The following is a 72,089-nucleotide window of genomic DNA, read 5'->3' on the forward strand; positions in this document are numbered from 1 at the left end:
AAGCACGCGATGGCCGCCCTTCCCACCGCCTGGCATAGCCGCCGTGCCAGGTGGATCGAGGTCGGCTTGCCGGCCAGCTTGCCCGAGGTGTCCGACGACGAGGACGACACCACAAGGAGACAGGCTCCAACGATTCCGCCCCAGCTCTAGCGCCTCCTGTGCACGCCGGCTTCACCATGGAGTAGGCGCAGGCCTAGTTCAATGCCGCAATGGCAGAGGTGCAGCCTGCGCTGGTGCCTTTGTCGGCGTTCCAGCAGGCACTGGAGGAACAACTGTTGGGGAACGTATCATGCAATTTAAAAAAATCCTACGCTCACGCAAGATCTATCTAGGAGATGCATAGCAACGAGAGGGGGGAGTGTGTCCACGTACCCTCGTAGGCCGAAAGCGGAAGCGTTAGCTTAACGCGGTTGATGTAGTCGAACGTCTTCTCGATTCAACCGATCAAGCACCGAACGTACGGCACCTCCGAGTTCTGCACACGTTCAGCTCAATGACGTCCCTCGAACTCTTGATCTAGCAAAGTGTCGAGGGAGAGTTCCGTCAACACGATGGCGTGGTGACGGTGATGGTGAAGCGGTCCGCGCAGGGCTTCGCCTAAGCACTACGTGGATATGACCGGAGGCGTAAACTGTGGAGGGGGCGCCGCACACGGCTAACAATGTTTGTTGTGTGTTCTAGACGCCCCCTCCCAACATATATATAGGTGGGAGGGGGAGAGGGATAGCCATGGGGCGCCCCAAGTAGGAGGAATCCTACTAGGGGCCTTGTCCAATTCGCCCCCCCCCCCCACCATCTTTTCCGGAGAGGGGAGGAAAGGGGAGAGAGGAGGGAAGGAAGGGGAGCCGAATTGCCTCCCCTTCCTTCTCTCTTCCCCCTTTCCTTTCCCCTTCCTATTCGGCCTATATGGGGGCGTACCAGCCCGCTAGGGGCTGGTCTGTCCCACCCTTGGCCCAATAAGGCCCATATCTTTGTCGGGGGTTGCCCGGAACCCCTTCCGGTGACCCGATACGTACCCGGTATCCCCACTTCTGGTGTCCGAATACTATCGTCCTATATATGAATATTTACCTCTCGACCATTTCGAGACTCCTCGTCATGTCCGTCTCATCCGGAACTCTGAACAACATTCGGTCACCAAATCACATAACTCATATAATACAAATCGTCATCGAACGTTAAGCGTGCGGACCCTACGGGTTCGAGAACTATGTAGACATGACTGAGACACCTCTCCGGTCAATAACCAACATCGGAACCTGGATGCTCATATTGGTTCCTACATATTCTACGAAGATCTTTATCAGTCAAACCGTAATGACAACATACGTTATTCCCTTTGTCATCGGTATGTTACTTGCCCGAGATACGATCGTCGGTATCTTCATACCTAGTTCAATCTCGTTACCAGCAAGTCTCTTTACTCATTCCGTAATGCATCATCCCGCAACTAACTCATTAGTCAAATTGCTTGCAAGGCTTATCATGATGTGCATTACCGAGAGGGCCCAGAGATACCTCTCCGATACTTGGAATGACAAATCCTAATCTCGATCTATGCCAACCCAACAAATACCTTCAGAGATACCCGTAGAGCATCTTTATAATCAGCTAGTTACGTTATGACGTTTGATAGCACACAAGGTATTCCTCCGGTATCCGGAAGTTGCATAATCTCATAGTCAAAGGAATATGTATAAGTCATGAAGAAAGCAATAGCAATAAAACTTAACAACCATTATGCTAAGCTAATGGATGGGTCTTGTCCATCACATCATTCTCCTAATGATGTGATCCCGTTAATCAAATGACAACACATGTTTATGGTTAGGAAACTTAACCATCTTTGATCAACGAGCTAGTCTAGTAGAGGCTTACTAGAGACACGGTGTTTTTGTCTATGTATCCACACATGTATCAAGTTTCCGGTTAATACATTTCTAGCATGAATAATAAACATTTATAATGATATAAGGAAATATAAAATAACAACTTTATTATTTCCTCTAGGGCATATTTTCTTCAACAACGGTACAACATGTTCCTCCTGGAGCAGCACTGGTTGGCGGAGTGCCAGATTTCTAGGAGGCCGTGGCGGCCATGGCCGCGGTGAATCCAAATTTCATCGCGGAGCAGCGTGCCATCTACGATGTCCGCACTCAAGCCGCCACTCACCAGGAAGCGGCAACCGCGGAGGCGCAGCTGCAGGCGATCGCGGAAGAGAACATAGCTAGCTGCACCTCCTACGCGGCGCCGACGAACCATCAGCCGGCCCGATGGGACGGCGACAGTCAAGGCGCCACCATTTCCCTCGTGGACCTCACGTCCGCCTGCGACGGACAAGGCACAGACTCCTTCAAGGATGAGTAGGCCACAAGCGCCGGCGGTGCCTTGTGTCCCATGTGGGTTGGCCCGTCTCCTGTGTTCTACTCTTCCTCGCCGGAGACCGCACCTTCACTCCATTTGGTGTTATCGCCGGTGCTCATGGAGACGGCGGAAGGAGGCCAACACGGGCTTGGACGCCGGGCGCCGCCGCTGTAGGATAGGTTTAGGGGTGGGTCCTTTTTTTGTTCTAAATGTTCAAAATATAGTTAAATCCGTTATGTTTGTACGAAATCCGATTGTGTTTACATGAATTTCATCCGGTTTATTGAAAAATAGTTTAAAATGTACGCGGCTAGCATTGGATTTCGACCTCCCGCATCCATGTCCACGGATTGATCCCCTGTCCGCAGACGAATGCGAGAAATTTCTTACGCGCTGCTATTGGAGATGCCCTTACTCAACCAAATTTAAATGAGATGCCATTCTCCACCACATAAAACACGAGGAAATCCATCCAGACCACATGCACCACCAAAAAGATCCCAGTTTCCCATCCAAAAGAGGAAAAAAAGACCCCAGTTTTCTTGGAGTAGTGTCGACCACGTTTGCATGTAGAGAACTCATTCAACAGCACACATCCGCCAACTGGGTCTCACGTTTGACCCGATATCAGCACCCAAAGTTTGCGAAAAAACCAGAAATATTCTGTCGGCTCAGGCCACAAAAACCACAAGACACGCAATCACCAAAGTCCAAGGGATCATATTTGCGCACCGACTTCCACCTACTCGACCCATTTCTCCAACGCGAATCCATCTTAACGGGCACGGCCCGTGTGGCGGATCCGACAACCCGGCAGGAGCGCGCGTGGTTTGGTGGCCGCTCGCTCACCCAACTGAAAGGCACCTGCCAACGCCGTTGCCTCCACAACTCCCTCCGCCAAACATCCTGCCTCTCCATAGACCCGGTCCCACTGACACCTCCGGCCCCGCAGCGCCACGACGCGTCTCCTGCCGAAGACCGGGTCCACTCCTCTTTCAGGTGGACACGGCGCCGGTCGGGTTCCGGTCCCTTTCCCTTGGCGGAGACGCGGTGGTGCAGCTGCGACCTCCATTTTAGCGGGTGCGGCGACCCCCGCGATCTTTTCGTCGGATTCAAGCGAGCGCGAGTCTGCTGCCCTATACCACGTCAGGCGTTGGGGCGGGGACTCCGTCGGATTGGCTTCGAATTCATCCATCGATCAAGGTGCCTTTCTTGGTTCGGTTCTTGATTCTTTCCCCGTTTCTGTTTCTTTTTTTCAGCAAGCAAGTATCGTATCGTGCGAGATTTTAGATTAGGTTTTATTTCAAGGCGGAGAAATCTGGAATGAACTTGCGAGTGCCTGGATTTGGATGCAATGTTTCATTCCATGATCCAATTCCAACCGGCTTCATGCTTCAATTCAAAATTTCACTTCGAAAGAGCTAAAGCAATCTTTGTTGCTGAAGAGTCAGCGTTGCTCTGTGCCACAGCTCCATACCCTAATCCTCTTTCAGTGGGGAATCCAGCTGATGAAATGATAGCACTAGCAATCCAGCTTGCTAGTTAGCGCACCCGCGCGAAATTGATATCTGGGAAACATCCGGCCGGTTTGAAATGGCGTGTGATGATAGTAACTCTTTTGTTTTTGAGGGATGTGGGCTCCACTGGTCATACCATCCTTCGATGTTTGCAATTTGTATCCTTCGATGTTTCAGATGCTCGCGGCACTGCAGACAAAGAAACTAGGTACATGCCAGCATTGTTATTCACACTCTTCAATTGTTCATTTATGTTTCCAGAATGTCGAGCCTCGAGGAACCACTTGGTCTTGGGGACCTGCCAAAGTTGAGTATTAATAGACTTGGAAGGTTCTGCCAAAGTGCTTGCAGATCAACAGCTGATGACCGCAGCACCGGCAAGTAAGTTTTACTGTCATTCAACAGCAAATGCTTCATCTCATACTTGTCATTTTATTCGGTGTTTTATTTTTCACATTTTTTTAACCAGTATCTCCAGATGTGAGCAACCATTCAGTAATAGTTTCTTTTTTATCTGTACTGCTTTCAGTTACACGCCCAGCAACAGTGGCAACAACCAGACGCTCTTTCACAGCACTTCTCACTCATGGCATCTGCAAGGCCAGTATACCGATTCGTCCTGCAATGGAGTGGATATGGAGTTTAGAACTCTTCCACAAAAGGTATGTTAAGTTGTGAAATTTCGTAGTGGATGATGTATGCATTCAATTTTGCTTCCCTATTTTAGTTCTGGTTGCGCCTCCTCTAACAGAAGCAAGGACTCCTTAGAAAAACAGAAGCAAGGAAGTGACATGTATCATTTTGGCTGCGTTCGGTGTTGCGGTGAATTATGATCCAACTTATCCAACTAGCTTTTGTCTATCTTAGTGTTTGTTTAACCAAGTTATCCCTAGTTTCGTGGCCATTTTCCCACAACAGATTACAAAATAAGCACAGCGCAACATAGTTCATCAACCGCAAACTAAGCCTCTGTCTATGGAAGCGCAACATAGTTCATCAACTGCAAACTAAGCCGCAAAGTCATAACTTTCTAGTACTGTTTGAACACATATGCAAGTTTCGGCTGAAAGCATAATAAAGAAGAATCATTACTACCCAGATGTTTTCCCCTTTGCTCAGTCGATGAGTAACTGATTTTTCAGGTTTCGTGGGATCTCCCAAGGTTTGTGAAGGTGGTTGAGGTTGGACCACGAGATGGTCTGCAGAATGAGAAGAACATTGTACCGACATCAGTAAAGATTGAGCTGATACACAAGTTGGTCGCTTCTGGTCTGTCAGTAGTTGAAGCCACAAGTTTTGTTTCCCCAAGATGGGTGCCGCAGGTAATTTATGGTGTACCTAGACTAGATGAAGCTGCGTAACATGCACAGTAGTTAGCTTTTTGAACTATCTAAAACCTGCTGGTTGAAGGTAATATACCTTCTCAGTTACATTTTTTTTTCAGAGATTGTTCCATTCAACCTCCATTTTTCTCTTGTGCTAGCATGCATAATAGATAGACAGTTACGGACCAAAGATACGGCAAAACTAATGATAACTTTATTTTGGAAGTGCAGCTAGCTGATGCAAAGGATGTCCTTGAAGGGATCCAGCATGCACCAAATGTGCGGTTTCCTGTGTTAACTCCTAACCTCAGAGTATGCCCATTTCTGTAGACTCTGGTGCATTTTTTTTTAACGCTTCAAATCCTTCTCAGAGCAGTCTCAAACCACTGCAAATGACATGCAAAAGAAGTTGCAATGCACTTTTGACATATTTTGTAGTGATGAAGCGATTTCATTTGCAGGGATTTGAGGCTGCAGTTGCAGCTGGTGCAAAAGAAGTTGCGGTTTTCGCATCCGCCTCTGAATCCTTCTCTAAGTCGAACATCAACTGTACCATCGAGGAAAGCCTTGCTCGGTACCGTGATGTTACTTCTGCTGCCAAAAAACATGGAATACGTATCCGCGGGTAAGCTGCCAAAGTCCAAAGCAAGTGTAAACGAAGAGCTTGATTACTGAATCTGTTCTGAAGTCCTCCATCCTCTGATTGTGGTAGGTATGTTTCATGTGTGGTGGGTTGCCCCGTGGAAGGCGCCGTGCATCCATCAAAAGTAGCATATGTTGCCAAGGAGCTTTACGACATGGGTTGCGTGGAGATTTCACTCGGTGACACGATCGGTGTCGGTACGCCAGGTACGTTATCACATTCGCTGAGTGCCATATTAAACTGTCGATTTCTTGAGGCTTTTTGTTTGTTCAGATTTTGCACACTGTTAACATGGGCTGTTTGTTTCAGGCAGGGTAGTTCCTATGCTGGAGGCGGTCATGGCTGTCGTTCCGGCAGACAAGCTGGCCGTTCACTTCCACGATACATACGGCCAGGCCCTTGCCAACATCCTAGTCTCTCTCCAGGTAATAATAGCCGAGCTGAAAACAACGAGTCAGTGAGCAGGGCTTCCTGTCCTAACACGGTTTTCATGATGTTGCCATTGCCAGATGGGGATCGGCGTAGTGGACTCGTCTGTGTCGGGCCTTGGAGGGTGCCCGTACGCCAAGGGCGCCACGGGCAATGTCGCGACGGAGGACGTGGTGTACATGCTCCACGGCCTGGGGATAGAGACCAACGTCGACCTCGGCAAACTCATGGACGCTGGCGACTACATCTGCAAGCACCTCGACCGGCCGTCAGGCTCCAAGACTGCAACGGCTCTGTGCAGGCTAACGGCCTGAGGACCCGTCATACTGGAACTCCACATTGCTGTCCGTCTAGCATATGCATTTACGCAAGCCATTTTGGTTGTTGTATACCGTATCAATTTACTCTTGTCAGGTGAAAATTATCAGGAACGATTTATATGTACCAATTCGTATCCTCAGTTCTCATGATCTTGAATAATCAGAGCCCTCTTTCGTCATAATAGGAAGTTGTGACCTCACAGAAAAATGTATGAAAATGGAGAACAATTAACCGAACTGTGTAATAAATTGCCAATTTTCGTATTGCATAGCTTAAAAATGTGCAATGCAATCATTTTCCCATAAATTTCAAGTGTGCCACTGGCAGCATTTTCATGTAGCAGATTTTACATGTATCGAAAAGAGTGCATCTAACCCATCGTCATGGTTACGCCAGTGAGCTCTTTGAGAGCAGCCAAGCATTGCTTCAGAAGTGCCTTTGCCTGTTCACTTTTTTCTGACTCGCAGAGTTGGATTAGTTCACCCTCGAACTTGGCCTCTCTTCTCTCTTCCAACGGGAAGTCTCTATACAATTTGATCAACTCAAGAAGGCACTCTGAAGCAGCAACATGAACCTGCGGGAAAAAACACAACTCGTAAGGACCAAGGTCCTTCCTGAAAGATAAATGATGATTATGACAGCATGTGGGACTCGAGGCTCAATGCCAGGTGAACGGTATTTTCTAACTCCACAATCTCTGCAATACTACCAACTACCAAGCAATATTGAACTAACATAAAAATGAGTAGAGATGATGCAGTATCAGTTGGTGAGCATAGAGGATTACCTGAGCAATCTTAACTAAGCGTATGGAGTCTACTACTTTTGACGCCACTGAATGGAACATCTGAGTTTGGATACCAGGGTAAAAGAAATTTGTCAGAACAACGAAGAAATGACCAAATATCGGATATAGTACCAAACAACTATGTGATGTACCTCCTGAACAAAATCATCTGTGCCTTCAGGCCACGCCGTGCTACCACCAGAATCCGAAAATTTGTAGCACAATTCTTTGATACACAAGAAGGATGACAATTTAACTGCTCATGAAAATCCAGATAAGTGTCACAATGATAGTTTTCAAGTATCAATGCAGATCTATTTGTAAAACAGTTGCTCAGAATATATCACCGATCCTGCATACAAAACATACCTTGCCAACCCTCCTCGGGTGAAAGAGAGTTCAACAGAACCTCTAACATATTCTTCTTTTGGTGGATAATATCTTGTGGCAAAGCAATAGTGATGCTAGATGCAGCACAGTTGAGCACCTTGTCAAGAGAAACGGAGACACTTGCACTTTCATCTTGCTCTGCAGAAAAAAAGACCAATACAAAGTCAGTACGAGCATAAAAGGGTATCAATATTCGCATGCAGGGTGTTGTAAACTCCCGCGTCAGGATCTCAATTTTTTTGTTATGATATAAATTACCATACAGTGTTTATATGATAGAAAAAAATGGAGTATTAAAGGATTTTTTTAGCATGGGATCTAGTTCGAAAGAGCCCAAATATCGACTGACCAGCAGCAGCAGATGTACTTAGTGAAGATGAACTCCTTGTTGTCTTAAAAATGACAGACTGATTAGAAACCTCATACAACATAGGGAAAACACTATTGAAGAATCCTGGATCTTTGAATGCAGTGATCACCTGAAAAGAAAGAAGCAAATAAAAACCAAGTAAATGGTACTGATTCTAAATTATACTCCCTCCGCCCCAAAATAAGTGACTCAACTTTGTACTGACTTTAGTACAAAATTAGTACAAAGTTGAGTCACTTATTTTGGGATGGATGGAGTATATATAATGCCAAAAATCGATCGACTACTGATCATAAACAAAAATGTGGTATTATAAATTCCCATGGAGCAGATTTATTAGAGATGCTTGTCTATGCAAACTAATAAGTGGCAACATTATCAACAATACCATCATTCCAATTTAGATGCCTCCACATCATATCTCGAGAAACAGATCTTTTTTGCAGTCTTTTCAGGAAACTTTTATTCTCCTATTCAGTTAATACACTAGAAGCAAAAGCCCTGAGGTAATTTAGTTATATCATGCTTCAAGTTTACATCATAATTTTTTTGTGTGGTTATGCTGACAATTGTGCAACAGACAAGAATTTTTTTTCTTGAACATAAAGAACATCAGCCAATTATAACAAGTTTTTACATTCATATAGAAATGAAGGAATGGAAAAGAGAATTACTTGCTGTAAACACGAGAAAGCTGCTTCACGGTACAATTTCGGCTTCCTACTGCATGCAGCACAAACAGCATTCAGAATAACACTAGGCATAGTTGGTTCGTCTGCAGTTATAGCGGCGTGGCAGCACAAACACAGTGAAGCTAGTGCATCCAGAACAGCATCTTTTCCCTGGAAGGATGATAAAGAGAGATATTACGAATTTTATTTAATAAAACAAAGGAGACCATGGTACATAACTTTAGTTACATGCGATGGAAGTTCCAAAATTTCTCTCGCTCACTGAATTTTATTCATCCTCACCACTCTCAGAGCATCTCCAATAGATGATGCAAATTTGGAGATGTAAAACTAGGTGTTGCATAATTTACATCATCAAAAAGTGCATTTTACATCTCCAAAAAAGAGGCAACTCCAACAGATAATGTATATTGGTGATGTAAAAGTCCAACTCCAGTAGATGATGTATAATTGGTGATGTAAACTGAACCTACTGTTGAAATTGAACCTATCATCGAAACTGAACCACCGACCAAATGGCCGATGCTCTCGCGCGCCGCCGGCCAGATTCTCGCGCGTGACGCCAGCTGCCGAGCAAATCGAGCTGCCGCTCCTCCTCGCCTCCTCCTCTGCTGCACACAGCTAGCTGCTGCTACCGCTCCTCCTCTGCCCCAGCCACTCCTCGCCTACTCCTCCGTGGACGCCGCAGGCCGAGTCGTGGCCCGGGACAGCGTCGAGGCGGAGCAGCGCGGCCATGAGTGCCTCCGAGAAGCGTGCACGGCCGGCAGCCTCCTCTGCTCCTGCGTGGCGGATGGTCGGATTCGGGCAGCGGGGATGGCCGGCGGCGGACTGGAATGGGTAGGGGAGGGGCCGAAGCTGGCGGGGGCAGCGGGGCGGCGCCGGAGCTGGCCGGAATCGGTTGGCGACGGCGGCAGCCGAAAGAGGACGGGTGGCGGCGGTATTGGCCGATTTGGTGGAGGGCGGGGGCGCAGCAGCGGTGGAACCGGCGGCGGGGATGGGAAACGAAATGAAGGGCGGTTCGGCGGTTTGTGCCCGGACGGGTTTTTACATCACCAGTGGGATGGAGATGCAAATTTGCATCTCCAAGTGTTGTATTTTACGTCACTTGGAGGAGGTGATGTAATTTCTTTTTCATCTACATCGTCTGTTGGAGCAACGTTTTTAGCCCTTGGTGATGTATAACTTAGTTATTTTTGCATCTACATCTTCTATTGGAGATGCTCTCACTTGTAGAATGGTTGGTTAGAGGATTGCGGGGAAAATTGATGTAAAGTGCATAACTTGCGCACGCATGTGCCATAGTCGCTCAAACCAGTGTTTCCATTAAAATTTTACAAGTAATAGTATGAATTACCTCCCAAAATCGACCTGGTAGCTCTTTCAGAAGTGATTTGAGAATATTATGGTGGTGCGCAGAAACAGGTTCTCCAAGGGCATCACATAGACTTTTTGTAGCCTTGGCTGACTGCAATAACCATAGTATGGTAAGTATACAAGCTACAGCATTTTTAACTGTCACCAATTTATTTGTATGAATAGAAAAACAGTGACAGAGACTACACCTTTCTCTTGCCAGCCCATGATGATGAGGACATGCAATCGCACAAAAGGGATACAATTTCTGGTAAATAAAGCTGAAGGGTTACTCTTTCACTGCTAGGAATATCCTCCCAAAGTTCTCCATACAAGGCACTGGTCTCTTTATCATCATCAAATCTGAAAGAAGTTTTGTTATTTGGGATCCAGTAAGTACGTAGACTACAGGGAACTGCTTTTGTAGTTTTAATGATAATGAACTTCATAACATCACAAATAGCTGACATATGAGTTTCAGAACTCAAGATGAAAGGTTAAGAGTTAAGATATGCCGTTCACATACCTTGAAGAAAAAATTACAGGGATAACCACTGCATTGTATCCACTAATAACATCTGCTGCATTGCTCAAGTACGATTTAATAAGAACTGCGCCAGATAACTGAGAACTTTTTTCACCTAAATGCAGAGAAGCGGTGTCTTCAATAAGTTTCTGAGCCTGAGATTGGCTGGCATATTTCAAAACTGCAGCACAAGAAGACGCAAAGGCCCTTTTGGCTGCAGTACTCCTTTCCTCCAGAACAGCAGTATAAAGTAATTTCAGTAACATCGCCGTGTATGGCTTGATGTTAATCATGACCTTCTGTACCAGCAAGGTGATGAAGCTAGCAACACCAACCCTGAAATCGGACACGTAAACAATGATAGGGTAAGATTACAGTAAGTGAAGTGAAATGGTATGTGATATCATGAATACTACAAGGTCCATATTAGCACGAAAACTAACCTTGTATTAAGACCAACAGCAGATCTAACCATTTGAGCCAGGCGAGGAATCAATAGCTCGAGTGAATTTGTGTCAACAACTTCGATACATATATCAAGGGTTTCCCACATTGGAGAATCTTTTGCTACAGCTACACGCAAGCTGTCAAGCTTCTCGGTTTGGATGCCAGCATTTCCTGCATGCATCTTTGGTCCAAATACAGGAGTGAGTACAGAACAGAAATAACATGGTAGACTAATAAGTAATAAGACATCAACATTCCTACAAAAACCACCAAAAGTAGCATACCTCAACATAGTTTAACCTTTGATCCTCCAGACTTGACAAACATTCAAGCATACAACTAACAAGTTCTGACAGATGTGGCCGCAAGGCAATGCCAGCCCCCTATGAACATCATGAAGTCATAAGCTGAAGATTTTCCTTTTCTTTATTCTTTTCATTAAAGAAACACACATAGAAGCATGAGCACTAACAGTATGTTATAGGCCATGCATAAGCAAACCATAACAATGCTTTGGATGCAATTAACCAACGACATCAATACTACAATCCTACTAGGGGAAATATTTTAGGAGAATAGTAGGGGAGAGACCTACTGAAATATAGTAAGGTCAAGCAAAGGAATTCACATGCAAACATATAAGGTTCCACAGGAACCAAGACAGTCCAAAAGTCTGTCCGACCTAACAGAACTGGCACATGAAGGTAGCAAAGTTACTAAGTGTACATTAGGACTACTTCCCATAAGTAAAATTAAGTAAGCAAATTGAAATAAGGAAGCAGGATATACTATCAAGATCAGACTCCTTTTCCTTCCTCAGTCAACTAATCCAGCCTGTCAAAGCTTCAGCCAACTGCTAGAAAACCCTATACTTCAAGACTTCTACCATTCCAAGCCAATTAGTAACAGTTTTTTCTCCATCTAACAAGGATATAACTCTTGGCCACCAAGAAGAAAGAACATAGATTACTTGCAGTTTATTTAAGTTTCTGTGTACTGCAAAAATATAAAGTTCGCCCTAAAAACAATCAATCTGTGCGATGTTTTCACATCAGCACCCTCCTGAGAAGAAATTCCATGAATATTGTAATATATGATCTCGTGTTCGCTTAATTTGTTAAGATAAAATAGAACTTTCACAAACTACCACTGAAATTTAATAGCATTAGATGCTACATCTGACTCATTATGGTATAAGTGCAGTTAACATTATAACTTTCACCGCTGATAATACCTTGGCAAGCTTCATGACCAAATTTATAGATGCTTTTTGAACGCTTGCAACTTTACTGAGTATGCCTTCAGAAAGCAAGAATGGAAGTACAATGTTCATTGTTTCTTTTGCATCAGAAGCGGTAGTAAGTGACACATCACATAGCCTAACTGTCAATGAGCTTACAGCTCGGCACAAACTGTCACCAGCATTTCGCACGGTTTCCTTTATGTCATCCATCGCACGGAAGGTGGTTGTCCATATTTTTATCAAATGCTTAGAAACCTTGAGAAGAACAAAAGAAACGGTGAGTTCTGTTTGGTTCTCAAAAGATTGTGCAGCCTAGTGCACTGACGGGAAGTTTCAAACTAACTCCAAAACATTCACATACCTGACTATATCTTCGACCTTGGATGATGTCTGCAAGTGCAAGACAAGAAGCTTCACGTGAGCGCCAAAGCCGTGATCCAGATTGAACCAACAGATCCTCTACTATGACATCATAATGTTCATCTATTGCCTTTTTGGGATCTGAAACAATTAACTTCCAGATATGCCCCATTGAATCCTAGAAATGCAACTGGAATTGTCAGCTAGGAGGAAAGCTTATTGCTGCTTAAGATAATATTCTAGGTCATAATTAGATATCTATGAGTGCACACATCAGTAAGATCAACAAAGAGTGCTAATAAACGATGCCAAAATACTACTGATTGGCGCTGTACCTAGTAAGCATAAAAGCAGAACTAAAGATGCTTATAGCATTATCACTATCCATTCCTTATAAATCCAAGCTTCGTTAATTTCAAGCACAGTAAGGATGGCGTGCACAGCAGCAGCGGCGGCAACAATAGTTGATTGTGTCGCAGCTGGTTGGCCAACCATATGGGACTATGGTAATGAATGGTATGGCCAAGCAACAGCAATCTCGCACAACAGACAGGATTATTCAACAGGCAAGACTTCTATAGCTAAGTGTGCTGCTGCAACAGGAAAATGGTGGTGTCTAGTGCAGGATGAGGTTAGAGGTTAACAAACAAGCTCAATTTGATGAAACAATAATGACTATATTGGCAACACAAAAGCACAGCCAAACTTGGGGAGGAGGTCAACATCCTGATTTGTTCGAGGAACCACTGTACAAGGTAATACTTGCTAATCACTGAAACGAGTCTCCGCAAGCTCCCTAACCAACTTGTTGGTAAATAATACATGAGATAAAGAATCCTAGGCAAGTCATTCTGGCCAATTATGTAGGCATCTGTTCTTTCACAGAAGCAACATGCCCCAATCGCTAAGGTGACTCGTCCACATTGAAGTGCAAATATTCACATAACAATACTATCAATTTAATTTCACTGCACCACCAAAAAAAGGAATATGGCAAATATCATAATGTTAATGTAATACTTTATACCTGGATGTTCTTATCAGGATCATATTGGTATCGGACAAGCCTAGGAATTAAGGTGTGCAGATGGGGTTGAAGTGCCTCCCCAGCTTGTTTGGCTATCTTGGAAAATCCAAAAGCAGCACCCCTCTTGGAATTGAGAGCAGCCTGATAGTTAGCCAGATCCATGAACTTGTATATCAAGTCAGGTTGTCCCATCTCATTGGCAAGACTACAGAGCTCCTTGTATGTGCTAAGCTTTCCTCCAGCAGGATTACTGCCAATGGTTCCTTCTTGAAAAACCTCTGAATCCTCCATCAGCTAATGCAAGTACATTAAGCAAAAATACTTAAGTAAAAGATAATTGAGGATCTCATAAAAAGGTAGAAATTTGAGAGAGTATGCACCTTAATGGCCTTTTTCTTTTTTGCTGCGCCAGTCAGCGTATTCACCAGTGCATGAACCAACTGCCCTTTCATAGAAGCATCACCAAGTTCATACACAATACTCATACCTTGGGATGCCAAATCTTGTGTAAGCTCATTAGAATCGCCAATAAGGTGAGAAAAGGCTTCCTGTAAAGTAAGTAAACACCAAATGTTCATGATAGCCATAAGCCCAGTGCAAACAGCTAACTGAGAAAAGGCATTCTCAGTACCATCGCAAAGATGCATACCTAGAAAACAGTACCAGCGCATATGAGCTGACAAGTGAGTCCTAGCCTCCTAGGGCCACAAAATTAGCATTCCTAACTTTTTAAATCAACCAATGAAAGCAGCGGCACTTTCCAGGCACCCAAAATTATCGCTGACATCCGTTTCGAAAAAATAAATTATCGCTGACATGAAGAAGGCCGATATTTGATTGAAAAATACATGATTATCTTACAAAAAGAAAGGTTAAAGATGAGAGGGTCAACACTAAGGACAACGTTTCCCTCCAAAGCAAGAACATTGCTAGCTGTGGAAACAGTAACCTAAATCACCAGTATATGCATATACATTGTAGCAAGAAAAAACTCTCAACGAAAAGGTACAGATTACCCCAAAGGCCCAAAATTAAAATATGTTTCTAAAAGGAGGTTTATTTTTGGCACCAGTAAATCTTTCAGTCTTAGACTAGGTGGTTATCAGTACTACAATGCTGAAATTTCCGGTCATGAATGGTAGAAAAAACATCTTAAGAACTTGAACTTCTATACTGTATTAAAAGCTACTCTTATTACAGATTTTAGATTGCAGGTAGAAGTATACCACACTATTTAAGCTGGCTAGTGCACCCCAGACAGTGAGTGCTCATTAGCATAAAATCATACAGACCAATGCTCGCATAATGATTGATCAGTTTAATGCAGTGCTACAGTTTAGTAAGAACAAAAATTAAGAGCTTTATGATGATCTAGAAGTTTTATATTTATTAAAAACCTGAATCTGTGGAAGGAGTTCAAGGATCTTCGGATGCCGACCACAGTACATCGTGAGCGAGACCAAACAGACTGTACCCGCACAGCGTTCCTCTTTTCTGCTGCTATAAATTAGTGTATCAAACAACTTGTTTATAATTTCATCTTGAGCCGTTGTACGTGCTTCTTCACAGCTGCTTCTTTTACCGAAGTTCCTTGAGTCAAGCAGGGGTGCATCACCAGTAAGAAAGTTTGTGGCTTGGGAAAGGGAAACAAAGTTTGTTTCTAGTATCACATCTGCAGTCACAGGAACTTCACCCCATATGAAAGAGAGAGCCTCGCCAGATGCAAAAAGCACATCTTCAACCTAAATAGATGAAATCCATAATATGATTATTGTCATAATAGTAGGAGTAATATTTTTCACTGAAAATTTGAATTATAACAGTACTACCTTAGAACGCGCGAGACTGAAAATCAAGTCTAACGCAATTTTCAGATGTGAAAAGGACAACTCATTCCATGAAATATGTCCAAGTGATACCAAGATCTTTTGTATAGCTTTGGTATCATTTTCGGAAAGCAGCTTTGTTAATCTCTCATGCAGAACAGTTAAAACTCCAGCTGTATGACAAACAAAATTAGCTTAAATAAATAACCAGCAAAGACAGGCGGTGAACACTGAACAGCTTTACCTGCAGAGGAGTTCCTACTAATGGAAGGCAATACACAACGGAGCCCAATATGGCCAAGAGATTCCATTGCAAGTGATGCCAATGTTGAACCCTCAGACTCAACAACTTTTACAAGAATATCAACTACCTTTTGGACCAGTTCTTCAGGTATCTGTGCATTTACTTATCAAGTATAAGAGCAAATCGACAGTTTCAAGGCTACATTGATGAAACAATGTTTTAAAGTCAAAGGATTCATAAACCATAAACTGTCCAACTATACAGCAAATACTTTAACCAAACTTCTAGAAGTTAAAATCCTGCATCATGATGACGAGAACGCTATGAACAAACATGATTTATAGTACCTTCTTCCTTTCTTCCATAATGTCAAGCACAATTTTTTTCCTATTAAACATTCATGAGACATACTATACTTATTGTTCTAATACCAGCCGCGCATCTGCAGAATCATGCAAAAGGCACAACAAAACAGACAGGTCCGAAAGAATCTTCGAGCATCTAAGCAGGAGAACTAGGTAATGGCTCTTCAAACATACTCTTTCTTGACAGCAAGAACATCTCCTTTATCACTTCTCTAGCTCGCAAAGAGATCAACCAATCAACTAGAACACTTAGGTACCTAGCTGCACAAGCCCCTCCTGACGGCTTCCCTCTGATTGAATAGAGCACGCGCATCTTATGGTCAAAGACCCCCCATGAATGACCAAACATCAATTCTGTACAGGAAGTATAATACAGGAGATACAAACTAGGAATATCTGGACTATGTCATCCAATTTCTCTCCCCTATTCTCAATACAACAGCAAAGAATAGATGATTGCCACAGGCCATAATTCAAATTGTATGGCAACTAACTACGAAACTATATTCTAGATGGAGTTTCACCGCAAGCGGTGAAAGCAAATATGCTAAGATTTCATTTAAAGTACACGGTTCAGCAAAGAAAGTGAAATACGCAATAAGCTACAAAAATGAGGGAGAGGAAAGCAGAATGAGCTTACATAAGATTCCTTCAAACAGCAGGCGGTTACATACCCGGTTGCGCATAACAATCCATGGTAAATCTCAAATCTGGCCCAACCAATCAAATATATACATGAGCAGTATGGCAACATAAGTAAAACATCAAAAGGTTGTACTTTTCTCTTGCATACCTTGACGGATGATTTGGGTCAAGTGCTGAAGTGAGTTCAGACAGAAGATTCAACGCAGCCGAGCTTGAAAGTGCTGAAGAAGCAATGCCAAGCAGACGGGCCGCAGATTCACGAGCATCAGAATCAACATGACTTAGTAAAGTTCTCAGCCAATGTAAACGGTTGGCATACCGTGACGATACCAACTGCAAATTATGAAAATTTATGAAGCAAAAGGTTAAAACATGTGAACAAAGAATTAAGCTTCTTTTAACATAGGTAGAAGAAAAAAACCTTTGGCTGACGAAAGGATATATCAACCAATGACTTCAAGGCCAATGCATGCAGTTCACTAGACCCTTCGTACGACATGGCATGTTCTAAGACCACACACATTTTTGCTACTGGGGAATGAGATGGATCTTCTTGCGAAAGATCTGGAATATCACTTGCCTCAAAGCACTTCATCAGAAACTTGATCATTGCAAGAAATGTTTTTGATGAGAATAGCAGCTTTCCATCACTCTGATTGTTAGATTGCAGCAGCTTAGGCTGCTGGCTGTAGATATAATTTAGCATCTCCACAATATCGGGGTAGTTGAAATCAACAGTCATTGCAGGTGACTGCCTCTCATCATTTAACAGATTTAGACCTGTTAGAGCCATTTCCCTGTGTACAAAGAATCAACAATAGCAATTATATATATACAGGAACTTAAGGAATGCATCAATATGTTAGCATCATAAAAAATTTAAACCATGAGTGTGTTGTATTAGGACAAAATCATGGATACTAATTTACAAGTATCAAGTGTACAGCTACAAGTCAACTCTCATCAACTTCGAACAATTGGCACAAACTACTAAAGTCCGGTTTGCATGATCTATGAAAGTGTTTGATACTAAATTGGAGCTGTCCAGATACTACTCCCTCATTTTGGAAATGTAAGGCACACACGCTTTCCAAGATTTACCTTTAACCAATAATTAGCAATATGTGTGTTATGTGATACAAAATTGATACCATTGGAAGATGCTTTAAATAAAATACAAACCCAACAAAATTAATTTTGAAACATAAAACCTTTATATTATTCATGCAATTGTTGGGCAAGAATCTCAGAAAGCTTGTGTGTCTTACATTTCCAAACAAACGGAGCGCTGTGCTAGAAAAGAGATGATCCTAAGGGTGCTACCATTGCCTATACGGTTAAAAAGTTGAGCGTGCATACAACAGGCCCAAGTTTTACAGATTTCATGGCCCGATGTTAAGTACATAGGAGAAGATGAACTTGTATCTGATATAAAAGTACAAAAATGCAACAAAAGAGCAACAAAGCACCATGCTGGCATATTGTATATCTACTAGCATCGTCAATAACCAACCTTATGTCCAGTTTTACATCTGAAGCTCCAAGCATGCAAATATACCGGCTTGGGCAGTGCTGCATGTCGTATAACGTTGTTGCCCATCTTACAGCAGAAAATCGAACCTCAATTTGCTCCTTCAAGAAAATTTACGATATAAATGTAACATCAGAAAATTATAGAGTCCGAACAACTAAGGGCACATGCATTTCCTCAAATAAGGCCCTTAAGAATAGCAAGATACTGCAACTTAAACACACAACTCTAATGCATAATGGAAGTGTGACCCATAGCATCACAAAAATCAGGAGAAGAAATAGTCATCTACCCATTGGAATCCATCATCCCAATCGCAACATCTTAGATTTCCTCCTTCAGTATTATTTTTGTCACATATCTCCAGACCAGTCCAAGAAAAAAGGGTGAAAGTGAAACTATACAGAGAAGGTCTCAGTTTGACCTTCTAGAGCCCGGCTAGGTTCTGGACTATAAAAGTATTTGTGAATAGATAATTAGAACGATAATCTTACCACTTGACAATTTTCCAGAAGAAGCGCCTCAAGATCCTTCAGTACTACAATTGAAGCACCCTGATACCATGAGCAACAAAATGAGTTAAATACAAGTAATGAGTTAGGTACAGCACCTTACAGTCAGAGCTAAGAAAATATTCAGCTCATAAACTATTATGAGCTGCATGTTATAGATTTTTTTCAGTAAAACAGTAACAGCAAGCCAGCAACACTAGACTGCAGATGGGTTAGGTCACATTACATGTGAAAGGTGCTATGAATGATTTTGCAACATACAAACATTGGTGTATAGACAAGCAACTCCAGTTAAAATCATTTTGTGTAAAGCAAGGATAAAATCTTAAGGCCTCCTTTGGTTTGAAGAAATTTCAGAGGAATTCAATAGGATAGGATTCTTGAAGGAATTTTTCCTTTAGAGCCCTTTGTTTCATAGGAGTGGATTCCTATTCCTACATAGGATTGGTTCTTATCCTCCACATTTCAAAGGAAAATAAACATGAGCCTAGACTCAATGGAAAAATTCCTATGATGCGAACCAAATGACATCTCTTTTCCTAATCCTACTCATAGGATATGAGATACATATCATCTCATTTCATACAAGTTTCCTATTCCTATGATAATCCTATCCTATGAACCAAAGGAGGCCTAAGAGTTGTTGTGTTGCCAAGGTGCCTGGTTTATCATGCATACTAGACTAGCATGTAAGGACATGGGGCATTACAATATTACAGGGAGTTAATCGACAAGAAACTAGCACTTATGTACTGCATCAAGCATTAAATATAGTTATTTGATTACTTAAGACAACCAACGAATCAAAATTCACAATCATCTTTGCCGGCGCCTTAGATAGGTTGTGACAGCATACTTTAGCAAGCGCTCCATAACTACCTTATATGCTGTAGCAAGGGAAGTGGCTGCCTCCTGAATTGTGAGGCGGAGTGATTGATCCTCCAACCTCAAAGCAGTAAAGAGTCGCATAGCAATTTCTGTTTTGTTGCTGCAATGTTCACAGAAGTAGTAGATCATTCCCCATAGCAGAAACAAAATATGAGCCGAGAAAGTAAAAGTGTACGACAAGGACATGCCTGAATAAATTAGGCATACGAGAGGCGAGCAAACCAATGGCCTGGTATGCAAATATTTTGACATCTCTAGCAGTGGAATCTGGAGATGGAGGACATCAAGAAATCATTGGATATTTTCTCGAGTACAAAATGAACAAGTTTTTCATCAAAGAGATGTTAAATTCGAGTAATATAAAGAAACAATGCGGAAATAAATCACATGCAGGTTTGAACAAGTAGAGTAGATAAGAAGTGCAAGAGACCTGCTTCTGTACTGGATGAACCATCAAGGGACCGTAATATTCCACTGAGGATAACTGGGCCAATTAACTTTAGTTGGTCCATTACTGCCTAAAACAATAACAAAACTATTATAATACACAGCCTTTTCATACCATATTACAACAACGGCAAGGGGGGCCGGGGGTAACATTGATGGAAAAAGGGAAAGCTGGAATGAACAAGATGGACTATATATGATCAAAGTGAACATACATGTTTAAAAACCCAGACAGTGAACTCCATCCCTAGCTGTTTCAGCCTTGAAGTGGTTCCACTTCCTAGAGGCACAGAGACATAGCAGAAACATATTGAGCTCACCCCCACATATGGCAATGATGAAATCGAGATTTTGCATTCTGGAACTACAAACTAATAAATTAAAATGAATGGGACATAATGAGATAATCTTAGATGGAGACCGAGAACCATTACTTATATTATAGGTCCACCACAAGAATACTACATGGAAATAATGGACAAATATGTGTTTCATCTCATGAAGAACAGATACCAGGCAGTGAGATATTGAGGCTTAATAAAAAAATGCTCTCTAAAAGCAACTTAAGCATGATTATTGAATGGAAAAACAATGTTCAAAGTTAAATTGAGTCATTCAGCAGGACTTAATGTTCTTTTTTCCTTCTTTCTCAAAAAAATGTTCTTTTTCCTGTCTTATATTCCACGCATCCTTTACTCTTCTTGTTGCTCGTCCGTTCATGTTCAAATTATTATTCTTTTTGCCTATGGTGCAACTTTACATGATAATGGAATGGAATGCCCAAAGGGTTGTAAACACAACTTATCCATGACTATTTTAACCTAAAAGAAAATGTTTTAGTCCGAACAAGGGTGAAGTTCAATGTCCTTCATTTTTCTACTTCAATGCACTTTAAATGACTGATAGAGATATAAGTAGGAAAATGCCCTTTGCTACCAAGTACCAACAGAGCTTATTAAATATGCAGTTTATTGGCCGTGTGCCATGACTATAAAAATATAACAATGCATAAAAGAATGTAAAGATATGATACCATAGATGCAGCCAAAAATGCATTGAAGTGTGTATGGAAATGCGTTTGCTGCAGCAATAGACCGGCAGAAAACACTCATTAGGCGAACACGCAATGAACTAGGTGCTGGGGCGACTTTCAGTTCTGCAGCTATATTTTCTGCACTTGCGGTACCTGTGACACCAGAGATCATTACCATGAAACATTCAGATTCACATTGAGCAAGACAAGATGGACGAAACTGCCAAGTTGATAACAGGGGAAAAGAAAAGAGAAGCATGTACGCGTGTGGGTATGGATGTGTGCAACAACGCAATTGGTGGGCCTGCTGATGGAGATCAATGCCAGTGGCAGGCATGCGCTGTATGCAACTATGTGAGTATGGAGGAGGAATCTAGATGGTATGCATACTTGTGAAAGGTAAACAATTGGGAGTTCAAGAACAGACCAAGAAGGCGTGAGAACAGGCATACAAACACAAATGACTTTCTCACCTATAGATCATGACAACAGAAACAAGCAAAAGAAAGAGAACTGAAGTTAAACTAGATGTTTTTGTTTCACAATTATACTACCTAGCAAACTGAATTTCCAAACAGTAATTCAGTCACTTAGTACACAGAAAAGTAGGTCAGTCAGATTCCAGACCACAAAGATGGAATAGCTATGCCACACCACAGGACGGGTATTGTGGTTGAAATGTGAAATGCATAAATAGAACCCTATTAAATATATAATGCGTACCATTGAATAGTGTGAACAATCTATTGATAAGCTTGGCATCTTCTAAGTTCGCAGTTGAAGCTTTGCGCTTTAACAACTCGTCTCCTCTCTTAGCAACTGATTCTTGACTATATTGAAACAGTGATCAGCATAATTGTTGATCCACATAGTCATTTCTGCAGATTGTAAATTGATTTTTGAAATGAAAGTACCTATCTGAAGCACCAGCTAAATAAATAGGGTAGACAATCTCAGATGCCAGCTGCATAGCTTCAAGAACATTCAAGATACCTAGCTGAAAAGATTGATGAGAAATTCAACCATAAGAAGGAAAGTGAAGGTAGTACACTCAACAATTTAAATGTGTAAATGCATGTACAGACATGAGTACACACACAGGGATGAAATATATAATACACTCAACAATCCCAGTGAATGCTCAACAGAAAAATCGCATGTAATTTGGTATTACCTTTCTTGATGCAAGTGTTTCACCTTTCAGTGGTAGCTTTCCAGTAACACGATCTGCTTGGGCAACTGAAAGTCCTGCTGGGCAACCAATGCTAGAGAATGCTAACAGTCAGCCTCCTGAATTCAATACATGTATATTATAACTTTACCTGATTCAGTTAAGTAGAATCTACCCTTGAGATGGTGTTTGATACAATATTGTGTGAAAGCAGAAGTCAGCAAAAACTAAGCCATCATCAGATCCACTTATGGATCGATATTTTAAGGCAATGCTATCATCCACCTTACGTGTGTTGCATTCACCAATAGCCTGGTCAACAAATAAAAACGAAAGGACAAAATCATGCAAGTGTTACAGAATGTAGGTACGGCAAGGGGGCTAAAATCAACACAGCCAAAATAACTTTGGTTTTGGCTAAACATGCACATGATGAATGGAGTTACGGAGAAAAAACAATTCTCTCAAGGGAAGTACTTATGTCATATTTCTATGTGCAACGCAGGCAATCTATAATTCTATCCTCCATTTTGAGGATTAACTTTCAAGCATAAAATTTGTGTCATTAACTACAGTCCATGTCCAACCTGGAACATTGATATGTCTTTTTATTGTTCTTGTGGGAAAAAATCCACTGCAATACTGCACTGCACATCCTTGAATTACATGTGCACTTTATGGTACACAACAATCCTAACTAAACTTTCCGTGCAACTAAAAATAATTCAATATGATCAACTTATATATCACATCCGTTTTAGGAAAATATATATATGCATGACATGACTAACCTTTGATACAAGTCTCAAGATAATTCCTTGATGCTGAGCTGGAACTTTTGATATATTGATTAACAAATCAGGTGCAATGTTTCCCTTCTCCTGTTACAAAATGTTAAGTTTGTATTGTTAACTTCCCAGTAGAGGCAAAATAATAATGCTAAGGGAATGGGAAGCCAGCAAAGGGAAAGACTATACCTCGCTTGGCAGGCGTTCAAACGCCATCTCAATATAAACAATACAGAAGTTGCGAACAATTGACGTTGAAGCAGATTCAGTATAGATCTTCCATAAATCCAGCATGGGCAGCGAAATCTCAGGCCTGTGCTTCACCCGTTTGTTGATGTGGCTGAGAATCTCCATAGCCTAGTCAAATACAGAAGTGGTATTCTATTACATGCCATTGATTGGCATAGAAATGTATGTTTGTTATAACATGATATAAAACATGCACCAAAAGAACAGGCTCAGCAGTAAGCATTCTTTCTACCAGAAAGGAGGCATGTGTATTGCTGAGTATCAGGCCAGCACTTGAGCAGGTGCAGGGGGCTATTAGACAGCGCATGGTTTTAAGTCCGATGTTCCACGAATTTAAAATGAAACTGCAGAACAGGGCAGCTGCAGCCAGTTTTTGTGTAATCCTGTGAGGAGCTCAGAATAACAGGGAACTTGTACGAATGAAATTTCTGCAGGGAACATAAGCAGAATTTCCTCTGTTCCGAGTAAACGAGGCTCGAATTCCGTGACCTCACGGGCAAATCGGAGCAACGGACACAAAAATACCACCACAGGCTAAGCCAACTAAAGGGGACCTAAACCAACTAAGAGCGACACCCACGGCTCGCGCTGAATGGCTGGGGAGTGGCGACTTACGAGCTTGCGGACGGAGGTGGAGGTGGAGGCGAAAGAAGTGATGGCGTAGGGGAGCACGCGGACGAGCAGCGGCGCGAGGCGGGCGTCCTCGGCGAGGGCCAGCCACGTGAGCATCCGGTCCAGGGCGTCCTCCCTCTCCGCGTCAGTCGGCGCCGGCGGGGCGGCCGACGGCTCCGCCATCTCGTGCGGCTGGGTACTGTGTTGGACTCACGCGGTCGCCGCTGGTCTGGTGCTTGCCTTCCGGCGCAAGAAGAAAGGGGGGAGGAGTGCGGATCGCAGAGGATCGAGTCGACTCGAGTCGGGTCCGTGTATAAACCGTTTTAAAGGAAGAGCGCCGGAGTGAGCCGGCGGTCGAACCCACTGGTGCACGAAACAGGCGCTCTGCTAGGTCGACCGGCTAGGTTCTAGAACGGCCCCTCTGGAGTACGATGCACTCGCGCTTAGCCGTTTGATTTGGGTTTTGTCTCCATCTTTTTCCTCCCACGCTTCGTCGCATCGCACCCAACGCCATCTCAAAATCCCTCCGTGAGAAATGCCGCACCGTGCCCTCGTCGCTCGCAGCACCTCACCAGGTGAGCATGTCCGTCGCTTGCATTACCTCCCCAACCAGCGACCTCGCCACGCCGTGTTGTCGCTCGCAGCACCTCATGACCCGGCGAGCTCAAGGTGGTGTGTGTTGCCGCTCGCCGCATCACATCATTGCCACTGGACCTCACATCACCGTCGTGTCCCATCGTTGCTCTGGTATCATCTGCTCAATCCTCCCACCAAAGCTGTCGTGTGCCATCGGTCACAGCATCAGCCCACCCTGGTTGCAGCATACTCGCTGCACCCCTGCCCTGTCGCAGCATCATCATGGGACCATCGTAGCTTCTCGCATTGTCAGACAGAGCATCAGCCCTCGCCGGTTCCAGCAGAAAGGACACAATCACAACATCGCGATCGATCTGGTTCCAACATACCATGATCACGGGCGCAACGTCTCTCGATGTCGGTTCCAGCACACGGGTGACGCGGTCACAACAACACTGGCGGCCGGATCCAGCACGCGCCGACTATGATGCAGCGTCACCGTAGTCGGTTCCCGCACGCGGCGACTATGGATGCAACGTTGCAGCCGGTTCCAGTATCTCGTGACGCTGGTTCCAACATCCCGCATCGTCGATCGAAGCCGCCCCTGGACAACTGCAGCACGTGGGGCACGTCGTCGCATTCCCAGCCGCCACGGTTGTAACTCCTCCTCGATGGTTGTAGCTTCTGTTGTCATCGGTTGCACCACGTTGGCACACCATTGTGGCTCCCCGACTGTGCGTGATTGCATCTCCTTGCTGATGTGTCCCGGATTTGGGCCGGACCATGGACCTCATGTCGGTTCAGGGGGGTGGGCCATGGTGAAAGACCCGTGAGTTTCCTTATATGCAGCCGACTAGGATACTGTAACCCTAGACCCCCGGTATCTATATAAACCGAGGGGTAGGGCTCATAGAGGGACACAACAATCTCAGGATAGATCATATGTACTTTGTACTCTAATCCCAAGTAATAAGCACAAGTAGGACATAGGGTGTTGTCTCTTTATAGAGCCTGAATCTCGGTGAGACCTCATGTCCTTGTTACCATCGCATCTAGACGCTTAGTTCGGAACCCCCTATCCGAGATCAGCTAGATTTAGCTCCGTCATTTGGTGGCCCATATAGGTCCCGCTAAAGAAGTCACCGTGATACGATGAGAATCAAGATCAGCGAGCAGTTTGGGACCATCGCTACTTTCGTGCCGGGACAGATCTTCATCATCGGCAGCATCGCCTCTTTGCTGACTCCACTGACCACCTAGGCAAGGTCAAGATAGTTTTGCTCCTGGCTGGATCGTTAGATTTGGTAGCATGGAGTACACAGCGGATTCCCGCGGGGAGCTGATCTTCACAAGCTAGGTGTCAAACTAGATTGAGGATCAGAACGAGACACTTGCCCCAACCCCGATGTCAAATCTAGGTCAGGACGATTGTGAGTATCACTCATCGGACCCGACCTTGAGTCAGGATCAGGCGGCGGCTCCCAAGGCCCAGATGCCAGATCGGGCCAGAGACAAAGATCCGAGGTCCATTCCCGATCGGGTCTTGGAGAAATTTCCTCTAGTCCTGATGTCAGATCGGGCTCAAGAAAAGCGCGAAAAGTCTCTCATGAACGAGATGTTGAGAATGTAAATATGTTACCATTGTTGATTTTTCTACAGTATGCAAACATTTTGTTATATGATATCACACTGGAAAAATCTGTTATATGTGTTGTTATATGCAGGTGATCATATATTTGTTAAGTGCTTCTTGTTGAAAATAAAAAGGAAATCATGCCGAAATTTTGAATTATATGTTATTTGAATGCAAAGAGCTATATTTGTTCACCATTCACATGGAAGGAGCTATATTTGTTCACCATTCATACGGAAGAGGTGAGTAAAATCATATTCTTCACATCCCGTGTCTTCAACCAAACACACAAACATAATCAAACCATGTCATTTTTTACAAAAATGACGTGATAGCTCCCAGGCCAAAGGACACCCTCTATAAACAGTAAATTCAAAAAAAATGAAACTTTGCGAACATCAAAGATGACCGAACATTTGAGATTCTTGCAAATTTTCATAACGAACTATCAAGTAGAGAAAGGTGTACCCATGAGTTTCTGATTTCAGTGCTAAAAGTGCTTTGGAATTTTTTCTTGTTTAGAGCTCCTCGATGTTTTTCCTACATGAAAACTTGTAAGCACCTATAAAGTTTGAGCATATTTGATGTCGCAAAGTTTCAGAATTTTTTGTTTTTGTTTTCTATTTTTTAATGCACTGTTCATAGAGGGTGTCCCTACACCCTGAAGTTGAAAAACTAGTCCCCATTTTTTATCTCTTATTATCGAACACAAGGAGGAAACCAAGCCATTCCTCTCATATGGAACCATGACATTGCATGACTTCTGATGATCCTCAACCCATACACGCCTAAGCGTAAGCAATGGCGCTGAGCTCCCTGGCATGCTTCTCCCACAACGCAACGAACACGTCGATGCCTCCCCCTTTCCGCAGGCTGGGCATCAGCACCACCACCCCGTCCTGCGGGACCTTCCCCGGCAGGATTCCGACGAGTCGCCCGCCGCACCCAAAGTCCAACCGGTGCAGGTCCAGGTGGAGCCAGCTGTCGGCCTCCACGTCCAGCGACAGCACGCCGGCCTCGTCCGCACACGCTGGCTCCAGATCCTCGTCACCGTGCAGCGCCCCGAAGTCGACGAACGACTGGAAGTACCCGCCGTCGACAGCGCGGACCCCTGCGCGGACCAGCGCCGCGGCATCCGCGAGGGTGCCGGTGGCCAGGGCCGCCGCGCGTGTCCTGGAGATCGCCGTGAGCACGACGTTCCCGAAGAACCCCGCGGCCGGCACGGCGCCCGTTCCAGCCAGCCGGCCACGGCCGTTCACCGCGATGCGTGTCGACGTGTGCGCGTCGCCCCCGTCGGCGAGCCCGCGCGCGGCGGTAATCTTCCGCCAGACGTGCGCTGACACAGTCTCGAAGGTCGTGTACCTGTTGTGCGCGGCGCACTTGAGCTCGGCCACGAACTCGCTCGTGTAGTGAAGGAGCATGTTGGTGATCTCGGAAGTGTCGACGTGATGATCAACCTCGGCCGGCGGCTTGCTCTCGCGTCCGTCGTCGTTCGTAGGCGCCGGCGATAGCGGCAGGAATTCGGCACCACGGTGCTCGAACTCGCAGCGGGGCGGGCGGCGCGGCACGAGGGCCGCGGGGCCGTACGGCACGGGGGCGCAGTCGACGTGGAGGCCGTCGCCGCGTACGGCGTCGGCCCAGGCGTGGAAGAACATGGTCATGGAGTGGCCGTCGGCGACCTGGTGGTGAGACGACGAGGCGATGACGATCCCGCCGCACGCGAAGCGGTTGATCTGGAGCATGAGCACGTGCGGCGCGGCGCCTCTACGGACCGCGGGGTGGAGCAGCCCGTGCCCCGGCGAGGGCGCGAGCGGGAGGTGGTCGGAGAGCGCCGAGGACGGCACCTCGGCCTCGACGACGAGGGCGCCCGCGCCGCCTTTCCCGGTGACGAAGCATGGACGCGTGCCGACCCGGCGGTCGAGGCGCATGGTGGCGGTGAGGAGCGGGAAGCGCGGGAGCGTGGCGGAGAGGGCGTCGAGGAGGGCCTGGTTGGTCGGGTTGGGCGGCGAGAAGGCGAAGAGCACCGTGACGTGGTAGGTCGGCGCGGCGAGGTCGAAGACGGTGAGCGGCACCTCCTCGGAGGGCGCGGCCGCCGGGGGCACAACGAACGTCCTCTGCACCTGCACGCCCATGATCTCCATTACGCTGTACGTACACCAGTAGCACTCGCGGTAGGACGATCGCTGGTGCGTACGTACACCAGTGCTGCAGTTGTACGAGTATCGAATGTGTGTGTGTGTGCGCGCGCATGTAGGGCGGCACGTACATGAATATATAGCATTGCTCGCTCGTAATTTAGCTGCGCGTGTTGATTGGCACGTGCCGATCGCTGCGCGCGTGCATGCAAGCATGCATCCTCGGACGTCGTACGAAGGGCGTCACCTGAGGACTCGAGTGCCCGATCGAGGTCGAAGAGTCGCAGCTGCACGGGGGACAAGAAATGGAGTTATGCCTACAAGATCAAAGCAGCGGTCAAGGTTGCGGTGGCGCGCGCAGGGAGAGATCGCCTGGGACTTCTGGGTGCCGACGAGTCGACGACGACGGCTGCATGGCTGGCGCGGAAAAGTTCCATAATAAACCTTCAACTTGTAGACAAAAGTTAAATGAAACCTGAACTTGTAATCTCGAAAATCAGCATACCGAACTCTCAGATCACGGACTATTTTAATGAAATCACTAATTGAGAAGTACTCGTTGCAAAGATCACTTCAACTCCCTAGGTTGCGTCGCAACCTGGAAGTTTCCCTTTTTCGTAGATCCGTTTATTCAAAACGTTTTATCTCTCAAACCGTGCGTCCAAATCTCAAACCGCTTTCACCGCTGGATTTCTTGCGTCGAGATCTTCAAAACTAGATCCCATGTTGATAGGTTTTGACGAACTTTTTTTTACGAAAAAAACCGGGCGAAAAAACCGAACCGGGAGCATGTGTTTTTTTCCTTTACTAAAGAGGCACGCCCGTGCCTCAAACGAAATCACAACCGCGCCTCTCGCGGAAGCAAAACCGTAACTCTCACGGGAGGAAAAAAGAAGAGAAAACGTGTTTTCTGTTTTTTTTTCCTTTCACGAGAGTCACGATTTTGCTTCCGCGAGAGACATGGTTGTGCTTTCGCGAGAGTCACGGCCGTGCCTCCTCGGAAACAAAAAAAAAACAGAAAACACATTTTCTCTTTTTTTTTTTCCTTCCGCGAGAGTCACGGTTTTCCTTACACGAGAGGCACGGTTGTGATTTCGTGAGAGGCATGGCCGTGCCTCTTTCGGAAAGGGAAAAACCCGTGCTCCCGGTTCGGTTTTTTCGTCTAGTTTTTTCATGAAAAAAAAGTTCGTCAAAACCTATCAACATGGGATCTAGTTTTGAAGATCTCAACGCGAGGAATCCAACGGTGAAAGCGATTCGAGATTTGGACTCACGGTTTGAGAGATAAAACGTTTTGAATAAACGGATCTACGAAAAAAGGGAAAACTCCCAGGTTGCGACAAATGGCGCGCTGCATGTGCGCCACTTGTCACAACCAGGGGAGTTGGAGTGATCTTTGCAACGAGTACTCCTCAACTAGTGATTTCGTCAACACTGCCGCTGGTCCTATTGTTCCAGGAATCGGCCTGGGCTTCTCCACTTCTGTGGGCCTCTGGCAAAAATCACCTTCCTTGCGCTTCACTTTTTTTGCGGGAAAACTTGTATTATTCACTTCGAGTCAATTGCAAGAAACCACCACATTTGCGGCTAGGTTCGCAGGAAACCACCAACTCATTAATCCGTTGCAGAAAACACCGGAAAATCTGTTAAGTTGTTGCAAAAAGCACTGATCGGACGATTTGGTCCATTTAATCACTTTCTTATAAGTGGGGCCAGATTGTAAAGAATTGACTTAGCAAAAAAATAACACATACACCCCTAGATCTAAAAAACAAAAGCAATCAGACCCCCATCCTGCCCCCACACGCACACCACTGTGGACAATCCCTACTGCAGAAGCAGCATGAACTCGGCCGGCACAACGACGGCCTGGCGCCATTGTCGTCATTGTTGCCTGCGGGGATGATGTGGTCGTCGTCTGAGCCATTGGCGGAGTGCACGGTGAACAACGCCCGGAGTGCGAGCCACAGTCGCCTCCGTTCACCACCTGCAGAGCACCTCCTGTGGCGGCCTTGAGCGCCGCCGCGACGACCTCGGCTCTGCGGACAACGGGGCAGAAGATGATGAGCGAGGCGCCTCATTCCTCCCGCAGATCGTCCCGATGGTGGAGTCCATTGAGGACGCGTGCTTCATCTGGGAGCTCTCCACGACGCCGACCATGGGGTCCTCTTCCTAATCCACGGCTGCCACTACCGCTCGAAGAACTTTTGGCCGCCATCCCAGCTCTGCCCCGGCTACGTCGGGCTGCCAAAGGGCGTCGCCATCACGACCCGCATGCTATGGATGCGGTTTGCAGTGCAGTCGTGGGCACTGGCCGCCTCCTCGTCCTCCCCGCGGCGTAGCCCTCTCCATCGCCGACGAGGGCGGCCCCATGCCGGACGGACGGTAGGGCCAGGGTGCGGCATCCCGGCCTGGGCACCACCGTGCCAGACGGATGGGAGCAGCGCGGCGGCGGCGCGGAGTGGACAGGGCATCGGTGTTCCATGGGGGAGGGTCTGATTGCTTTTGTTTTGTAGATCTAGGGGTGTATGTGTTATATTTTTGCTAAGTCAATTCCTTACAATCTGGCCCCACTTGTAAGAAAGTGATTAAACGGGCCAAATCATCCGATCAATGCTTTTTGCAACGACTTAACATATTTTCCAGTGTTTTTTTGCAACTGATTAACGAGTTGGTGTTTTTCTACAAACCTAGCCGCAAATGTGGTGGTTTCTTGCAATTGACTCATTCACTTCACACAGGATTACAATCAGAGGAATTAAGCTCAATGGCCTCCGGAGGTCCCGACCCAAGCCAGGTCATAGTTCTTCCCTCCATGCGAGCAAAGTTTGCAAGAGAGTTACTAACTTTATTTTGAGCTCTATGATACGTCCATTTTGCATCATGCTTTTATATCGATATTTATTGCATTATGGGCTGTTATTACACATTATGTCACAATACTTATGCCTTTTCTCTCTTATTTTACAAGGTTTACATGAAGAGGGAGAATGCCGGCAGCTGGAATTCTAGGCTGGAAAAGGAGCAAATATTAGAGACCTATTCTGCATAACTCCAAAAGTCCTGAAACTCCATGAAAGTCAGTTTTGGAATATACTCCCTCCGTTCCTTTATATAAGGTGTATTTGTTTTTTCAAAAGTCAAACGAGTGCAAGTTTGACCGAACTTTTAGTAAAATGTATCAACATTCATAATATGAGATTTATATCATTTGATCCATCATGAAAAGTAGTTTCATATTTTATCCATTAGGTATTGCGGATGTTGTTATTTTATTCTATAATCTTGGTCAAACTTTTAAATGGTTGACTTGCACAGAAATCAATACACCTTATATTCTGGAATGGAGGGAGTATTAAAAATATTGGGCGAAGAAAGCACCAGAGGGGGGCCATGATGACCCACAAGTATAGGGGAACTATCGTAGTCCTTTCGATAAGTAAGAGTGTTGAACCCAACGAGGAGCAGAAGGAAATGACAAGCGGTTTTCAGTAAGGTATTCTCTGCAAGCACTGAAATTATCGGTAACATATAGTTTTGTGATGAGGTAATTTGTAACGGGTAACAAGTATTAAAAGTAAATAAGGTGCAGCAAGATGGCCCAATCCTTTTTGTAGCAAAGGACAGGCTTGGACAAACTCTTATATAAAGGTAAGCGCTCCCGAGGACACATGGGAATTATCGTCAAGCTAGTTTTCATCACGCTCATATGGTTCGCGTTCGTTACTTTGATAATTTGATATGTGGGTGGACCGGTGCTTGGGTACTGCCCTTCCTTGGCCAAGCATCCCACTTATGATTAACCCCTATTGCAAGCATCCGCAACTACAAAAGAAGTATTAAGGTAAACCTACCCATAGCATGAAACATATGGATCCAAATCAGCCCCTTACGAAGCAACGCATAAACTAGGGTTTAAGCTTCTGTCACTCTAGCAACCCATCATCTACTTATTACTTCCCAATGCCTTCCTCTAGGCCCAAACAATGGTGAAGTGTCATGTAGTCGACGTTCACATAACACCACTAGACGAAAGACAACATACATCTCATCAAAATATCGAACGAATACCAAATTCACATGACTACTTATAGCAAGACTTCTCCCATGTCCTCAGGAACAAACGTAACTACTCACAAATCATATTCATGTTCATAATCAGAGGGGTATTAATATGCATAAAGGATCTGAACATATGATCTTCCACCGAATAAACCAACTAGCATCAACTACAAGGAGTAATCAACACTACTAGCAACCACAGGTACCAATATGAGGTTTTGAGACAAAGATCGGATACAAGAGATGAACTAAGGTTTGAGAGGAGATGGTGCTGGTGAAGATGTTGATGGAGATTGACCCCCTGCCGGTGAGAGGATCGATGGTGAGATTTCCCCCTCCCGGAGGGATGTTTCCCCAGCAGAACAGCTCCGCCGGAGCCCTAGATTGGTTTCACCAGGTTCCGCCTCGTGGCGGCGGCGCTTCGTCCCGAAAGCTTGCTTCTAATTTTTTCCAGGGCGAAAGACTTCATATAGCCAAAGATGGGCACCGGAGACCTGCCAGGGGGCCCACGAGGCAGGGGGCGTGCCCAGGGGGTAGGGCGCGCCCCCCACCCTCGTGGACAGTGGGTGGCCCCCTCTGGTGCTTTCTTCGCCCAATATTTTTCATATATTCCAAAACTGACTCTCGTGGAGTTTCAGGACTTTTGGGGTTGTGCAGAATAGGTCTCTATTATTTGCTCCTTTTCCAGCCCAGAATTCCAGCTGCCGGCATTCTCCCTCTTCATGTAAACCTTGTAAAATAAGAGAGAATAGGCATAAGTATTGTGACATAATGTGTAATAACAGCTCATAATGCAATAAATATCGATATAAAAGCATGATGCAAAATGGACGTATCAACTCCCCCAAGCTTAGATCTCGCTTGTCCTCAAGCGGAAGCCGATAACGAAAAATATGTCCACATGTTTAGAGATAGAGGTGTCGATAAAATAAAATACGGACATGAGGGCATCATGATCATTCTTATAACAACATATATATATATATATATTTCATATGATTTCTTATGCTAAAGTAACAATCTATTCACAATGCCAAGTATGAATCAGAAACTTCATTGAGAACCAACAAACTATAATCTCAGTCATTGAAGCAATTGCAATTTATCATAACATCGGAAAGAGTCAATATAAGAGCTTTTCAGCAAGTCCACATACTCAACTATCATTTAGTCTTTCACAATTGCTAACACTCACGCAATACTTACGGTATGGAGTTTTAATCGGACACAGAGAAAGATAGGGGCTTATAGTGTTGCCTCCAAACCTTTTACCTCAAGGGTAATGTCAACAATAATAGTTTATGATAACTTACATCCAATTGGATATATATATAACAGGATCTTTCCAACACAATGTGCTTGCCAAAGGATAAAATGTAAAAAGGAAAGGTGAAGATCACCATGACTCTTGTATAAGGTATAAGACAAGAATAAAAGATAGGCCCTTCGCAGAGGGAAGCAGAGGTTGTCATGTGCTTTTATGGTTGGATGCACGAAATCTTAATGCAAAAGAACGTCACTTTATATTGCCACTTGTGATATGGACCTTTATTATGCAGTCCGTCGCTTTAATTGCTTCCATATCACAAGATCGTATAAAGCTTATTTTCTCCACACTAATAAATCATACATATTTAGAGAGCAATTTTTATTGCATGCAACAATGACAACTTACTTGAAGGATCTTACTCAATCCATAGGTAGATATGGTGGACTCTCATGGCAAAACTGGGTTTAAGGATATTGGAAGCACAAGTAGTATCTCTACTTGGTGCAAAGAATTTGGCTAGCATGAGGGGGAAAGGCAAGCTCAACATGTTGGATGATCCATGACAATATACTTTATTTCGGATATAAGAAAACATAACCCATTACGTTGTCTTCCTTGTCCAACATCAACTTTTTAGCATGTCATATTTTAATGAGTGATCACAATCATAAAAGATGTCCAAGATAGTATATTTATATGTGAAAACCTCTCTTTCTTTATTACTTCCTATTAATTGCAACGATGACCAAAACTATGTTTGTCAACTCTCAACAACTTTTATTCATCATACTCTTTTATATGTGAAGTCATTACTCTCCATAAGATCAATATGATCTCTTTAATTCTTTTTATTCTTTCTCTTCTCTTTTATTTTTATTCCCTCAAGATCATAGCAAGATAGCAAAGCCCTCGACTCAAAACTAATCTTTATTATATATAGCTCACAGACTCGATTACATAGAAGGATCATAAAGCAAAGCTCAAAACTAGATCATACTAAAACTTTATTCCACTAGATCAAGGTATAACCAAAAGGATCGAACTAAGAAAAAGGGTAAAGATAGGAGTGTGATGGTGATACGATACCGGGGCACCTCCCCCAAGTTTGGCAGTTGCCAAGGGGAGTGCCCATACCCAATACTCAGTTCTCCTTTGGTGGTGGTGAAGGGATTGTTGATGACGTAGGCTTGTCGTCCAACATCGAGCGTAGGAGGTGCTCCAACTTACGAATAACGCCCTTGAGTCCGGTGATATGCTTTTGCAACAGAATATTTTCACGAGTTAGATACTTGTTCTGCACCTGCACTATTTCAATCATCTTGAAAGCTTCAATTTCAGTAGTGGTAAGAAGATTGTAATGAGGTTGAAGGATGTCTTCTTCTTCTGCTGCCGGAGCTTGGTCCTCCGTAGCCTTCTTGATCCTATCATCCTTGTTGATCCCCCGGGTTCTTCTCTCTTCAGCTCTATCTTCATTAGCCAAGCATCGTCGCCCTCATTGTTGGAGGAGGGGGATGACATGATGCCTGGCCTTGACAACTCTGGCAGAAAACAGCTCGAAACAAAACCAGAGGATATGTCGTGGTACGGTGGTCAAAACCTTCGGGAGATTATATAATGAATTTTTACCGACCAAAAGAAGTATCGTGCAAAAAACGGAGTCCGGAGGGCACACGAGGTGCCCACGAGGCAGGGGGCGCGCCCTCCACCCTCGTGGATGCCTCGTGTCCTTCCTAGACTACTTCTTATTTTCCTATTTTCTTAAATATTCCAAAACGGAGAAAAATTGCTATTAGAACTGTTTTGGAGTCGGTTTACTTACCGTACCACATACCTATTCCTTTTCAGAGTCTGAAACGTTCTGGAAAGTGTCCCTTATGTATTCCTCCGGGGTTACGATTTCAATAACATTAGTTTCAACATTTATTGGATTACCTGAGATATAATGTTTGATTCTTTGACTGTTCACCACCTTTGGATTTGTGCCTTCGAAGTTGTTGATTTTTATGGCACCGGAACGATAGACCTCCTCGATAACGTAAGGACCTTCCCATTTAGAGAGGAGTTTCCTGCAAAAAATCTTAAACGAGAGTTGTATAGCAAAACATAATCACCTACATTAAACTCACGCTTTTGTATCCTTTTGTCATGCCATCTTTTAACTTTTTCTTTAAACAGTTTGGCATTCTCATAGGCTTGGGTTCTCCACTCATCAAGTGAGCTAATGTCAAATAGTCTCTTCTCACCGGCAAGTTTGAAATCATAATTGAGCTCTTTAATGGCCCAATATGCCTTATGTTCTAGTTCGAGAGGTAAGTGACATGCTTTTCCATAAACCATTTTATACGGAGACATACCCATAGGATTTTTATATGCAGTTCTATAGGCCCATAATGCATCATCAAGTTTCTTGGACCAATTATTTCTAGATCTATTAACAGTATTTTGCAAAATTAATTTAATCTCCCTATTACTTAGTTCTACTTGACCACTAGACTGTGAATGATATGGGGATGCAATTCTATGATTAACATCATACTTAGCAAGCATTTTACGAAAAGCACCATGAATGAAATGTGAACCACCATCATCCATTAAATATCTAGGGATTCCAAACCTTGGAAAAATAACTTCTTTAAGCATCTTAATAGAGGTGTTATGATCAGCACTACTAGTTGGAATAGCTTCTACCCACTTAGTAACGTAATCAACAGCAACTAAAATATGTGTATACCCATTAGAGGAAGGAAACGGTCCCATATAATCAAAGCCCCAAACATCAAATGGTTCAATAACAAGTGAATATTCATAGGCATTTCTTGACGTCTACTAATATTACCAATTCTTTGACATTCATCACAAGACAAGACAAACTTACGGGCATCCTTGAAGAGAGTAGGCCAATAAAAACCGGATTGCAATACCTTATGTGCAGTTCTATCTCCAGCGTGGTGTCCTCCATAAGCCTCGGAGTGACACTTGCGTAGGATCTGTTCCTGTTCATGCTCAGGTACACAACGTCTAATAACACCATCTACTCCTTCTTTATAAAGGTGTGGGTCATCCCAGAAGTAATGTCTTAAATCATAGAAAACTTTTTCTTTTGCTGGTATGTGAAACTAGGTGGTATAAATTTAGCAACAATGTAATTAGCATAATCAGCATACCATGGAGCAGTACGAGAAGCATTTATGACAGCTAATTGTTCATCAGGGAAAGCTATCATCAATAGGTAGTGGGTCATCAAGAACATTCTCTAACCTAGATAAGTTGTCTGCAACGGGGTTCTCAGCTCCCTTTCTATCTATAATATGCAAATCAAATTCTTGTAGTAGGAGAACCCATCTAATAAGTCTAGGTTTAGCATCTTTCTTTTCCATAAGATATTTAATAGCAGCATGATCAGTGTGAACAGTTACTTTAGAATCAACAATATAAGGTCTGAACTTATCACAAGCAAATACAACTGCTAAAAATTCTTTTTCAGTAGTAGCATAATTTCTCTGGGCACTGTCTAGAGTTTTACTAGCATATTGGATAACATTTAATTTCTTATCAACTCTTTGTCCTAAAACAGCACCTATAGCATAATCACTAGCATCACACATAATTTCAAAGGGTAAATTCCAATCAGGAGGCTGAACAATATGTGCATAAATCAAAGCTTTCTTAAGTATATCAAATGCTTCTACACAATGATCATCGAAGACAAAAGGAACATCTTTTGTAAGAGATTAGTCAGAGGCCTAGAAATTTTTGAGAAGTCTTTAATGAACCTCCTATAAAAACCGGCATGACCAAGGAAACTTCTTGTACCTTTAATGTCCTTAGGACACGACATCTTTTCAATAGCATCAACTTTAGCTTTATCAACTTCAATACCTCTTTGAAATTTTATGCCCCAAGACAATACCTTCATTAACCATAAAGTGGCACTTCCCCCAATTCAAGACAAGATTAGTTTCTTCACATCTCTGCAAAACTCGGTCAAGGTTGTGAAAGCAATCATCAAAAGAAGTTCCATAAACAGAGAAATCATCCATGAAAACCTCAACAATCTTTTCACAAAAGTCAGAGAATATAGCAGTCATACATCTTTGAAAGGTAGCCGGTGCATTACATAAACCAAAAGGCATACGTCTATAAGCAAAGGTACCGAAAGGGCAAGTAAAAGTGGTCTTTTCCCGATCCTCTTTTGACACAGGTATTTGAGAGAAACCAGAATAACCGTCTAGAAAGCAAAAATGTGTTTGTTTGGATAATCTTTCTAGCATTTGATCAATAAAAGGTAAAGGGTAATGATCCTTTTTAGTAGCTTTATTTAGTTTGCGGAAATCAATTACCATTCTATAACCTGTAACAATTCTTTGTGGGATCAATTCATCTTTATCATTAGGAACAACAGTAATACCTCCCTTCTTAGGGACACAATGGACAAGACTTACCCACTGACTATCAGCAACGAGATAAATTATACCTGCCTCCAGAAGCTTTAGTATTTCTTTTCTTACCACTTCTTTCATCTTAGGATTTAACCGTCGTTGGTGATCAACAACTGGTTTAGCGTCTTCCTCCAATTTTATTTTGTGTTGGCATAGAGTGGGACTAATGCCCTTAAGATCATCAAGAGTATATCCAATAGCAGCGCGGTGCTTCTTCAGAGTTTTCAATAATTTCTCTTCTTCTTGCTCTGAAAGGTGAGCACTAATAATAACAGGATATATCTTCTTTTCATCAAGATAGGCATATTTAAGAGTATCAGGTAATGGTTTAAGCTCAAACACGGGATCACCCTTGGGTGGAGGAGGATCCCCTAAAATTTCAACAGGCAAGTTGTGTTTCAAAATAGGTCCCTGTTTAAAGAATACTTCATCTATTTCCCTTCTTTCAGTCATAAACATATCATTTTCATGGTCTAGCAAATATTTTTCTAAAGGATCATTAGGAGGCATGGCAATAGAAGCAAGACCAATAATTTCATCTTTACTAGGCAATTCTTTATCATGGGGTTGTCTACGAAATTTAGCAAAATTAAAATCATGAGACATATCCCCTAATCCAATAGTAACAACATCCTTTTTGCAATATATCTTAGCATTAACAGTATTCAAGAAGGGTCTACCAAATATAATGGGACAAAAGTCATCTTGTGGGGAACCAAGAACAAGAAAATCAGTAGGATATTTAACTTTCCCACACAAGACTTCAACATCTCTAACAATCCCAACTGGTGAAATAGTATCTCTATTGGCAAGCTTAATTATAACATCAATACCTTCTAACTCAGCAGGTGCAATATCATGCATAATTTCTTCGTATAAAGAATGGGGTATTGCACTCGCACTAGAACCCATATCACATAAACCATGATAGCAATGATCTCCTATTTTGACAAAAATAACAGGCATGCCTATAACAGGTCTATGTTTATTTTTAGTATCGGGTCTAGCAATTCTAGCAGCTTCATCACAGAAGTAAATAACATGCCCATCAATATTATCGACCAAGAGATCCTTAATCATAGCAATATTAGGTTCAACTTTGATTTGCTCAGAGGGTGTAGGTGTTCTAGCATTACTCTTACGAACCACAGTTGAAGCTTTAGCATGATCCTTTATTCTAACGGGGAAAGGTGGTTTCTCAATATAAGCGGTAGGAACAATAGGATCAACATTATAAGTGATAGTATTTTCTTCAACTTTAATAGGTTCAACTACTTTTACTTCAATGGGAGAATGATATTTAAACCACTTCTTCTTAGGGAGATCAACATGAGTAGCAAATGATTCACAGAAAGAAGCTACTATCTCAGAGTCAAGTCCATATTTAGTGCTAAATTCATGGAAAACATCGGTATCCATAAAAGATTTAACACAATCAAACTTAGGTATTATACCTGACTCCTTACCTTCATCGAGTTCCCAATCTTCAGAATTGCGTTTAATTCTTTCCAATAAATCCCATCTGAATTCAATAGTCTTCATCATAAAAGAACCAGTACAAGAAGTATCGAGCATGGAGCGATTATTGAGAGAAAGCCGAGCATAAAATTTTTGAATAATAATTTCTCTTGAGAGCTCATGATTGGGGCATGAATATAACATTGACTTAAGCCTCCCCCAAGCTTGAGTGATGCTTTCTCCTTCGTGAGTCCAAAAATTATATATATATAATTACGATCACGATGAACCAGATGCATAGGATAAAACTTCTGATGAAATTCCAATTTCAATCGGTTGTAGTTCCATGATCCAATATCATCACATAGCCTAAACCATGTCAATGCCTTTCCCTTCAAAGATAAAGGGAAGACCTTCTTCTTGATAACATCGCATACCTGCAAGCTTAAATAATCCACAAACTTCATCCACATAGATTAGGTGCAAATCGGGATGCAATGTTCCATCTCCTGCAAAAGGATTAGCTAGCAGTTTCTGTATCATACCCGAAGGAATTTCAAAGTAAACATTTTCAGTAGGTTCAGTAGGTTGAGGAGCAACTCTTTGCTCTACTGGTCGGGGTGAAGATACCCCGAACAAGCCCCTCAAAGGATTACTTTCCATAGTAACAAGTGACAGTAAATTTCAGCACGCTGATAACCCACAAGTATAGGGGATCAATTGTAGCCTCTTTCGATAAGTAAGAGTGTCGAACCCAACAAGGAGCTAAAGGTAGAACAAATATTCCCTCAAGTTTTATCGACCACTGATACAACTCTACGCACGCTTGAAGTTCGCTTTACCTAGAACAAGTATGAAACTAGAAGTACTTTGTAGGTGTTGTTGGATAGGTTTGCAAGATAATAAAGAGCGCGTAAATAAAAACCAGGGGCTGTTTAGGTAAAGAAGCAATAAATTTAGTATAACGAGTGTGGAAAAGTGGTGGTAGGAGTTGCGAAATTGTCCCTAAGCAATTGACTACTTTACTAGACCGATAGCAAGTTTTATGTGGGAGAGGGCACTGCTAGCATGTCATCCCTGACTTGGAATTCTATGCACTTATGATTGGAACTATTAGCAAGCATCCGCAACTACTAACATTCATTAAGGTAAAACCCAACAATAGCATTAAGATATATTGGCCCCCTTTCAATCCCGTATGCATCAATTTCTATGCTAGGTTGAAGCTTCTGTCACTCTTGCCCTCCAATACATAGTCCTATTAACATACAACTAATCCTATGGTGTGATCCACGCGCGCGCTCATATGATGGGCACCAAAGGACAGCAACATAACCACAAGCAAATTAAACCAATCATAGCAATTCATCAATTACTGATAGGACAACGAAAATCTACTCAGACATCATAGGATGGCAACACATCATTGGATAATAATATGAAGCATAAAGCACCATGTTCAAGTAGAGGGTACAGCGGGTTGCGGGAGAGTGGACCGCTGTAGATAGATGGGGGAAGGTGATGTAGATGTTGGTGAAGATGACGGAGGTGTTGGTGTAGATTGCGGTGACGATGATGGCCCCGGCGGCGTTCCGGCGCCACCAGGAGAGAGGGGGAGAGAGCCCCCCTTCTTCTTATTCTTCTTCCTTGACCTTCTCCCTAGATGGGAGAAGGGTTTCCCCTCTGGTCCTTGGCTTCCATGGCATGGGAGGGGCGAGAGCCCCTCCGAGATTGGATCTGTCTCTCTGTCTCTCTCTGTTTCTGCGTTTCTTGATTCTGCCCTTTCACCGTTTCTTATATTCCCGAAGATCCGTAACTCCGATTGTGCTGAAATTTGGACACGATTTTTATCCGGATATTGGCTTTCTTGCGGTGAAAGAAGGGTACCAACCGCCTTATGGAGTGGCCACGAGGGCCCAGGGCGCTCTTGACCCCCTGGGGCGCGCCCCTCACCCTCGTGGGCCCCTCGGGCATCGTCTCGCGTTGATTCCACTTCCCAAAATTCACATATATCCAAAAAAACTCCGTCAGTTTTTATCCCATTTGGACTCCGTTTGATATGGATTTTCTGCGAGACAAAAAACATGCAACAAACAGGAACTGGCACTGGGCACTGGATCAATATGTTAGTCCCAAAAATAGTATAAAAAGTTGCCAAAAGTATGTAAAAGTTGTAGAATATTGGCATGGAACAATAAAAAATTATAGATACGACAGAGACGTATCAGCATCCCCAAGCTTAATTCCTGCTCGTCCTTGAGTAGGTAAATGATAAAAAAGATAATTTTTTATGTGGAATGCTACCTAGCATAAACTTGATCATATATCTAATCATGGCATGAATATTAAGACATAAGTGATTCAAAGCAATAGTCTATAATTTGACATAAAGACATCAATACTCAGGTATCCCAACAAACAATCATGTCTTTCAAAATATCAACGGTAAAGAAAGCTATCCCTACAAAATCATATAATCTTGTCATGCTCTGTCTTCTTAACACAGAGTATTTATCATGCACAACCCCGATAACAAGCCGAGCAATTGGTTCATACTTTTTAACACGCTTCAGCTTTTTGAACCCTCACGCAATACATGAGCGCAAGCCATGGATATAGCACTACAGGTGGAATAGAGTATGATGATAGGGGTAAATATAAAGAAGACAAAAAGTAAGAAAGTCTCACACCGATGCGGCTAACCAACGGGCTATGGAGATGCCCATCGATCGATATCAATGTGAGGAGTAGGGATTGCCATGCAACGAATGCACTAAGAGCTATAAGTGTATGAAAGCTCAAACTGGAAACTAAGTGGGTGTGCATCCACCTTGCTTGCTCATGAAGACCTCGGGCATTTGAGGAAGCCCATCATCGGAATATACAAGCCAAGTTCTATAATGAAAATTCCCACTAGTATATGAAAGTGATAACTCAAGAGACTCTCTATATGAAGAACATGGTGCTACTTTGAAGCACAAGTGTGGTAAAAGGATAGTAGCATTGCCCCTTCTCTCTTTTGCTCTCATTTTTTTTGTTTTTTTTGTGGGCTTCCTTGGCCTCTTTTATTTTTTTGTGGGCTTCTTTGGCCTTTTTTAATTTTTTTTGTAAAGTCCGGAGACTCATCCCAACTTGTGAGGGAATCATAGCTTCCATCATCATTTCCTCACATGGGACAATGCTCTAATAATGATGATCATCACACTTTTGTTTACTTACAACTCAATATTACAACTCGATACTAGAACAAAAATATGACTCTATATGAATGCCTCCGGCGGTGTACCGGGATGTACAATTATCTAGCGTAGCAATGACATCAAAAAACGGACAAGCCATCAAAACATCATGCTAGCTATCTTACGATCATGCAAAGCAATATGACAATGAATGTTCAAGTCATGTATATGATGATGATGGAAGTTGCTTGGCAATATATCTCGGAATGGCTATGGAAATGCCATGATAGGTAGGTATGGTGGCTGTTTTGAGGAAGATATAAGGAGGCTTATGTGTGATAGAGCATATCGTATCACGGGGTTTGGATGCACCGGCGAAGTTTGCACCAACTCTCGAGGTGAGAAAGGGCAATGCACGGTACTGAAGAGGCTAGCAAATTGCGAAAAGGTAAGAGTGCGTATAATCCATGGACTCACATTAGTCATAAAGAACTCATATACTTATTGCAAAAGTTTATTAGCCCTCAAAGCAAAGTACTACTACACATGCCCCTAGGGGGATAGATTGGTAGGAAAAGACCATCGCTCATCCCCGACCGCCACTCATAAGGAGGACAATCAATAATAAATCATGCTCCAACTTCGTAGCATAACGAGAGACTATACGTGCATGCTTCGGGAATCACAAACCTTAACACTGATATTCTTACTAAACACAACCATTTACTAGTACCTCCCACATATTATCATCTCTATATCGCAAAACTATTGCAAGGAATCAAACATATCATATTCAATGATCTACAAGTTTTATGTAGGATTTTATGACTAACCATGTGAATGACCAATTCCTGTCATCTCTCTAAATAGATATAAGTGAAGCAAGAGAGTTTAATTCTTTCTACAAAAAGATATGCCCATGCTCTAACAAATATAAGTGAAGCAAAAGAGCATTCTACAAATGGCGGTTTTCTATGTGAAGAGAAATAGGCAATCCAAATTTCAAATGATATAAGTGAAGCACATGAAGCATTCTATAAAGCCATACTCAAAAGATATAAGTGAAGTGCAAAGAGCATTCTATAAATCAACCAAGGACTATCTCATACCAGCATGGTGCATAAAAGAAAAGTGAAAACTAAATGCAAAAGACGCTCCAAGATTTGCACATATCACATGAACGAAACGAATCCGAAAACATACCGATACTTGTTGAAGAAAGATGGGAAGCCTTCCGGGGCATCCCCAAGATTAGATGCTTGAGTCTCCTTGAATATTTACTTGGGGTACCTTGGGCATGCCCAAGCTTGATCTCTTTCCTCTCCTCCTTATCCTCATATCGAGACATCCTCGATCTTCGAGCACTTCATCCACACAAAACTCAACAGAAAGCTCGGTAAGATCCGTTAGTATAATAAAGCAAATCACTACTCTAAGTACTGTTGCAAACCAATTCATATTTTGTTTTTGCGTTGTAGCTACTGTAATATAACTTTTCCATGGCTTAATCCACTGATAAAAATTGATAGTTTCATCAAAACAAGCAAACTATGCATCAAAAACAGAATCTGTCTTAAACATGACAGTCTATAGTAATCTGAACATTCACCATACTTCTGGTACTCCAAAAATTCTGAAAACATTATAAAAAATAAACAATGTGTATAGAAAGACAGTGCAAAAAGTTTCAGAACCGTTCGACGTTCCAGTAAAAAATGTAAAGTCGCGCACTACAGCCAAAGTTTCTGTTTTGCACCGCTCAAACCAACAAGCAATGTAAACATCCTAAAGGCAAATCTTGGCACATTATTTTTGTTTTTAAACTTTATAAAAGCACACAACAGAAATAAATGACTCTCTAAAACTTCCGGGTTGTCTCCCTGGCAGCGCTTTCTTTAAAGCCATTAAGCTAGGCATCTAGTGCTCAAGTAATGGATCCACCCGGATCCCAAGGTATATCAAAGCCAATTTTAATTAACAATGATTTGTGATTTAGTAGTGAGCACAAAGTAATATATATAATGCAATGACGAAGTCTAACTCTCTTCCTATGCATCGGCATGTCATAAAAGAACAATTCATGCACACATAGTAAAGGCCAATGCATAGTATAAACAGTTTCTTGCAATTTTATCATATTGGAAACATGGAGAGGCGGAGATGTAGTTCCTCTCTCATAATAATTGCAAGTAGGAGCAGCAAGCGCATGCATATTATATCTATCAAAATCAACATGTGCAATGGTAAAATGCAACCCATCAATATAATCCTTAATAAGGGCAAACTTCTCCGATATCACTACAAAAAAAAGACACATCCGTGACATTTTGGGCCGAACGGAAAAAAATTCTATCATACTTATGACACTTCTATGACGATAATTGTGACAAAACCCGGTATCATCATAGATGTGGTGGGCTCCTACTTCTATGACAAAAAATCATGACAGAAAATGGGCTTTTCGTCCTGGGCGGGCTGGAGACGCAGCTGCATGACATTCTTTGGGCCGTCCATTACGGAAAAAACCGTGGTAGAAGCGAGGGCGAGGAAAATATTGGGGTGTTCCCGGTTACGGTGGGTGGTCGGGGCCGAGTGATGCGCATTTCTCTCGTACACGTACGCGCGTGTGTGCGAGGCGTTGGGCTCTAACTGAACCCGAGCGAGGCGTTGGCCTCTAACTGGACCCGAGCGATTGCACTAGCTACGTTACTGAACCCGAGTGATTTCTTCGCTACTGCTGCTAACTGAAGCCGATCGATGCTGCCTCTGGATGAACAGTGAGCGTTGCTGGGGGGTTTGGATGATCAGTTCCCGGTGGGGGTGGATGAACAGGACCCCGTGGTGTTGCCTCTGGATGAACAGGACCCCGATCGATCAAGCCGGTTGGGGCTGGATGAACAGGACCCCGTGGAGGGCTAGATGAACAGGATGACCCCGTGGAGGGCTGGTTGAACAGTAGACGGTGGAGGGCTGGATGAACAGTAGCCCGTGGAGGGGTGGTTGAACAGAAGCCCGTGGAGAGGGCTGGTTGAACAGTAGCCGGTGGAGTAGCGCGCGATGGAGGCTGGATGAACATGAGCCTGTGGATGAACAGTCGCAGGTGGAGGCTGGAGGAGGTCGACGGTGGAGATGAACTGTATCCCGTGGAGTCCCGTTTTGTGGTATGCCACACCCCTCCCGACGAGCAGGACCCCCGTTTCGACCGTAGCGCTCCAACACAAGTCCGTTTCCTCCGTTTTGCGGTACGCCACACCCCTCCGATGAACAAGACCCCCGTTTCGACCGTAGTGCTCCAACACAAGTCCGCTTCCTTCGTTTTGCGGTACGCTAGACCCCTCCCGATGAACAGGATCCCGTTTCGAACGTGGCTGGTCGAACACAAGGCCGTTTCCTCCGTTCTGCGGTACGCCAGGCCTCATTTCAATCGGCTATTCTGTCCAAGCCCTCCTGATGAACATGACGACGCATTCCGTTCCGACCCAGCCGGTTGGCTCCCCATGAACACGACGACGACGTTGTTTCTCCGTTTCGACCCAGCCATGTACACGAGCCCTGGCCGTACGTATGCGCGAGTAGGCGTTCGAGACCCCGCCCGTATGTACGTACGTGGCCGTATTTACTTTCTTGCACCCTGGCCGCTGTACGTACGTGTACATGCTACGTGCGCGCCTCTACTACGACACGTGCGCGCCTCTACATCGACCAGTATGTACATACACGTTCGCGGCCAGAATGACAATGCTACGTACGCTTCGACCAGGTGGGTCCCGACTGTCAGGCACTTCCTTGCGTGCGAAGATGTAGCTGGTGGGTCCCAACAGTCAGGGGGTGAATCATTTTTTCTTTTGCCCGGACGCACTTCCTTGTGTGCGAAGATGTAGCTGGTGGGTCCCAGCAGTCAGGGGGAAACATTTTTTTCACAAAATACGGTGGCCCGTCCGGTGGGTCCCCGCTGTTAGGTGGAGGAATAATTATTTTGCACGTAATAAGGAGGCACTTCTTTGCGGCTGCCGTGGACCCAGCTGTCAGCCTCCATGTATAGTACTCTTCCGATGGAAGTCGGTCGTTGACCACATTGACCACGCCGCGCCGAGAGCACCACGGCGGTGGATGACGGCGAGGCCTAGGAAGGCGACGACGCGGATCCGGGGAAGACGCGACAGTGGAAGCCTGCGCGGAGAGGAGTACGAGGGTTCACTGGTTCGGCTGCGGTGTGAGGCTGCCGTCGCCGCAGAATAACAGGGGGTGTGGGTGAGTAGAGGGATGGCCTGGCCAGCGGTGGGAGTAGTAGGGGCGATGAGGCCTCCGCGACATCACAGCCGGCCACGGGAGGCAGGAGCACGCGACACGACCGGCGCTGCTTTGGGTGGCTGGAGCAAGAAGACCATAGGTTGAAGAAGCACTACGGCCGTTGGATGGACATCGTTACGGTCACTGCAGCTAGAATCGTTTATATTGACTAAGTTGACAAAGCCCTTGGTACGCGTCAACTTAGTAGGCCCACAGGTCAGCCTCCGAAACAGTGCGCCCCAGATGTCAGGGGGAGGAATCATTTTTTGGGCGCCTGAAGCAAGAATATCCGAGATTGAAGAAGAAGCACGACATCCGTTGGATGGACATCCAACGGCCACAGCTACCAGAACCGTGTGTTGTTGACAAAGCCTTGCATACGCGTCAACTTAGTTTTTTTAGGGGACGCGTCAACTTAGAAGGCCCACAAGTGTGTGGCAGAGAACATATAGCCCATTTGCGATTTGTAAGAATGTACAACCCATTTTTTAATTCTAATGGAATTTACTACAGCCAATTTACAGTTTGTTAAAAGTACAACCCATTTTCTAGCTAGGACAATGATTAATAATTTCAACCAACCGCTCAAAACAGAATTCAAAAAAATTTCCCACATTTTTATGGGATCCGAAATATTTTTATCCGAAATTTCTAATCAGATTAAATATAATTTCAAAATAAAGTTGTGTTACGTTAAAATTCAATGAAATATTGCGCGCGCAACAAGTAATGAAATTAAAATTTTCAAATTCCAAAAATAATATATTTTTTAAACTAATTACGCGTTTGGTGCATTTTTTTATAGTTACTGCCCAGTTATTGTAATTACATCCCATTTATTATTTCTTAAAGTCCTTTTTATTGTTAAGCCTAATGCATACCTCCTAGGAAAGTTTGCAGCCCAGCGGGGCGGAGAATAACAAGTTGACCCAGATATTGTGTACAACTGTCGGCCCAGTTGCATTGCAGATGTTGAAAAAAAAGCCTGTGTAGTACAGTACAACCTAACAAGGCTACTCAGCCCACATTCAACGACGCCGGAAAGGCCCAAACAAGGCTTCTGTACAACTTTTTGAAGTCAGTGAGCTCAATTAATAACTTAAGAAAAAAGTTAGATTACAGTGGAACCTAATTAAAAGTTGTCATGAGCAAAGAAATAATTCAACGGGTCCCACTTGTGCGTGTGTGCGTGTGTGTGTGTGTGAGAGAGAGAGAGAGACCCATCGGTCGATGCTCGTAAATACATCTTTCAGCCATATGCATTGCTGATGCTCAGTAAAAACTTATATAGTTGACACAATCATATAGAACATCATAGCACGCTGAACTTGCATACAAAAATTTCAAGCAGGCGGCACAATCAGGATGGAAGCAGTGGATCGCTACGGGTAGGGCTATGTTGAAACCAACAAACTCGTACATAACGGTTCATCGTCTTTATCAATGACGGGGAAATATCTTGAATGCTGTGCAAAGAAAACAGACAGACAACACAATAAGTTCTGGTAGCACATTAAGTTGACGTACATCCCTTTCTAAAAAAAGTTCAGGTACAAAATTAGAATAGGTCATAATCAAATGTACTGGCACATCAGTGCTTCACACCCATAGCTCGGATTTAACTAGTATCTGACAAGATTCACTTGTTACCTCAAATTAGAGCACATCCAGGCAGCCAGCCCTGCCTCTTCTCCCAAAGAAGCAGTGGCCTCCACCGCGCGATGGAGTAGGCCCTGTGCCATCCATCGTTCCTATTGGAAATATGCCCTAGAGGCAATAATAAAATGGTTATTATTGTATTTCCTTGTTCATGATAATTGTCTATTGTTCATGCTATAATTGTATTAACTGGAAACCGTAATGCATGTGTGAATACATAGACCTCAACATGTCCCTAGTAAGCCTCTAGTTGACTAGCTCGTTGATCAATAGATGGTTATGGTTTCCTGACCATGGACATTGGATGTCATTGATAACGGGATCACATCATTAGGAGAATGATGTGATGGACAAGACCCAATCCTAAGCATAGCACAAGATCGTGTAGTTCGTTTGCTAAGAGCTTTTCTAATGTAAAGTATCATTTCCTTAGACCATGAGATTGTGCAACTCCCGGATACCGTAGGAATGCTTTGGGTGTACCAAACATCACAACGTAACTGGGTGGCTATAAAGGTGCACTACAGGTATCTCCAAAAGTGTCTGTTGGGTTGGCACGAATCGAGACTGGGATTTGTCACTCCGTATGACGGAGAGGTATCTCTGGGCCCACTCGGTAATGCATCATCATAATGAGCTCAATGTGACTAATGAGTTAGTCACGGGATCATGCGTTACATAACGAGTAAAGAGACTTGCCGGTAACGAGATTGAACGAGGTATGGGGATACCGACGATCGAATCTCGGGCAAGTAACATACCGATAGACAAAGGGAATTGTATACGGGATTGATTGAATACCCGACATTGTGGTTCATCCAATGAGATCATCGTGGAACATGTGGGAGCCAATATGGGTATCCAGATCCCGCTATTGGTTATTGGCCGGAGAGGTGTCTCGGTCATGTCTGCATGGTTCCTGAACCCGTAGGGTCTACACACTTAAGGTTCGGTGACGCTAGAGTTGTTATGGGAAATAGTATGTGGTTACCGAAGGTTGTTTGGAGTCCCGGATGAGATCCGGGACGTGACGAGGAACTTCGGAATGGTCCGGAGGTGAAGATCGATATATTGGACGAAGGGTATTGGAGTCCGGAATTGTTCTGGGAGTACCGGGTGACGACCAGCGTGACCGAAAGGTGTTTCGGAGACCCCAGCAAGCGTTAGGGGGCCTTATGGGCCAAGGGGAGGGGGCACACCAGCCCACTAAGGGGCTGTGCGCCCCTCCCAACCCCTCTCACGTAACCTGGAGAGGTGGGGGCGCCTGCCCTAGGGCAGCCGCCCCTCCTGGCTTGGAGGGCAAGTTTCCTAGGGCTGGGGGCGCCCAAACCCATCTAGGGTTTCCCCTGTGGCTGCCACCCCTCCCCTAGGGAACCCTAGGGCGCCTCCTCCACCCGCTTACCCCTATATATAGTGAGGGAGAGAGAGGGCAGCCGCACCCCTTCCCTGGCGCAGCCCCTCCCTCCTCCAACTCTTCCTTCTCCTCCGTAGAGCTTGGCAAAGCCCTGCAGGAATACCACAAGCTCCACCACCACGCCGTCGTGCTGCCGGAGTTCTCCCTCAACTTCTCCTCTCCCCTTGCTGGATCAAGAAGGAGGAGACGTCCCCGGGCTGTACGTGTGTTGAACGCGGAGGCACCGTCCGTCCGGCGCTAGATCGGATCTTCCGTGATTTGAATCGCCGCGAGTACGACTCCATCAACCGTGTTCTTGTAATGCTTCCGCTTAGCGATCTTCAAGGGTATGAAGATGCACTCCCTCTCTCTCGTTGCTAGCATCTCCTAGATTGATCTTGGTGACACGTAGGAAAATTTTGAATTATTACTACGTTCCCCAACAGTGGCATCATGAGCTAGGTCTATGCGTAGATTCTATGCACGAGTAGAACACAAAGTAGTTGTGGGCGATGATTTGTTCAATTTGCTTGCCGTTACTAGTCTTATCTTGATTCGGCGGCATTGTGGGATGAAGCGGCCCGGACCGACCTTACACGCACACTTACGTGAGACAGGTTCCATCGACTGCCATGCACTTGATGCATAAGGTGGCTAGCGGGTGTCTGTCTCTCCCACTTTAGTCGGATCGGATTCGATGAAGAGGGTCCTTATGAAGGGTAAATAGCAATTGACATATCACCGTTGTGGCTTTTGCGTAGGTAAGAAACGTTCTTGCTAGAAACCCATAGTAGCCACGTAAAACATGCAACAACAATTAGAGGACGTGTAACTTGTTTTTGCAGGGTATGCTATGTGATGTGATATGGACAAAAGGATGTGACAAATTATATATATGTGATGTATGAGATTGATCATGTTCTTGTAATAGGAATCACAACTTGCATGTCGATGAGTATGACAACCGGCAGGAGCCATAGGAGTTGTCTTAATTTATTGTATGACATGCGTGTCAATGAAAAACGCCATGTAATTACTTTACTTCATTGCTAACCGTTAGCCATAGTAGTAGAAGTAATAGTTGGCAAGACAACTTCATGAAGATACGATGATGGAGATCATGGTGTCATGCCGGTGACGAAGGTGATCATGGCGCGCCTCGAAGATGGTGATCAAAAGGCGCAAGATGATATTGGCCATATCATGTCACTTTATGATTTGCATGTGATGTTTGTCATGTTTACATCTTATTTGCTTAGAACGACGGTAGCATAAATAAGATGATCCCTCGCTAAAATTTCAAGAAAGTGTTCCCCCTAACTATGCACCGTTGCGAAGGTTCGTTGTTTCGAAGCACCATGTGATGGTCGGATGTGATAGATTCTAACGTTCGCATACAACGGGTGTAAGCCAGATTTACACATGCGAAACACTTAGGTTGACTTGACGAGCCTAGCATGTACAGACATGGCCTCGGAACACAAGAGACCGAAAGGTAGAACATGAGTCGTATAGTAGATACGATCAACATGAAGATGTTCATCGATGATGACTAGTCTGTCTCACGTGATGATCGGACACGGCCTAGTTGACTCGGATCATGTATCACTTAGATGACTAGAGGGATGTCTATCTAAGTGGAAGTTCATTAAATAATCAGATGAACTTAATTATCATGAACATAGTCAAAAGGTCTTTGCAAATTATGTCGTAGCTTACGCTTTAGTTCTACTGTTTAAGATATGTTCCTAGAGAAAATTTAGTTGAAAGTTGATAGTAGAAATTATGCGAACTGGGTCCGTCAACTGAGGATTATCCTCATTGCTGCGCAGAAGGCTTATGTCCTTAATGCACCGCTCGGTGTGCTGAACCTCGAGCGTCGTCTGTAGATGTTGCGAAACATCTGACATACACGTTTTGATGACTACGTGATAGTTCAGTGTGTAATGCTAACGGTTTAGAATTGTGGCACCAAAGACGGTTTTGAAACGTCGCAGAACATATGAGATGTTCCAAAGACTGAAATTGGGATTTCAGACTAGTGCCCATGTCAAGAGGTATGAGACCTCTGACAAGTTTCTTAAGCCTGCAAACTAAGGGAGAAAAGCTCAATCGTTGAGCATGTGCTCAGATTGTCTGAGTACTACAATCGCTTGAATCGAGTGGGAGTTAATCTTCCAGATGAGATAGTGATGGTTCTCCATAGTCACTGCCACCAAGCTATTAGAGCTTCGTGATGAACTATAACATATCAGGGATAGACATGATGATCCTTGAGCAATTCGCAATGTTTGACACCGCGAAAGTAGAAATCAAGTAGGAGCATCAATTGTTGATGGTTAGTAAAACCACTAGTTTCAAGAAGGGCAAGGGAAAGAAGGGATACTTCATGAAACGGCAAATCAGTTGCTGCTCTAGTGAAGAAACCCAAGGTTGAACCCAAACCCGAGACTAAGTGCTTCTGTAATGAGGGGAACGGTCACTGAAGCAGAACTACCCTAGATACTTGGTAGATGAGAAGGCTGGCAAGGTCGACAGAAGTATTTTGAATATACGTTATATTATTGTGTACTTTACTAGTACTCCTAGTAGCACCAGGGTAATAAATACCGGTTCGGTTGCTAAGTGTTAGTAACTCGAAATAAAAGGCTACGGAGACTAGCTAAAGGTGAGATGACGATATGTGTTGGAAGTGTTTCCAAGGTTGATGTGATCAAACATCGCACGCTCCCTCTACCATCGGGATTGGTGTTAAACCTAAATAATTGTTATTTGGTGTTTGCGTTGAGCATAGACATGATTGGATTATGTTTATCGCAATACGGTTATTCATTTAAGGAGAATAATGGTTACTCTGTTTATTTGAATAATACCTTCAATGGTCTTGCACCTAAAATGAATGGTTTATTGAATCTCGATCGTAGTGATACACATGTTCATGCCAAAAGATATAAGATAGTAATGATAGTACCACATAATTGTGGCACTGCCATTTGAGTCATATTGGTATAAGACGCATGAAGATGCTCCATGTTGATGGATCTTTGGACTCACTCGTTTTTGAAAAGATTGAGACATGCGAACCATGTCTATTGGTATATATGCATGAAGAAACTCCATACAGATGGATCGTTTGGACTCACTTGATTTTGAATCACTTGAGACATGCAAATCATACCACATGGGCAAGATGACTGAAAGGCCTCGTTTTCATTAAGATGGAACAAGAAAGCAACTTGTTGGAAGTAATACATTTTGATGTGTGCAGTCCAATGAGTGCTGAGGCACGCAATGGATATCGTTATGTTCTTACTTCACAGATGATTTGAGTAGATGCTAAGTATATTTACTTGATGAAACACAAGTCTGAATTATTGAAAGGTTTAAGTAATTTCAGAGTGAAGTTGAAGATCGTCGTGACAAGAGGATAAAATGTCTATGATATGATCATAGAGATGAATATCTGAGTTACGAGTTTGGCACACAATTAAGACATTGTGGAAATTGTTTCACAACTAATACCGCCTGGAACACCATAGTGTGATGGTGTGTCCGAACATCATAACTGCACCCTATTGGATATGGTGCATACCATGATGTCTCTTATCGAATTACCACTATCGTTTATGGGTTAGGCATTAGAGACAACCGCATTCACTTTAAATAGGGCACCACGCAATTCCGTTGAGACGACACCGTATGAACTATGGTTTAGAGAAACCTAAGCTGTCGTTTCTTAAAAGTTTGGGGCTGCGACGCTTATGTGAAAAAGTTTCAGGCTGATAAGCTCGAACCCAAAGCGGATAAATGCATCTTCATAGGATACCCAAAACAGTTGGGTATACCTCCTATTTCAGATCCGGAAGCAAAAGTGATTGTTTCTAGAAACGGGTCCTTTCTCGAGGAAAAGTTTCTCTCGAAAGAATTGAGTGGGAGGATGGTGGAGACTTGATGAGGTTATTGAACCGTCACTTCAACTAGTGTGTAGCAGGGCACATGAAGTTGTTCCTGTGGCACCTACACCACTTGAAGTGGAAGCTTATGATAGTGATCATGAAACTTCGGATCAAGTCACTACCAAACCTCGTAGGTCGACAAGGATGCGTACTACTTCAGAGTGGTACGTAATCCTGTCTTGGAAGTCATGTTGCTAGACAACAACGAACCTACGAGCTATGGAGAAGCGATGGTGGGCCCGGATTCCGACGAATGGCTCAAGGCCATAAAATCCGAGAGAGGATCCATGTATAAAAACAAAGTATAGACTTTGGAAGAACTACTTGATGGTCGTAAGGCTGTTGGGTGCAGATGGATTTTAAAAGGAAGACGGACAATGATGGTAAGTGTCACCATTAAGAAAGCTCGACTTGTCGTTAAGATGTTTTCCGACAAGTTCAAGGAGTTGACTACGATGAGACTTTCTCACTCGTAGCGATGCTAAGAGTCTGTTGGAATTATATTAGCAGTTACTGCATTATTTATGAAATCTTGCAGATAGGATGTCAAAACATTGTTTCCTCGACGATTTTCTTGAGGAAAGGTTGTATGTGATACAACCAGAAGGTTTTGTCAATCCTGAAAGATGCTAACAAGTATGCAAAGCTCCAGCAATCCTTCTAAGGACTGGAGTAAGCATCTCGGAGTTGGAATGTACGCTTTGATGAGATGATCAAAGATTTTGGGTTTATACAAAGTTTATGAGAAACTTGTATTTCCAAAGAAGTGAGTGGGAGCACTATAGAATTTTTGATGAGTATATGTTGTTAACATATTGTTGATCAGAAATGATGTAGAATTTCTGGAAAGCATACAGGGTTATTTGAAAAGTGTTTTTCAATGGAAAACCTGGATTAAGCTACTTGAACATTGAGCATCAAGATCTATAAGGATATATCAAAAATGCTTAATAGTACTTTCAAATGAATACATACCGTGACAAGGTTTTGAAGGAGTTCAAAATAGATCAGTAAAGAAGGAGTTCTTGGCTGTGTTACAAGGTGTGAGTATTGAGTAAGACTCAAGACCTGACCACGGCAGAAGAGAGAGAAAGGACGAAGGTCGTCCCCTATGCTTTAGACGTAGGCTCTACAGTATGCTATGCTGTGTACCGCACCTGAAGTGTGCCTTGCCATGAGTTACTCAAGGGGTACAAGAGTGATCCAGGAATGGATCACATGACAGCGGTCGAACTTATCCTTAGTAACTAGTGGACTAAGGAATTTTCTCGATTATGGAGGTGGTAAAAGAGTTCGTCGTAAATGGTTACGTCGATGCAAACTTTGACACTAATCCGGATGACTCTGAGTAGTAAACCGGATTCGTATAGTAGAGCAGTTATTTGGAATAGCTCCAAGTAGCGCGTGGTAGCTGCATCTACAAGATGACATAGAGATTTGTAAAGCACACACGGATCTGAAAGGTTCAGACCCGTTGACTAATAACCTCTCTCACAAGCGAGATATGAACAAACCCCATGGGTGTTGGATTCATTACAATCACATAGTGATGTGAACTAGATTATTGACTCTAGTGCAAGTGGGAGACTGTTGGAAATATGCCCTAGAGGCAATAATAAAATGGTTATTATTGTATTTCCTTGTTCATGATAATTGTCTATTGTTCATGCTATAATTGTATTAACTGGAAACCGTAATACATGTGTGAATACATAGACCACAACATGTCCCTAGTAAGCCTCTAGTTGACTAGCTCGTTGATCAATAGATGGTTATGGTTTCCTGACCATGGACATTGGATGTCATTGATAACGGGATCACATCATTAGGAGAATGATGTGATGGACAAGACCCAATCCTAAGCATAGCACAAGATCGTGTAGTTCGTCTGCTAAGAGCTTTTCTAATGTCAAGTATCATTTCCTTAGACCATGAGATTGTGCAACTCCCGGGTACCGTAGGAATGCTTTGGGTGTACCAAACGTCACAACGTAATTGGGTGGCTATAAAGGTGCACTACAGGTATCTCCGAAAGTGTCTGTTGGGTTGGCACGAATCGAGACTGGGATTTGTCACTCCGTATGACGGAGAGGTATCTCTGGGCCCACTCGGTAATGCATCATCATAATGAGCTCAATGTGACTAATGAGTTAGTCGCGGGATCATGCGTTACGTAACGAGTAAAGAGACTTGCCAGTAATGAGATTGAACGAGGTATGGGGATACCGACGATCGAATCTCGGGCAAGTAACATATCGATAGACAAAGGGAATTGTATATGGGATTGATTGAATCCCCGACATTGTGGTTCATCCGATGAGATCATCGTGGAACATGTGGGAGCCAATATGGGTATCCAGATCCCGCTATTGGTTATTGGTCGGAGAGGTTTCTCGGTCATGTCTGCATGGTTCCCGAACCCGTAGGGTCTACACAGTTAAGGTTCGGTGACGCTAGAGGTTTTATGGGAAATAGTATGTGGTTACCGAAGGTTGTTCGGAGTCCCGGATGAGATCCCGGACGTGACGAGGAACTCCGGAATGGTCCGGAGGTGAAGATCGATATATTGGACGAAGGGTATTGGAGTCTGGAATTGTTCTCGGAGTACCGGGTGACGACGAGCGTGACCGAAAGGTGTTTCGGAGACCCCGACAAGCGTTAGGGGGCCTTATGGGCCAAGGGGAGGGGGCACACCAGCCCACTAAGGGGCTGTGCGCCCCTCCCAACCCCTCTCACGTAACCTGGAGAGGTGGGGGCGCCTCCCCTAGGGCAGCCGCCCCTCCCGGCTTGGGGGGCAAGTTTCCTAGGGGTGGGGGCGCCCAAACCCATCTAGGGTTTCCCCTGTGGACACCACCCCTCCCCTAGGGAACCCTAGGGCGCCTCCTCCACCCCTTCCCCCTATATATAGTGAGGGAGAGAGAGGGCAGCCGCACCCCTTCCCTGGCGCAGCCCCTCCCTCCTCCAACTCTTCCTTCTCCTCCGTAGAGCTTGGCGAAGCCCTGCAGGAATACCACAAGCTCCACCACCACGCCGTCGTGCTGCCGGAGTTCTCCCTCAACTACTCCTCTCCCCTTGCTGGATCAAGAAGGAGGAGACGTCCCCGGGCTGTACGTGTGTTGAACGCGGAGGCACCGTCCGTCCGGCGCTAGATCGGATCTTCCGTGATTTGAATCGCCGCGAGTACGACTCCATCAACCGCGTTCTTGTAACGCTTCCGCTTAGCGATCTTCAAGGGTATGAAGATGCACTCCCTCTCTCTCGTTGCTAGCATCTCCTAGATTTTTTTGACTGGTGACTGTAGGGAGAACCCCCCACAGCATTCAAAACTTTATTTTAGAACAAAGAAGCATACAATATACAAGGATTACAAGGGGTAATCAGTATAAGAAAAACTAAAAACTAAAGCTCTAGAGATACAAAACCTCAAGGAGGAAGAAGGGAAATCCACTTAAGAAGCTCTTCCTTGTACCTAGCCTTAACTCTGTGCTGCATGAGCAGGATATCATGGATAAAAGCACTCCTCCACTTGTTGAAACTCTGCCTCTCATGCCTAAACACCTTTGCATTCCTGATTATCCATATGTTCCAGCAAGCAATAAACACAACTTCAGTGAAAAAAGGCTTTGCAAAGTCCTGCTTAGCTTGCAAAACAATATCAGACATGTCATTCCCAGGTGACCATGTGATTTGCAAGTAATTCCATATTCTGACACTGAAGTTGCATTCAAAGAACAGATGATTCCTGGTCTCTCTAGTCCTCAAGCTGCAAAGAAGACAAAAAACTCCATCATCCATATGCCAATGCCTTCTCTCCACCATGTCTTTTGTATAGCCTGTCCATGATTAACATCCAAGCAAACACCTTTATTTTCATTGTGCAGGATGATCTCTAGATCCACAGAAGGAGAGGGTTAAATGACATGTTTGAATGCATAAGAGAGTAGAACCACTTGGGCTTAAAAGCATTACATGTCCCCTGCCAGAACCAAGAATCCTTGGCCTCCAAGTCTCTACTACAAGAAACCATAAGATTTTGAACTGCCAAAAATTCCTGATATGCTTGTGCAGATAAAGGCAAGTGAAACATGTTAACCATATCCAGAGATTGAAAGGCTTCGTAAACAGTGATCCAGGGATCTTTCACATAGGAGAAAAGCCTAGGGAACCTAATCTGCAAGGGTTCAACTGATTCACCAATCTTCCACTTGTCAGACCAGAACAGAGCAGTGCTCCCACAATTAACTTGAACCCAGGTTGTGTTTCTATAATGATCCATCAACTTACAAATATCCTTCCACCAAAAAGAACCACAACTGTCAGTACCCTGAGGCACTGAGCAATGATAATATGTGTCCCAAATAAGAGAGACCCAAGGCAAATCCCTCCTATTTAAGAAGTTATGTAAATGCTTGAGCAAAAGTGCCATGTTCTGCACCCCCAGGTTCAAAATTCCCAAACCACCTTTGTTCTTAGGCCTACAAATGAGTTCCCAAGTAGCCAATGATGGAGCTGGCTCATCCCTATGCTTTCTCCATAAACACTGCCTCTGAATTCTCTCCAGTTGTTTTATAATTCCAGCAGGTGCCAGCAAACTACCAAGATAAAAAATTGGCATGGAGGACAATGCAGAATTCAGAAACTGGAGTCTCTCCCCTTGATTAAGAAAGGAGGAGCTAGCTGTCATCCTTCTCTCCATACAGTCCACAAGTGGCATAAAATCCACCATTTTAGGCCTTGTAGTGCCAACAGGTAAGCCAAGATATGTGAAAGGAATTTTGCCCACTTGACAACCAAAAGCAGCAGCCAACTCAATGATAGCATCCTCATCAACATTTATGGGAATCATAGAAGACTTGTGGAAGTTAACAACTAGCCATGTTGATCTTGAGAACACTTGAAGCATGTCCTTCAAAGCCAAGAGTTGCATTCTATCTGCTGGTAAGATAATAAGAGTATCATCAGCATATTGCACAATGGGATAATCCTGGTCATGGCATGGAATTGGCAATTTCAAAATTCCCCTCCTGAACATATCATTCACCACTGTTTGGAGAAGGTCAGCAACAATAACAAAGAGTAAAGGTGAGAGACAGTCACCCTGTCTAACCCCCTTTTTACAAAGGAATTGCCTACCAGGTACACCATTTAGAAGGACTGAAGATGTCCCAGTGGAGAGAAGCTGTTTTACCCAGAGAATCCATTTCTGATTGAAGCCTTTGTATTTAAGAATCTGCAAAATGGTTTCATGCTCAATTGAGTCAAAAGCCTTTTCAAAATCCAGCTTAAGAATCACAATAGGCCTCTTAGATTGATGGCACTGATGCAAATATTCCAGGGACCAGCCAATGCAATCCTGGATAGTCCTGCTCTTTATAAAGCCATACTGATTCTTATGTATGCATGCCATAATTATCTTTTGGAACCTATTTGCAGCCATCTTAGACAGAAACTTAAGACCCATCCCAGTCAAGGAGATTGGTCTATAATCACTAATCCCTTCAGGGCTCAATTTTTTTGGGATCAGAGTGATATAAGAGCCATTGATGTTTTCCAAATTTGTAGTGCCAGAATGAAAAGCCTCAGCCAACTCATAGAAATCATGACAGATAATGTGCCAGCACTTCTTAAAGAACAAACCATTAAAACCATCAGGACCAGGTGCTTTGTCTATTGGAATAAGTTTGACAGTGTCATCCATTTCCTCCTTAGTGAATGGTTCAGTAAGAAAATCCAACCCTTCAACTGGCTTAAGCAACTTGCTGAGATCAAAACCCATGACAACTCCATTAGAAACTCCCATTCTATTCTTGAAAAAATTCCAAATGATGCCCTCCATTTGAGAGTGATTAGAGACAATTGTCCCATCAGTGTCCTTCAAGGAAGCAATAGAATTTCTTCTATGCCTCTCAGTGGCCATAGCATGGAAAATTTTGGTATTTTCACCAGCAACTTTAATATATCTAATTGTGCACCTCTTTTTCCAATAAACAAACTGAAGATGTAAGAGCTGCTCCACATGCAACTTGACTACCTTCCTGAAATTAAATTCAGGTCTGAATAAAGGCCTTAGCTCCTCAAGGCCATCTAGACACAGAATGACCTTATTGCATTTGGCTATCAAAATTTTCAGCTTGGAAAAGTTTAATTGCCACTTCTTAAGGGCACCTCTTAAACTCTTGAACTTATCAGCAATCCTAGCAGTGATATGAGATTTATGAGAAGATTTCTGCCATGACTGTTGAACACATTCCATAAATCCCTCAAGCTCAACCCAAAAGTTCTCAAACCTAAATATTTTAGATTTAGGAATAGAGGTTTTAATTGTGACAACACATGGCACATGGTCAGAAGCAGTTCTGGCTAAAGGCAAAACTTCAGTCATGGGGTAAGAAGAAATCCAATCTGCAGAAGTGAAGAACCAATCCAATTGTTCTAAAAGTGGGCTATCTTGCATATTAGACCATGTGTAAGATCTTCCTTTAAGAGGCAGCTCAAGCAAACCCATATGGGCAATGATTTCATTGAAAATGAAGATATCATTCAGGTCCCCCCCTGGCAAATTCCTGTTCTCTAGAGATCTTATAAAGTTAAAATCACCCACTAAGAGCCAATTATCATCCATAGGTATATGCAGGTTATAAAGCCAGCTGACAAAATTATCTCTAGCTTCCCCTTGACAAGGGCCATAAACTGAAACTAAGGACCATTTCTCATTATTCTGCTTAGAGACAAACTCAACTAAAATAGCAAAAGGCTGAATCTCAAGCACAGTGCCCCAAAAAATGGACGAATTCCAAACCACCAAGAGGCCCCCAGAAGCTCCCAAAGAAGGGGAGAAAGCAAAACTATCAAATCTTTTGGGGCAAAAGGATCTAATAGATCTATAATCAAAAGAGCTGCACTTAGTTTCTTGGAAACAAGCTACAGCACATTGACTCTCATCCAGTTTCTGCCTGACAGCCCTTTGCCTTGCATCAGAGTTCAATCCTCTAACATTCCAGCATAAAACATTCCAACTTTTACATGCATTACTCATTAAAACATCTATGAGGAGATAATAAAGTCTGGTGGCACATAATGCCAGCAAAAGTAACATGAGTGCGACAAGAGACACTTAAAATATTACAGGGACCAAAATAAGACCATATTCCTGACAAAAGAGGACCAAAGAAAGACATGATCCACCCCCCACCAGCTAGTATGCCACTACACATTTGCATCATTTTTTGGAGTAGCAGTGGGATCGGCCATAAGCTTCTCCACCGAAAGGAGTTCATCTGCAATGCCAAGCTCCTTGCCAATCTGCTGTAGCTTGTTGATAGGAGTTGGAGGTGGAAGATCATCTAGTTGCTCATCCTGCAGGTTGGCAGACACTGTGGCAGAGAAAGGCTTGGGCTTTGGCTTCCTCCTCTTGGACTGCATAGGTAGCTCCTGGAAGACTGGCTTGAAACCATCTCTCTGTAAAGACCCCCTGGTGCACCTCCTGACAGAAGTCTCCACAATTGGGGTTGGTGCCAATGTTTTCCTTGGCCTTCTAAGTTTCCTTTGTTCCTGATCAGAGATATCCACAGATACAGGAGCAATCTCAGACTGTATTTCCTCTGTGCCAGTTTCCAAAGAAGGGAAAAAGTGCCCTTGCCACAGGCCTGTGCTCCTGCTCAGAAGTATGATAGGTAATCATTGGCACCTCAAAAGCCAGATCCCAACTTCTCTTGGTCAGCATGGAAGACCTGACAGGTAGCATCTCAACAGGTTTGGAGAGCTGAGAGTTGAATTCAGACTGCAGTAAGATCTCAAACTTTCTCCTCAGAGCCATCTCTGGTGGCAACTCAGGTCCAAAAAAGACTTTGTTATCAGCAATGTTGGCAACCAGAAGCTCCTCAATGGCAATAGGTTCAGCACCAACATGATCAGCAGCAGGAGGAGGGTTGTAGACCACCATGGCCCAGTCCTCAGGGTTGTACACAGGCTCCTCCACCAGAGGTTGTTCCTGCCCAGCTGGAGGCTCAGCATTTTGCTCCACATCAAGAACCAGCACAAAGTTTGGCTGAATAGCTTGCTCCACAGATACAGAGAAATCATCAGAGAGGTCCAAAACCATGGACTGCTGCTCCACTTCCACATTTACATGAGCAATCTCCTCATCCTCTCCCCAAGCTGCATTGCCCCAGTTGTTATCCCCCATGTCTGGGTGCTCAGGAGGAGGAGGTGGCACATCATTCCAACCCATAGCAGGGTATGGGGGCAAGATGAAAGGATGGAGCTCTGGAAAAGGCACCCCAGGTAGAGGATGTGGGTTTCCATTCATAGGCATCCAATCCTCATCATGCGGCATCTGTTCTGCAAAGTTGGCGCCAAGAATGTAGATAGGGGCAGTCCATGACACACGGGCCCCACCCCAAGCAGCATAGTCATTGAAAACCACATCTCGTGGAACAAGAACATCTTCAGGAAAGGAGGCAAAAACAAGAGTTCTGACTAAATGGGGATCCTGGGTATTCCAATGATGAAACTTGCCAAAGGTATTTACTGCAGCCCTGATATTATCCGTATTGCGCAGATCTAAAGGGATACCCAGCATCATAATCAGTCCCTGACGAAAACCCTGAGCTCCACGGAAACCCTCCCCTCATCATGCTTCATAAAACGAACAAATCGGTCATTTCCAAGGTGCTGCGGAGGTAACTGGAGAAGAGAAAAACGCACCGCCGGGTCTCTAACTCTGAACAAACCTACAGCATTGATCCAAGGTTGAACGGACCGAACCTGATATCCATGAGTGTCCAACCAGTCAGCTACTTCCTCACGAGCGGCTCCAATATCGTGGGCCTCCGGCAGAGGCATCACTTCAGCAAGCATGAAATCCTCGTGGCGACGCACAATGGGGACGTGCGGCATCACGTATGTGCGCGGCCAGCGCTCATCTCCAGCATCAATGATATGGTGGCCAGCAGGAACAAACTGCATTGGATCGAGTGGAAAGTTGGCCATGGCAGGCGGTGGCGATGGCGATTCTGGTGGCGGAGGTGGTGTCGCCGGAGGAGAGCCCGGAGGAGTTGAGGGGCCAAGGTGGATGGAATTGGGCGAGGAGGCCGGTGCAATGAAAACCGAAGAGTCCAAGTTAGGTAGATATCCTGTCAGAGAGATATTCCCGGCTGCTGTAGCTTGAACCTCGGAAACTGGAACGACAACGGGTTTGGGTCTCCAAACCAGACCCAAACGCTTAGCAAAACGGGCACAATCCTGCCGCGAATGACCCACCCGAGAACAACCCAAGCACTTTAAAGTTGACGTGCACGCAGAACAAAAATGTCCTTGCTTGAAGCATAGCTGACACGTAACGATGTCATCAACCATGTTATTGATCATTTGCTCAAACGAAGCCTCAGCTTGAGACGAAGTGGGCACAACTGGGCCAGGCGAAGATGGGCCCAAACTAGTCTGGCTCAAAGGGCCTGAATTCCCGCCCGGACTAGACGGCGTAATTTCCGAGGCAGAACCCTCCACCATAGAACGCTGTTGGATCACCGACAAGCTCACCGTGCCAAAAATGATCGGCGGCGAAGCTAAGGTCCAATTAAGATCAACCGGTGAAGGCGGATGAATAACCACACGCTCCCTATCAGGAATCTCATAACCAGCACTCTCAACGTCAGCAATGCAATCAGCAGATGCATGATATCGATATCCCTTGCACACATCATAATCCTGAAATGTAGCAAAAGACAAGTTCTTCCGAACAGCAGATCGGGACTTGAAAGCTGATTTAGCTGGAGGCTTATGCATTGCAAGAAGTCCCAAGGCTGCCCTTCGCTTGGAGGGACTAACTAAGACCCATTCGGCATCACATTCTTTCTTCCAAATTCTGAACTCGCGATACCAATTCGGACCCCCATTGCCCCATAGATGAAAATAACATTTGAATTGTGGGCAAGAGTAAGATCTAGTATCAACAATGCAAAAGCCAACATCTTCGCACGAGACATTAAAACTAAATACCTTGTCAGCAATGCGTGTGACCCAAAGATCAATGGCAGATCCACCCAATGCAGATTCAAGCGCTGCGGCCACAGAATCCTCAGAAAGCCTGAAATCATGTCTGCTGAAAGAAACCACTAGGGTGAAAGCTCCTCTATCAGTCATCGGATGAACGGTGAGACCAGAAGCCTTGTAGATCTCATCTGCAAAAACCCTACCCTTGGAGAAATCCAAGCCAAGGGTAGATCCAAGAGAGGAATCCATCTCCAAAGACATGAGGAGAAAGATCTTGATGCGCCGAACAAGATGAATGGATTGGATCACCAAATTATTGGTGAGAAGTGAGGATCACCGGAGAGCTAGGGTTTAAGGGTGGCTGGGTGGGTGGGGGCGCCATGGCTAATGAAACCACTAGATTGATCTTGGTGACACGTAGGAAAATTTTGAATTATTACTACGTTCCCCAACAGTTCCGAGCAACACGGGGAAAGTCTGACGTTGACTCCTGTAATGGACGTTGCCGACGGACCCTGGCACCAGCGGCGGCGGCAGGACTTCGATTGATGGATTGACCACTTCTTCGACATGCACGAACACTCGATACAGGTACATCCCTAACGTGGTCTGCGGCGGCCTTGGTGGCGACGAATAGTACAACCCCGGTTCCTGCACCGGTATCTCAACACCAATCACCTTCGGTATGGTGGACGGCTTCTTCATCTATGCCATAACCGTCAGAGCCCAGTTGTCTGGAGGAACAAACATACTTACGAGCTCACCTCCAAGGTCGTTGATAAGCTCATTCATGGACTCGCTGTTCCAAGCACGTCGAAGCATGCCGTGGAAGGTAAGCTTTGTTAAAAACTCAAGCTCAGAGGGCACCGAGCCCCATCCTGGGTGTCACCGATCAAAGCTCACCAGTGCGCCATCGCAGAACAAACACTGGGAAGATTCGAACACACGACTGCAGTCAAAAGTTGTCCGGAACCTGACGAAGAAATCAGCCGGTGGCGGACAGACTTCGACGAGCAAGTCACTTATTTGGATGCCGTGCGCAATGCCAAGAGCTTTGACAAGGTCGTCCGGTGAGACGGGAGGCCGGTCGCTATTGATGGTTACCATCAGCACTTTGCCGGCAAACTGGTCGTCAAGCGCCACCATGCCACTATTGAGCGACAGCACACAGCGGCCGAAGTCAGGACAGAGCTCAGGATCTCTAGATCGGAGATCCGCGTTGACCGGTGACATGATAGTGCGCTTGAGTACCGGGAGTATAGGAGGGGGATTTGGGGGAACTGGAGTAGGAATCGAGATTCCAGAGGTGGGGGAGGGGTGGGAGATTGGGGATGAAAAGGTAGCATGAATTTCGAACACGCGCCAATATGCTCTCGGCGCGCAAGCGCACGAAAACATCGGTGGCGCCCACATGTCGGCCTAAGAGTCCTTATTCTTTATTTTTTGGAGAGCCCGGCCTTTTCTTTGAGGATCTTTTGAGAGCCCGACCTTTTTTTTGAGGATCTTTTGAGAGCCCGGCCTGAGAGTCATAATTGACCTGTTTGGCATTGCGTTACTACTCGGCCCATATTCAACGACACCTCACTGGCCCAAACAAGTGTACATCATCGAAAAGACACTGAGCTCAAATTATATAACTTGAAAAAAGGAGATACACTCTGAACACTGGAGAATGGTGATGCCCTCATTTAGCCCACCAGTAGTTCAAGACAATAAACAGTTCGAAACAACGATATATAAAACATTCAAACACTGACTAGTGATTACTACTGACATAAACAGCAAGACATGATAGTTCATAAGAAGTCTTGCTACACCACCAAAACGCACCCATCTGCAGCGCTCAGACTCTCATGATCCAGACGAGAATGACATTCTAAACAGAGGCAACTATTACATAGTAAGAGTGACATAGATGAGGATGACCAAATGAAAAGGAATATGCATAACAAAAGAAAGAACTACCCATCCAGAACAAGCAGCAAAGACAACAAAGTCATTCGAAGAGATGATCCAACACCATCATAAGTTGCAGCCCCGCTTCAGTGACCAATGATCTGGAGACACCAGTACTCCACCCTTTTGACGCAACAGCCCAATTACCTATCAACCTGAAGGCTTGAACCACATCACTGCCTGTCGTAATTGAGACATCCAAGGATCAAAGTTAATCTAGATGCCTTTGTCATTCTCACCTTCTTTTGGCTGCAGGCTGTATCGTTGACAATCAGGGGAGTTTGCCCCTGAACTCCTAGGGCTCGCCGTGTAGACACAATTTTCCATAGCAAACAGAGCCTCTCTGCCATCAAGGTCCTTTCCAACGGTGATCTCCTGGTTAATCGGATAACTAAGTCCGAGAAACAGAGAGTGTGAACCAAGGCTGTTTACCCGCCTCCAACTAAAAAATCCTGAAGGCCCCAACAAGCTGGTATCCTGCTCATAGACGTAACAGCCATTGTCCGGATACTCATGTATTTCACGGTGCTTGTATGCAGTGGGGTTTTTGCGATATAACTTTTCCTGCTCATGTGTCTGAATGATCATTAGTCTTTTGCCGTCGTCTGATCGAGCGAGGAACCAGTTGTGCTTCCCTGTTTTTGGCAAAGGTGGTGTGATTACAAAGGGCAGTAACTGTAGGGACACTGCATCATATCAAAAAGGACAGGCATTGTTAATGTAAGATCAGCATTGTTCAGAGTATGAGTAGGATAATGCAAGAAACAACATTGATATGTCCCTGTTGGAACTGGGAGGAAAATACAGGGAAATGTATACTGGGTTCGAAAATATAGAAGTGCCATGCATGGTTATACTCATGTTATCTCGCAATCGATTCTTCACAGGAAACTACCATGTCATGCATGTTATGTAATCATGTTCTGTCCTCACAAACAAATTCTTCAAGGTAACTAACAGACCATGCATTGTTATATACTTGTGTTCTGTGGGCAATTTTTTTGTGAGGATATTATTCTAGCCATTGATTGCTGAAGGGCAAATATAGGTATGTACACATGGTAAGCATTACAGTATTTCACTACTTCCAAATATAGAGTTCTCCATATGCACATTTACTTCCCTAATGTATGGTTAGATGAAACCAACAGTGTGGTGCATGTTTCTACATCATGAAAATGAGGAAACTAACATGGCCATTGATACACACTCATATTTAGTAGTAGTATATAGATTATTGTAAAATAAGGAGAATATCCTTATATTCCTAACCGTTTGATTATTCAGGGGTACAAATTGGCTGTAATGACATGGTCACAATTGCATGAATTAACTCATTCCAAATATAGCTGATTTACGGCGTCTCTAATACATTGCCATAGTTCTACTCAAATTTTGCTCAAACAGGGATATGCTAATCATTACAAAAAGTTCAAACAGTGTCATGGTGTCATCATTAACATGAGATGGAAACAACTTACACGCGCTGTCCCAGCAATACGTGGTGCCATCTGCTTTGTCGATCGTGTAGATGATGCCATTGTGTTCAATAGCATCACAGAAGTGTGTATCAGCTTTGATGATGATCCACGGCGAGCTGAGTTGTCTCCAGCTAAAGAAGGCACCGGCGTAAAGATAGGCGAGTCCGCGGTCGAACAAGACAATTAGCTTGAAGTCTGCGTAATTCGCATGTCGTGTGGGCACTTGGCAGATTACAATCTTCTGCAAAACAAGGTCCGTCCAACTGACATGGTAATCTAGATGACTTGGACCGCGATGGTAAAATATATAATCCAACGAAGGAAGGATAATCTCATGGGAGGTCTGGAAGTTCACGAGCACCAACTTTTTACCGTCTTCTCTAAAGGCAGCCATCCAGTGGGAGTTCATGCCGACCCAGTACATACCTGCCAAGAAGTTTCGAGCGATGGTGATCGGATCGAAGTCGAGGGAAATGATGTACGGCGACCCACTACATACCTGCAAAGAAGTTTCGGCTAATGGAGATCGGATTGAAGTCGAGGGGCATCATGTACGCTTCCGTATCATGGTGAGCCAATCTCGCAAGACCAGATAGCAGCAAGTAGGGTGTCTTGAAAAGCTTAGGCCTCACTTCGACGATGGCCGTGTGCATGTCCCTCGAGCATGCAGCCAGCCGCAGGGCACTCAACATATCCATACACGAACAACAGAGGTCGAGGATGTCACTAGGGAGATTGCTCCAATCGCGGCTCATATGGATGATGCGCGGTTCGCGTTCGGCCATGGTGGAGTTTGGAAGGTGGGGGGTTTTGGGGGGCTTGATTTACGAGGGAGAAGGCTGGCGGTGCTGGAGCGGCTAGCGAGGGAATAGTGGTACTAGGGGAGGCGAGCGAGGCGAGGTACACGGGGGCACAGTGAGATGGAGACGGAGATGGAGATGGAGATGGAGTGGTGCTATGGGAGGGGAGAGGGAGACGAGGCGAGGCATGCTAATGTGCTGTACAGTGGCAGTGACAGACTGCACACTGCACAGGGTGAGGCTGACTTTGGTAACCCGAACACGCCGCCTGGACTAGTGTCAGGCGCAGGGTGTTTTCACTTCACTGTCAGGACCGAATGAATAGTATTTTGACCATCAAGTGTACCACAGTTGTACTACTACTACTACTAGTAGGAACATGAGTACTCCAGTACTGTATAGCGGAAATAGGTCTCCCGTGCTAGCATGCCTGTTTACTTCATCCTCCAGGTATCATCCATATTGCGAGCAGAACCAAATTCTCGTGCATGCGGAAGCGCGAAGATGGGCCTTTTCTTTTTTGATGAGGATAATCGTGTATTCCTTAACCAGAGAATGTTGTGTCTCCCACGCACGCGCCAATATCCATCTGAACCAGCTACGACACATTTTTTTATCTGTTTGCATAGGTCCCACCTATCAGGAAGGATGGGCACGTACACGAACAGGTACGACTCCTCAGTCTACCCGCATAGCCTTTTCGTTTAGGCTACCTAGTCGTCTAATCAAGTGCCTGCACGCCACTTCTCCCATTTACTTCTCCATCGGGAACCGATTTCCCTCGGCTTCTTCACCTCCCCTTCGTCTTCATTTGCATCCAAACCCCACTGCGTTCACATTGTTTTAACCTCTTTAAATAATCATCTACTACTTCAGTTGGACTAGCCATCTAATCCTAATTCTCCAAACCACAGCCCTCCATTCCAGCGGTTCCAAATGGCGAAAGAGATCGAGATGAAGGTTTTTAGCGTCCAACATGTCCTCGTCGAAGGCTCGTTGAGCATAGTTGCCACTGTCACCGTCCACCCAAGGGTTGTTCGGAAGTGGATCAACAATGTATCCAAATCCCTCGAAAAGGTAGAGACGAGGGTCATCGGTCTCAACGCAGAGTACACGGAGCGTGCCACTGGGAAGACCCAACGCACCACCGTTCTTCAGCTGTGCCTCGAAGATGATGTTTTGGTGTACCACATCATACACGCGCCCTCCATACCAGGTGAGCTTCACGATTTCTTGTCTCGGGAGGACATATACTTCTGTGGGGCAGCCATCGAAGGGGACAAACAGAAGCTAGAGCCGTACAACCTTGATTTGAAAAGCATCGCTGACCTACAAACCAGAATCAAAATTCATGTAGAAGATTGTGAGAAACAGACACCATCCCTATTCGACGTAGCAAATTTTGTGCTCGGTACAAATCTTCAGAAGGGTGACGAGACGGTGGCATTAAGGTCGTCTGGATGGGAGAATTATCCCTTGACGTACGAGCAGATAAAATATGCTGCCCTCGATGCCCTTGTGAGTTTCGAGATAGCTGCAAGGTCCAAAGAGCTTGTTGCGAAGCCGTCTCCCACAGAAAAAATGAGAACAAGAAGAAGAAGAAGAAGAAGAAGAAGAAGAAGAAGAAAAGGCTGCACCAGCAGCAGGGCATTATGGATGGATGAACTATTTCCTCTCTTGTAAAAAAAATTTATTCCCTCTCGGTGTATATTGATATAGATGAACTATTTCGATGGTGTGCATGTCTTTGGAACAAGTAGTAGCGTGGGTCCGCTTGACTATAAGGAACTATTTATCTGCCTAGCTTTCTCTACTACTCCTTCCAGTGATCGGTATGCAATGCATATGTCCGTAGACATGACAGCTTGTCCATGGAAGTTCAACTACGGCGACCATCACGTTTCATGCACTGCCACTCGCGATTCCCACGACGCCGCTCCAACCCACGGCACCACGTCCCCGACGTGCGCCTCACCCCTCTCGACCGCACGGCCCCTCTGCCTTTGTGTGCATGACATGTGGGCCACCTTAAATGCGGCGAGCATCAAGTTTCTACCACAGCCACACATGATTCCCACGACGCCGCACAAACCCATGACACCGCATGTCCCCTGACCTGCGGTTCACCCCTCTCGGCCCCACTGCCCCTCTGCCTTCGGGAGCATTACATGTGGACCAGCCACCTATCGGGTCCACATGTTATTGACTCAAAGGCAGGTGTAGTAAGGCGCTGAAGCTCAGTCCTGAGGGCCCTAAGAGGGAAATGTAACTCCTGCGCCAGGCTGGTGCTACCGCTGCACGAACTCGTGCCAAACTCGAGATTTGTTTCTTTACTATACATGCACGCAATGATTTAATGGACATTGTAATCTCAACAAGTGATGGGGAGCTCTAAATTTGAATTTGAAACTTATAAAACGAAAAGATTCAAAACAAATACACTGGGAGAGAGGGAGTATATCGTAGGATGTGTCCCATACGAAACAAGTCCCCTGGTTTGTCACCGCGAAGATGCGGTTAGAAAGGAGCACAGTGTCTTCGTACTCGGACGGCAACAAATCGGCCGCAGACAGCATGGTCCACCCTTGACCACCATGTGCAAGGTTTGTGCTATCTTATTCAATCTCACCGTGGTTCCATCATACCAATTCATGCGGTGGCCCGTTGCATGGCTGATCCCAATGTTGGACAAAGGTTCTACGGGAACGGTGTCACCGTTGTAAATGTTGTGCAAATTGATGTTGGTACCCTCCCGTACATATGCAAGCCAATCTCCACTCGCACCGAGCCTAACCTGTGAAACAGTGGGCAGGGGGAGAATTAGGAAATGGACACGGAAGTAGTCTTTGGAATGCATTTACTACATGATCAAACTCATCTTACCTGCTCATCGGAGGAAATCCTACATGATCAAACTCATCTTCGTACTCGGACGGCAACAAATCGGCCGCAGACAGCATGGTCCACCTTTGACCACCATGTGCAAGGTTTGTGCTATCTTATTCAATCTCACCGTGGTTCCATCATACCAATTCATGCGGTGGCCCGTTGCATGGCTGATCCCAATGTTGGACAAAGGTTCTACGGGAACGGTGTCACCGTTGTAAATGTTGTGCAAATTGATGTTGGTACCCTCCCGTACATATGCAAGCCAATCTCCACTCGCACCGAGCCTAACCTGTGAAACAGTGGGCAGGGGGAGAATTAGGAAATGGACACGGAAGTAGTCTTTGGAATGCATTTACTACATGATCAAACTCATCTTACCTGCTCATCGGAGGAAATCCGAGTGCCCCTCAACGTCGGCATCTCAAGGGGCGTCAACTTGCAACTACGGCCACGCCGCGCTGGAGAGACCCCCAAGGAAACATCCTCGTGCGTTCCACGGAACATCAAGATGCATTTGTATGAGTAGTTTATCTTGTGAGAGAAAAGGATGAACGAGGGAAGGCCTCTAGAGATAGAGATAGACACTACTACTACCAATGTGCTGGCCCGTACGTTGCAATGGATCCAAAGTAGTAGAATAATACTTGTTCACGTGCTTGAAATATACACTCTAGTTTTGATATACATGTGTCAGCAGACATGACATCTTGTCCATGGAAGTTGAACCACGACGACCATCACGTTTCTTGTTTCTACCACTGCCACACCCACACGTGATTCCCACGACGCCGCTCCAACCCTACCTGTAAGCA

At 44.4% G+C, this 72,089-nt stretch overlaps 3 protein-coding genes across 4 annotated transcripts; 1 reads left to right on the forward strand and 2 right to left on the reverse strand.

Moving 5' to 3' along the window:
- Positions 1-3,274: 3,274 nt before the first annotated feature.
- Positions 3,275-6,865, forward strand: LOC123120464 (hydroxymethylglutaryl-CoA lyase, mitochondrial). 2 transcript variants are annotated; one of them, XM_044540459.1, is made up of 9 exons: positions 3,275-3,582; positions 4,146-4,265; positions 4,414-4,546; positions 5,027-5,206; positions 5,441-5,521; positions 5,671-5,834; positions 5,922-6,058; positions 6,162-6,277; positions 6,362-6,865. In XM_044540459.1, the coding sequence occupies exons 2-9, from the start codon at positions 4,147-4,149 to the stop codon at positions 6,593-6,595; spliced, it is 1,164 nt and encodes a 387-aa protein (XP_044396394.1). In that variant the 5' UTR covers positions 3,275-3,582; position 4,146; the 3' UTR covers positions 6,596-6,865. The 2 variants fall into 2 exon arrangements, with proteins under 2 accessions (XP_044396394.1, XP_044396393.1); XM_044540458.1 differs by having other exon boundaries at positions 3,278-3,570.
- LOC123120462 (proteasome adapter and scaffold protein ECM29) lies at positions 6,830-24,413 on the reverse strand. Its single transcript, XM_044540457.1, has 35 exons — positions 24,112-24,413; positions 23,437-23,604; positions 23,251-23,340; positions 22,635-22,771; positions 22,463-22,553; positions 22,203-22,285; positions 22,012-22,118; positions 21,289-21,441; positions 20,471-20,535; positions 20,239-20,326; positions 19,997-20,075; positions 19,800-19,908; positions 18,903-18,962; positions 18,391-18,509; positions 17,299-17,674; positions 17,026-17,210; positions 16,873-16,942; positions 15,868-16,018; positions 15,627-15,796; positions 15,195-15,539; positions 14,178-14,345; positions 13,798-14,091; positions 12,772-12,948; positions 12,402-12,665; positions 11,452-11,550; positions 11,164-11,348; positions 10,721-11,056; positions 10,404-10,557; positions 10,196-10,306; positions 8,824-8,991; positions 8,129-8,258; positions 7,759-7,917; positions 7,542-7,645; positions 7,390-7,449; positions 6,830-7,176 (listed from the first exon to the last, which is right to left on the reverse strand). Exons 1-35 carry the CDS (start codon positions 24,289-24,291, stop codon positions 6,973-6,975), a joined length of 5,439 nt encoding a protein of 1,812 aa, XP_044396392.1. The 5' UTR covers positions 24,292-24,413; the 3' UTR covers positions 6,830-6,972.
- Positions 24,414-26,913: 2,500 nt separating this feature from the next.
- On the reverse strand, positions 26,914-28,497 carry LOC123124609 (tryptamine hydroxycinnamoyltransferase 1-like). Its single transcript, XM_044545197.1, has one exon. It carries the CDS (start codon positions 28,456-28,458, stop codon positions 27,106-27,108), a length of 1,353 nt encoding a protein of 450 aa, XP_044401132.1. The 5' UTR covers positions 28,459-28,497; the 3' UTR covers positions 26,914-27,105.
- Positions 28,498-72,089: the final 43,592 nt, after the last annotated feature.

The sequence above is a fragment of the Triticum aestivum genome, chromosome 5D, assembly GCF_018294505.1.
Source record: "Triticum aestivum cultivar Chinese Spring chromosome 5D, IWGSC CS RefSeq v2.1, whole genome shotgun sequence".
NCBI lineage: Eukaryota > Viridiplantae > Streptophyta > Magnoliopsida > Poales > Poaceae > Triticum > Triticum aestivum.

Coding starts and splice junctions, on each gene's coding strand:
- LOC123120464 (XM_044540459.1), top strand. CDS start 4,147: ATGTCGAGCCTCGAGGAACCACTTGGTCTTGGGGACCTGCCAAAGTTG. Junction 4,547..5,026: donor TTAGAACTCTTCCACAAAAG/GTATGTTAAGTT, acceptor CTGATTTTTCAG/GTTTCGTGGGATCTCCCAAG. Junction 5,207..5,440: donor CCCCAAGATGGGTGCCGCAG/GTAATTTATGGT, acceptor TTGGAAGTGCAG/CTAGCTGATGCAAAGGATGT.
- LOC123120462 (XM_044540457.1), bottom strand. CDS start 24,291: ATGGCGGAGCCGTCGGCCGCCCCGCCGGCGCCGACTGACGCGGAGAGG. Junction 17,675..18,390: donor GATGTAAAACTGGACATAAG/GTTGGTTATTGA, acceptor CTTTGTACACAG/GGAAATGGCTCTAACAGGTC. Junction 11,349..11,451: donor AAAGGTTAAACTATGTTGAG/GTATGCTACTTT, acceptor TTTGGACCAAAG/ATGCATGCAGGAAATGCTGG.
- LOC123124609 (XM_044545197.1), bottom strand. CDS start 28,458: ATGGAGATCATGGGCGTGCAGGTGCAGAGGACGTTCGTTGTGCCCCCG.